Source organism: Adiantum capillus-veneris, chromosome 14, assembly GCF_014529385.1.
Source record: "Adiantum capillus-veneris isolate H3 chromosome 14, ASM1452938v2, whole genome shotgun sequence".
Lineage (NCBI taxonomy): Eukaryota > Viridiplantae > Streptophyta > Polypodiopsida > Polypodiales > Pteridaceae > Adiantum > Adiantum capillus-veneris.
The window spans coordinates 150,073,156-150,145,244 of NC_140944.1; the positions used below are offsets into that span (position 1 = coordinate 150,073,156).

General features: G+C 41.9%; 4 protein-coding genes across 5 annotated transcripts; all 4 read right to left on the minus strand.

The window, feature by feature from the left end:
* Positions 1 to 20,531: 20,531 nt before the first annotated feature.
* LOC147443350 (uncharacterized) lies at positions 20,532 to 26,546 on the minus strand. Of its 2 annotated transcripts, none has more exons than XM_086529232.1 (7): positions 25,452 to 26,546; positions 24,732 to 25,305; positions 23,947 to 24,034; positions 22,820 to 23,818; positions 21,669 to 22,212; positions 21,180 to 21,261; positions 20,532 to 21,005 (listed from the first exon to the last, which is right to left on the minus strand). In XM_086529232.1, exons 2-7 carry the CDS (start codon positions 25,062 to 25,064, stop codon positions 20,787 to 20,789), a joined length of 2,265 nt encoding a protein of 754 aa, XP_086385358.1. In that variant the 5' UTR covers positions 25,065 to 25,305; positions 25,452 to 26,546; the 3' UTR covers positions 20,532 to 20,786. The 2 variants fall into 2 exon arrangements, with proteins under 2 accessions (XP_086385358.1, XP_086385357.1); XM_086529231.1 differs by having other exon boundaries at positions 25,447 to 26,546.
* A 1,859-nt stretch (positions 26,547 to 28,405) lies between these two features.
* Positions 28,406 to 28,938, minus strand: LOC147443351 (uncharacterized). Its single transcript, XM_086529848.1, has one exon. It carries the CDS (start codon positions 28,936 to 28,938, stop codon positions 28,573 to 28,575), a length of 366 nt encoding a protein of 121 aa, XP_086385974.1. The 3' UTR covers positions 28,406 to 28,572.
* Positions 28,939 to 29,019: 81 nt separating this feature from the next.
* LOC147443352 (uncharacterized) lies at positions 29,020 to 29,855 on the minus strand. The gene is made up of 2 exons (XM_086529847.1): positions 29,206 to 29,855; positions 29,020 to 29,134 (listed from the first exon to the last, which is right to left on the minus strand). The coding sequence occupies exons 1-2, from the start codon at positions 29,844 to 29,846 to the stop codon at positions 29,020 to 29,022; spliced, it is 756 nt and encodes a 251-aa protein (XP_086385973.1). The 5' UTR covers positions 29,847 to 29,855.
* A 418-nt stretch (positions 29,856 to 30,273) lies between these two features.
* Positions 30,274 to 30,538, minus strand: LOC147443353 (uncharacterized). The gene has a single exon (XM_086529849.1). It carries the CDS (start codon positions 30,520 to 30,522, stop codon positions 30,280 to 30,282), a length of 243 nt encoding a protein of 80 aa, XP_086385975.1. The 5' UTR covers positions 30,523 to 30,538; the 3' UTR covers positions 30,274 to 30,279.
* Positions 30,539 to 72,089: the final 41,551 nt, after the last annotated feature.

Consider the following 72,089-nt stretch of genomic DNA (forward strand, 5'->3'; position numbering starts at 1 on the left):
AAGGGGGTCCCTCCAAAAACATGTTGATCATTCCCTCCCTCTCTCTCTACTGTACCATCTCTCACTTCCCTTCACTTCACCTTGCAAGTTGCTTCTCTTTTCTTCCTTATAGTTTTCCCTCCCAAAAGCTCTGCAGTAGAAGTTTGAGCCTCCTTTCCCTCCTCAAGCTTATTGCATTCTTGAGGGTTGCATTCGCCTCAAGCTGAAGTTCTCCATTTCTCCATGGGCCTCACTAAACACCTCTAGCTAAAGTTGAAGATCTGCATCATATCCTTCTGCTAGATAATCCTCTTTCTTTCCTCAACAATTTTCCTACTCCTTCTCCATTAAGCTCTCTAGAGAGGATCTACTACCCTCTCAAGCTTTGCAACATTATCTTCCCCATTAAGCCAACAAGCAGGTGGAGCAGTATAGCAGTAAGTGGCATCCTTCACCTTTGTGTACCATCAAGAATCTTGCTCTTTATACAGCTGATAACATGGAGGTGCAATGTCTAATCATAATTATTTGTTTGCAGGTTGTGCCAAAATTCCCCATGGCATCATCAGGTACTCGACGACCTAGGAGTGTCATTGACTCCATTTCATGCAGCAATGTACAAGACGACAATGGATATTGGGTGACGATGGAGTTCAAACAAATGATGTGGGTGACAATGCGGCCTAGCTCAAGAGGTTCACATAAGGTTTCAAGGAGACACATGGCTTCTCGAGAACACCATTGGAAGGGAAGAACATGGAGTTCAAGCAAACACAAGATGGCAAGAGGCTTGCGAAGGTGCATCATGTGTATGTTCTTCACAACTAAAGCTAGAGACAACAGTGGCTCCATCAAGGTATCCTGCAAATTGTAATTTTACTCCTCTTTCAAATTTTTCGATCGTCTATTTAATATTTTTGCCTTGTGTGTTAGCTTTTGATGACTGTAAGATTTCCACTGCTTATTCATGTTTGCAAATGTTTTTCCATCCAATTTTGTAGAGTGGGAGCCTATAGAGTCCTTCATAGTAGCTTTTGAGGCCATCCACACTAAGCTTGGCAAGTTGCTCTATGTTGGATGTCCCTCCTCCAAGTTTCTCTCACGTGATTTTTTTTTTAATAATCATACTTCTGTCACACCTAGGCAAAATGGGTATGGTAATCTTTCTCCGGTTCACTTGCCAACCTTGGAGAGTTTGGAATGGCCTAAGCCAAACAGTGCCTTGATCATCACAGCAACCAAAAGGAGAATCGAGGTGGATGTGCAAGCAGCAATGAAGTGCACCATGGTTCCCGCAAAGCCATGGTAACTTGGTTTATGTCTCTTCATGTGTTTGTGTTCATATTTCGACTTCATTGTGTTCACAAGACACCAACTATGTGGACTTGAAAAGGGGGAAGTGCGATCAATGGATTCCTTGCAGCTGGATTGGAAACTAAGGTGGTCAACCAACAAGGAGATAGAATCAAGTGCTTTGTAGTTGCTGACAATGTGGTGTTCAGATACCATATTATTGTGAAGAAAATCTTGTCGATGGTCTTTCCCTATAGAAGATGGAAGTTGATGATGGGAGAATGGGAGGCACTAGACTCTCATGTTGCTGCTAGAGAATCAATTGACATGTAAATGCGCCTCCATGATGATGCAATGCACCACATTACAATGAATAATGACTGGCACCTTAGTCACCTTCGTGAGTATCTTAATCTCAAATATACCTTGCCCAAGCAATATCTCTTTGTAATCAATGAAAAGGTTGTTCGCTCCAGAAAAGAGAAGAGCTTTCAGTGTGAGAATATTCTGTTTTTGTGATGTATTTATGTAAAAGCTTGTAGCTGACAGGGGATTTTCTTCCATTAATACATACGGTGTTTTGAATCTTGTTTCTGTGCATACTTGTTTATTCTCAACTTGTTCAAGTTTTCAATTGAAACGTGTGATTTCTTTGATGTGGAGCACAAATGTTTTCAATGTTGGTGTCTTTCAATGCTTTGTCGCGTGATTTTGTTTAGAATTATAGTTTTAAGTTATTTTGAAGTTAATTTTAAGTGCTTTTTAAAAAGCAACTTTGGGTATATAAGTGACTTTCTAGGTTTTAAACTTCATTCCTCACATTCACAAAACTCTAGCTCTAAGCTCTCTTTGCATCTTCTTCGTGGAACGAACCCATGGCAACATCTACTAATGCACTTCTCACACAATTAGAAAAGGTAGGACTTGCAGATCGAGCACATGAACTACTCAGTGTGTTCGAGGGACAATTGACATGCAATCCACTGCCAACCGTCATGCAGAGGCATTTGAAAGCTTTCTTAACTACATGGTGCAGCACATGGAAGAATATGCCATAATATTTGAGGGATCCGACACAGCATGGTTGCCAGTGGATTTCCTCATGCATCTCTATGTGACCAACAAAAATTTTCACTTTTGCTTGTTGAGGTTTATTAAAGTCCACATGGAATGGGACTACAGGATAGAGGATGAAGATGATCTTATAGATTTGGGCATGGGGTGCATAGGCACCCAATTCATTTCTTGGGACATGGTTGTGGTCTTACTTGTGCTTGAGGGCATGGATAACGGAAAATCAAAGGAAAAGGTCAACCAAAGACCACTTGTGACCATTGTGGAGGAATCAAATGAAGTTATCAAAGAGATTGATGAGCAAACTGAAGCATCTATGGCACTCGTCCTCTTGCAAGATCCCAACTCCACTGAGGAGCAAGATTGGATGATAGAGGGAGATGAGGTGCTAGAGGAGGTCCAGACCTCCAAATTCTCACTTTGCATGCAGTGGTGGTCGATGATCTTCACTTTTTGTTCCTTGACGACATTGCCAAAACATTAGGACTCAGAGAAGATGAGTCGCTCGTAGTGCTTGCTATCTATGCAGGTATGAAGATCCCAGTGGAAAGGAAGAGAAAGTCAATTTTTCAAATTGACTTTGAAGATCAAGGTCTCCTAGCAAGCCTCTCTTTCCTCCCCAATGAAAACGAACAGAGGTTGGCGCAAATAGTACCAAGTACACTTGTGGAAATCAAATCATGTGTCTCTTTCTATGAAAGCGTACCGGACAACGCTTTTCATCCACACAAACCACTGATCGCGATTGGTAGAGATGATTGTTCTAGCATTGATCTTACAAACAAAAATCTTGAGGAGAAGGATGAGGAAACTGAGGTAAACAAATCTTAACCTGGTAGATTGTTTATTGTTCCTTACTACAAGTGTTAAAGTCAATTAAAATTCTTTGCATACGGCATACCATGTTGATAAGTTCGCAATGCGTATTGGAGGTTCATGCAACGTGCCCATGGGTAGGGATAGCTCGCTTTGGCACTACCTGAGACACTTGGGGCCATCGATTCTTAGAGTTTCTCACACAAAGTTCTCCACCAAGACTGGTTCTGTGGAGCTACTAAACTGCAAAGCATCAAGTGCCATACTCGCTGAAGATTCCCTCACCCTAAATGCTCACAAATGTATATTGGTGGACCAAGAGGAAGCATCGTACGCCTTTACAGGCAAGCACCCAGGCTCGGTCCTCTCCCGCTGCGCCTTCGGCCTAGGTCAAGGGTTGACAAACCCATAAGAAATTGTAAAATCCCTTCGCATCAAGTCAGCCATTCGCCCCATACCCACATATGTAATTCGTAGTAAAACTAATTGACCATGATGTAATATCCAAATCAATAAAGAATAATTGTTTTTGTCAACGATTTCTATCAACATTTGGTACTTTTTTTTTAATTCATATGTCTGATAAATTTCATTTCTGCAACACATGCACAGAACCTTGAACATGCAGCCACCCGTCGGTTAGAGGACATATCTCGGTGATTGTTTTATGAAACGAGGCGACAGGGGAAGGGGGGGGGGGGGGGGGCATACGGGGTCCACAGGACCACATATGACCACCGGGGTACCCGGCGGGGTCGAACGGTGCAAAAAAAGCCCCTGTGCGCCACAGCACGTAGGGAGCAGATCTGTCATTTTTGGATTTTCTCCTTGCATGCCGTGGCGCATAGGAACTTTTTTTGCCCCGTCCGACCCCGCCGAGCGCCACCGTGCTCATATGTGGTCTGGTTGACCCCATATGCACACCCCGTCACCTCATTTTACAAAAGAATCACCAAGATCTGTACCCCCGCCGACAGTTGGCTGCATGTTCGAGGTTCTGTGCATGTCGACACCACTGGACGAGCCGTGTTCCGTGGTGGTCACTTTAAATTTAACATACCCAACAATTCAAATACTTATAAAAAACAATGTACAAAATCAAGTTAAACAATTGCACGAAATTGTAGAAATTTGTCATGTAATATTATATAAAAAGATTACAAATCTCATCAAGAGAGAGTACATGGGATAAACTAGTGCTGATGAAGGCATCCTTCATTTTGTAAATTGATTGCTAAAGCTAAATCCGTATTTTTCAATGTTACACGCTTAGCATGCACCATAAAGGAAATGCCATTCTGAACAACTATACCAAAATGTCTTCGAAGGCATCTTGTAGGGCTAGTAAAGCTGTGAGTTGTATACCTGTAACAGAGTCGCTATATTTGTTCATTATCTCTCTCACCACCCAAGAGAAGGCCGCTTTGGGTATGATTGGCTTAGTGCTCTTTTTATATTTTCTAATCTCTCGCAAACCAATTATGTTTGGCTTCCATCTTCACTTTTTCTATGCTGTTGGTGGTGGTGGAGGAGCCGCCTGCCTGGCCCATTGAGGAGGATCATCTTTATACTTTTTCCTCTTCTTCTCTTGGGCCTGTTGTTCTTCAAGCGTCACCTTGTTCTTTTTTCTCTTTGCCAATTGCTTGGCTCTTTGAGGTATTTTTGAAGGCCTTGAGCTCCCAGCCTTTGCTTGTTATATTTGACGGAGATTGACAAACTTTGGCGATCATCGATCCTAAGGCCCTATTTGACAGAGGTGAATTAGACGGCTTGCCTATATACATATATGTAGATACCCAATAGAGGTATATCCAGCTTCAACCCACATACCATCAACACCTAGTTTCCAAATGCTTAGAGATTGAGCACACTTGACATTATCAGATCACCTTCTTGATGGTTATGGTTCATCATATAAACACATGACCGAGGATAGTCCAGAGAGTATCATGCTAGCCCTTCTTGAGGATCGGACAGACACTTGTGAGCTGCCACAGAATATATCTCTACACATGTTTGACACTAGACCTTTGTATGTTAATGACGATCGGAGGATGTACATGAGAGAGATCGTTGGACTAGAGAGTACCCTCCCTACGAACAACTAAATCTATTCCAACAGGTTCCTTAGAAGGTACCTATAGAAGTTTATGACGAGGCTACATGGACGTTGTTTTGTGGACTACACTATTTTTCTTCTAGGAGTAGTGATGTTGAGCTTATAATAGACTCGATGACCGTACCTCTTACACAACCAACATCACTTAGATCACCTCAAGGATTCACATCATCTAAGCCGTCTAGGAGATAGATATTTGCTAACATCATAGAAGAGGTGAGGGTAGATATGGAGTCCAAAAGCTAGAGCCTGACCATTGTAATGTCAGAGTTACCATGCATAGAGACAACCACATCACATGCGTTGACTGCTACTACGACTAGTATACATGCTAGAGATGTTGCAGAGACGACACCACAGACTAGGAGTACACTAGACACAGAGCGTGCTAGATCACATACATCAAATAAGATGACAAGTCAGAGATCACCGCCCAAAGACACGACGCAGGTACAACATGAGGATAGAGTTGCCACGACGAGCAGAGGCCAGCATATTGAGTTTGTGCTACATTTCTTAGTCTATAGAGGATTCATGTCTTTGTATATTAACCTTGATGGACATTCTTGCACTAGAGGCACCTTCTCAGACAACATTGACATCACATAGAGACAACCACATCACATGCGTTGACTGCTACTACGACTAGTATACATGCTAGAGATGTTGCAGAGACGACACCACAGACTAGGAGCACACTAGACACAGAGCGTGCTAGATCACATACATCAAATAAGATGACAAGTCAGAGATCACCGCCCAAAGACACGACGCAGGTACAACATGAGGATAGAGTTGCCACGATGAGCAGAGGCCAGCATATTGAGTTTGTGCTACATTTCTTAGTCTATAGAGGATTCATGTCTTTGTATATTAACCTTGATGGACATTCTTGCACTAGAGGCACCTTCTCAGACAACATTGACCCTTTGATACGGCAAGTAGTCAAAGTTCACAAGCGTCACATTGGTTCGACTGAGTTCTATACTGATGAGCTCAAGGGCACATACATGTCCCTATCAATTAGCCGAAACAATGTTGTAGATAGAGCACATCCCCATGATTGTATGGACACCCATGTACATACTAGGATAGTGCAGTTATGTAGAGTGGAGCACACTTTGACTTATGTTAATGACTGTGGACGTAAATACTGACAAGAGCAAACCACAACACGTTTTGAGCCAGCTATGAGCCTTATAGTATATTTTGTTAGAGATCCTCATGATAGGATTCATAGGGACACATGGTACTAGATATTATCTGACGATTGGATTGATCTATTTTGCACGCATGGCTTGGATCTTGTAGTGATGACCACACAGAGCCCATAGAAAAATGCTAAGAACCCTTCCCCTACTAAGTCACCTCCTAAATCTCCATTACATAGACAAATTTTTCTTCAAAGCATATTTGATCAATTGAGATCTAGAGTGATTGAGATGCATGCCCAGATTAATCTACTGGCTCAGTCCTCTCTGGTGTATACTGAGAGCACTACCATAGAGCCACCTAGAGTGAATATTCTAGAGGATGTACAACCTAGTGATATTGCTCCTACACTAGAGAGGATTGAGCCAGTAGATTTAGATAGTATACCAGATTCTATACTTATTGACAATGTTTGTGCACCTATCATAGAGGTAGATGTCCCACTATAGCCTACACTTGAGGGGATTGTTGATGCACATGACCATGAGAGTGATAACCTAACGACTGAGCCATGATCGAGATACTTGCAAATACAATAGAGACATATGTTACCACCGAGAAAAATGCTCATGGACACTCACGACCAGATAATTCAAAAACTAGTTTGCCTAGAGTGATTTCTACCACGGAAATTGAGACACCATGAGTTTAGGTAGAGCCTACCTTTGAGGATGTTCACAATAGTAGTACTACATATGAGCAACCTAGAACATATCATGCATATAGCTCATCATAGGGCCACTAGACATGTTTACGTACCCCACATGATGAGATAGATTAGACCATTAGCTAGTGATGATATGCTAGTTTGGATTGAGAGCCACAATATATATGATGGTTTATCCCATATCTAAACAGTCACTAGAGACAAAAGGATTTTATAGAGTACATAGAAAGATTTGATAGATACCGCGGACATTGAGGATTCGACTTCCCAAGAGCTAATCACCTATCACACCCCGGGTTACACGAGCCATAGTCCACCTGATATTTTTAGTGACCATGCTATTGACTTAGAGCTAGAAAGAAGTCAGCAATTGAGGGATTCTGAGCCACATATTATATTGACCACAGAGTATTAGGTTGATTTCATCCCTAGATCCATTACTTGCACTACAGATTCTAGCATTGATATGGAGCTAGGTGCTAGCCAGCTGTGCAGACAGAGAGCTCGAGGTTGAAGATTGTTTGGAGAGGGTTCTCTTATCCCTCCTAGTTGCACTCACCTTTGACTTGTGCATATTGACAATGGTGTACTAGACACATGTGCATATACTAAAGGCACTTTTTCCCTTCAGGTTTTTCCCTTTTGACATCCACATTTGAAACCTTAGTATAAGATTTCTTTTTATTTGTATTTAGATGATAAAACTTTCACTTTTATGTTGACACACCTATCCAAGTGGTAATGTTTTGCCTTATGATTTTGCAACTAGATGGACTTGAAGATATCGAGATTCATCATTGCATGTTTATTTTCATAGTTATCGAGGAGATGCATTAGATATCTCCAGGTGTACTACTTTTTATGTTTTTTTTTGTGGACATTTGTATTTACTTATTGTGATTTTCCTTGGTTAGATTGAGTGCATTTTATTATGTTGTTTTATTTTCCATTAAAGATGTATAAACGTGTTCTTGATTTAATTAATTGACCTAGAGTTTGAGCCTTGAGGTTCGTAGACCGTGACTTTAAGTTAACACATTTACTTGACTACTACTCCTAATTGGTAAAATTATTTGAATGTTTGAAACCTTAGGAGTGATTTAGGAATAGAAAGGCTTGCTCTCTCAAACAACAAAGAACACTAGTAACAATACGAGGGAAATGTAAGCAAGAACAAAAGTGTCACAAGTGTAAATCTTAAGCTAGAAGAAAAATCCCAACTTGGATTTGGTACTTTACTCACATGTATTGCATTTGGTACTAGAGCTCTAGTGGTTCCATGTGTGGGTGTGTTTCTTTGAGAAGCAAAAAGCTTCGGCCATACAAAATAAGCACACACGTCAAATGCTTTTAAATTAATGTGGAAAAAGAAAAAGGAAAAAAGAAAAGCAAGAAAAATGAATGCAAAAGACTTCCATTGAACTTCAAGTGAAAAATTCAAACTCTATTTTGGAGTTGTGGGAGTTAGTTATCTAATCCATGCTGATAAACACAATTAAGAAATTTTGCATTTAAATAATCTTCCTAACTTAGCTAGTACTAGAGTAACTATTTTAACCCTTAGTCATAGCTCAATAATCTTAGTCATGATGATAAACACAATAAATAAATTTTACATTGAAATAATCTTCCTAATTTAGCTAGTACTAGAGTAATTATTTTAACCCTTAGTCATAGCTAACTAATTGATAAACTCATCATAAGCCCAAAACTCTTGATTAATTAATTATAGCAAGTATAATTTATTTGTCCTTATTTGGCACTATAACATTTCATAATTCTTTTCATTTACTCATTACAAAAATGTGATTTGCCTTCCCCTTATTCTTTATTGCCATATGATTGAGCTTACTACCTCATCGACCTCTTTCCTTTTTGCAAGAACATTCTTCCTCAAGCATCTATGATGGCATGCCTTTGTCAGGGATGACAAATCTTAGGAAGGGGGAATGTTGGAAGCATCTTACACCAACAACCATTTTCAACCACTACCCCTTCTGATCCAAGTGTGTTACACCCAACTTTTGTCCCAATTGTTTTTTAATTTAATGTATCTTTGTATAAATCTATGAATCACTCCATTAGGTATCTTGCTCAAATGTCTTCATTTTTTTTTGAAGGAGTTTCATGTTGCCATGAACTCGTAATGTTTTTTCACAGGCCACAATTGTGATCATTTAGAAAAAAACACTACTTTAGCCACACAAGCTACTCTAATAAAACCAACTAGAGTAGTTGAGAAAAAAACTGGGCTTTATTAAAGTTGTTCCTAGATAACCGGAGCAAAGAGACACCCCATACAATTCCTAAAACACCAATGCAGCTCCATAGTGTTTATGCCAAAGGATTCAATGCTTCAACCATAGATATCAAACTATGCTATTACAACTTTTAAGTGCTCTTGGGACAAGGTTTTAACTGTAACAAAAAAAACGCAAACAAGAGACGGAGCCTTATTTTGCTCAATAAATCTCACAAAATATATTTAGACTCAGTAAGTTAGTGAGAGTAGTCAAGTGCTTGAGGTGCGATCCCCATTTCTTTGAAAAAACTTTAGAGCTGACCAACCTTCAATGTCAAAAGAGATTAAAAAAAAGTCAAGACAACAGGCGAACATCGTGACATTTGTGCTTTCTTCAATCAAGGAAAAAACATTTTAGAGCATGTGTAGCACACATATTGAGCAAGCCAACATAAGTAACAAATTTTGGCAGTGTAGTAAGTGAGATGAGTGTGTGTGTGTGTGTGTGTGTGTGTTTGCTTTTCTTTAAAAAAACCAATACAAAGTCTATGATGAACACGACAAATCACATCAAGCACAAGTTGTGAAAAAATTACCCAGCTAGGTGCAATAACAAATATAATGGAATGGGCGTAATAATTTGACAGTAGAGAAAATTAATGAGAGTACTTTTAAGAAATTACTTTGTGAGCATAGCGGGTGAACATAATTGAAGATAACAACATAGATATAGCAATTAGTTAACTTGGCATGAACAATACTTTTGCAAGAGAGAGACTTTAGAGAACACGACAACAGTTGAGGACTGGATTTATATGGAGCCGGTCCCCCTCCAATAGGTATTTGTATTATGATTTCTCCCATTAAGAGAGACTTGTTACAATACAAGTCTCTCTTAAGAAATTACTTTGTGAGCATAGCGGGTGAACATAATTGAAGATAAAAACATAGATATAGCAATTAGTTAACTTGGCATGAACAATACTTTTGCAAGAGAGAGACTTTAGATAACATGACAACAGCTGAGGACCGGATTTCTGTGGAGCCGGTCCCCCTCCAATAGGTATTTGTATTATGATTTCTCCCATTAAGAGAGACTTGTTACAATACAATCTTTGTGTTCCTTGTGACCTAGGTGATGCAACGAAGATGGAAAGATTCATGCATCACAAGCATAACATAAACTTTGAGAAATATTTAACTATCCCAAGCCTCAGTCCCAAGACCTCAAACACCTTCGAAGGTGCAGAGAGCTAGCAGGGAATGAGGGTAGGGAAGAGGAAGAAGAAACATTTCATAGGAGAAAGAATTAGTTCCTCACTTATCATAACTCTTCTTGCTAGCGTACATAATAGCATAGTAATGAAGATGGAGAAGATGGCAAGCTTAAGCATTGAAGCATGGCTCTTGGTTGGATTTGCACTCCATAGCCAAGAGTGTTGGTGTAGGCTCTCAACTTCTCAAGGAGCTTGGAGAAGGAGATGCAGCTCTTGCACTTTGCATAGCACACAATGAGAGTGTGTGTGAGTGTGTGTGGGTGAGTATACCCTGCAAGCAAGGCCTCTTCTTGCTTTGGTCGATCCCCTCTTCTAGCTCATGCTTGAAGCTCATTGGCTCATGCCAAGCCTAGCCAATCACAAGCTTGGGCCATTTCTAGCAATAGGGGTAGTCTTGGAACAAGTGTCCCCCTTTCCCCTTTGAGAGAGAGGACTTGATAAATGCAAAAACAATTAGTTAATTCAAGTAATATATCATTGGACCCCTTTTAAGCCTGGCCAATAGGATTCAAGCACCTCATGAAGGTAGCATGGGTAGGATCTTGACATGTGTCCTTGCTGCCTCTTAAGGCTTGGGGTTACCTTGAGAGTGTGTGTGTGTGTGTGTGTGTGTGTGTGTGTGTGTGTGTGTATTCTCTCACTAGTCCCTACAATATGGGCTCACCCCCTCTTATGTAGGGATGACTTTGAATTTTGGTGCTCAAGCACCTTACTCATCAAGCATGACAAAGCACTTCTAGCCTGGGGGTGTTCCCACAAGCATCTCAAGCAAGCACAACAAAGCACCTCAAGCACCTTAGTCATCCAACAGGACAAGCACCTCAAGCACCTTAATCAAGCACGACAAGTATCTCAAGTATGAGAAGCACCTCAAGCAGGACTAGCACCTCGAGCTTGGGTCGGGTTCCCACCTCAAGCTCAGCCCTAACTTAGGTCAAAGGACTTTAAACACTAACCTTTGGAGGTCTTTAACGAAGCTAAACCTAAGGTCTTCTAAGCTCCATTGGTAGCCTTTCTCTTTGATAGACCATCTCTGATTTGAACCCCTTTACTATTGGCCCTGTATTGAGATAGATCTATAAGCACATGTTTATATCTTAACCCTTGTTCCCATTTATTCTCCCACATTAAGTGATTAGTTTAATATGAGAAAATCATTCCGTGTCAGATAGCAAGAAAAGAAACACCAAAAGGTCAAGACAGTATGCGCCATCTGTGTGTCGGTAAGGCATCGTTTAAATAACTAGTAAGGGCCAGCACCGATAGTATGCCAGCAGTAAAAAAACTTTAAAGCATATGCAAAGTGCAGTAGTATGCTAACAAAACCCCAAGTAAAAATTGCAAAGCAAAAAAAGATAAGCACCGACTTGAGATGGTTGCTCCATTAATTCCATATCTGCTTAGAAAATTGAAATGCGCTCTCTCCTCTCTTTCACATACACACATTCACGCAAACACGGCTAAGTGAGGGGCCAAAGCAACCATCACCTCTTTTTATAGCTGAACCACACAGCTGTGGCCTCTTGAATTTCACAGGGTGGTGAATCCCCCCCAAGATCTGTTCATTCAGTAGGTGCAAGCTTCCAGGGAGGAGCAAACCCAATGCAGCCACCACTAATTACACAGTAGAAGCTATAGAATGAGAGAGAGAAGGATAGGGTAGGAGTTTTCACAGATGAGTAGGGTTGCCTGCATGTGATGGATTGAAGTTATGTGGCAGGGGAAGAAAGAGAGGGGAGGCTACAAGGGTGTGAATGGCCCTCGTAAGAATAAGTTGGATTCATAAAGCATTGAAGTGCCATGTAAAACATGCTTGAATCACCACGCTCCCAATAAGGGTACCCTCGCACGAGGGCCATAGGACATAAGCAGTATATGAGAAGCAACCAGACATGGAGTTCCCTGCTAGAGAGAAACAAACTAGTCACCCGGGGGGGGGGGGGGGGGGGAGGCTACAAGGGTGTGAATGGCCCTCGTAAGAATAAGTTGGATTCATAAAGCATTGAAGTGCCATGTAAAACATGCTTGAATCACCACGCTCCCAATAAGGGTACCCTCCCACGAGGGCCATAGGACATAAGCAGTATATGAGAAGCAACCAGACATGGAGTTCCCTGCTAGAGAGAAACAAACTAGTCACTCGGGGGGGGGGGTTTAACCCCCCCTTTTTTTAAATGGTCAAGAGGGTTTAGAATATAGGGTTCAATTAGAACTTTAAGAAATATTCTCAAGGTTCAAGGTACCCATTGTTATAGTCATAGATGTGTATAGAAGCATGATTCAAATCAAAGTTATTGTGAGTAAGAGCGTGATTATATTAGTAACTATAACATGAAATCGGTAGAGGGAAACCCTAAGCTACCAGAGATAGTGTTTTTGAGGGAGAGAGTGTGAGGGCATGGGTTTAATCAATTAAAGGCAATAGCAATACATGTGTGTGTGTGTGTGTGTGTGTGTGTGTATGTAGGAGGGCCTTTTTATTTGGAAGTTTAAGGGAATGATTAAAGCTTAAGCCAAGTTTGACCAAGCCTAAAAGAGAGGGCAACAAGGCCTATGTTGAAATTTACAAAAAAGTCATTTTCATATTTTGTGTTTGAAAATAGTCTATTTAGTAACCCAAAAGAGAGGTGGATAAATGAATTTTAAAATGTTCTTTTCCCACCCCTCTTCTCTTTATAGCATATAAAACACACTCTCTCACTTAAAACTCATTAAAAGGGATACTTTTCAGTCCCCTGCCAGAAAAGCAGATTTTTCACATTCTCTCACTGCATTCTCTCTCTGAAACGTGAGCCAACACTCTCTCTTTCTTTTCCCCCCTTTTCTCTCTTGTCACTTCCCCTCCCAATCATTAAGGAACATTCTTTGTTGCCTCATTCCGATAGAGTGCAGATCCTCCAAGGTTGCAGATTTGCCCTCTCTCCCACTCTCTCTCTTCCTTTATCGTCTTTCTATTGTTGAGATGCGAGGTTTTGTTGCATCTCTTATGTGAACAGTCTCTTCTACCTAGAAAAGCCTTATGTATCAAGACATGAAAAAAGCCTCTTGCAACCTTTGTAAAGAGAAAGCCACTTGTGTTTGTGCATAGGCAGCCACATGTTGTGCTCATGTGTAAAAAGACTATCTATTTGTATAAGCCTATATAGGGGCACATTCTGCTGAATAGTTGTAAGCTTTATCATTTGCAATTATACCCTTTATTGTATCATGCAATAGTTTCTCTATCAAGCTCTGATACCAGTTGTAGGGTTAAGGGGGATGTGTTAATGTGCCATTTATGGCATAAGCATGCCAAAATCTGCATCTGGTACTGCTTTGAGAAGCACCGCAATTTGGTATTTATTATCTACAAGGAATTTTATATATGTCAATTGTGTGAAAATACTTTTTATCCTATTGACTAGAGATGACACATCTTCTTCAGGCTCCATAAGCAATCCATAAAGTTGCATTTTTTAATGCAATTTTGGAATGCTTAGCAATAGCACCAAAATGCTGCTCTAAAGTTATCCATGCATCATGTGAAGTGGTGCAATCATTTAAATAATGCACAAAGTTGTCGTCAAGTGAAGTGAGTAATATGCCGAGAGCTTGCTCATCTTTAGCTGCCATCTCCTCCATAGCCACCCCTGCTTGTAGTAGTCACCATTACTCATTCTCTCTCATTTGTTTGCTTAACTAACACAAATTTCATTCAATCCCCTACCACTACAAGACATTACTAACAAGTCAAAACGATATCGATTAAACGCTAATTTAGAGCAGGACTATGCTACTGTACAACTTGGCACATCTAATCCTAACGCTGGAGATCATCTATAGAACCTTGGGTGCAAGGAAATCAACTTATGGATTGATGGCCATATTTACCCTGGCGATCCAATGACCAATGCATCACCACTCTTTCATAATGTCACTGAGCTACTGCGTTTTACTGGAGATGGGAGAGACGGATTGTTTGGCTACTGCTGAAGATTATATTCATCTTTTGTCAACAAAAGGGAAGCAAGAAAACATCTTTGTGATGCCTATTCATCATTACAAGAGAAGTACGTGAAAGACATTTAGCAAGTCAGAGAGGAAGCCAACAAGAAGATGAAGCAGCTAAACGACAAGATGTTAAAGCTTATTAAAAAAGCAAAGCATCAAAAAATGGAGCAAGAGCACTGTCTAGAAAATTATGTTCAACTACAACACATTGCATGCAATATGCACCGGCAAATCAATAATATCACACACATTCGCAAGCGCAAGAGACATGCGATGTCTATGCTATCTTCAAGTGGTGGAGCTCAAAAGAAACGTATTCGTCAAACTCGGTAGGAATACAAAATGCAAGCTTCTAATTTCTTACAATTTTTTGCAGGTTGCTATAATATTATTTCAATATGCAGGAACTTGTCTCAGATGACGACTCTTCTGCATCATATCATCAAACCAAAGGAGTTGGTGGAGCTATTGGATGATCCATCTAATGTTGGCATTGCTAATGTTTTGCGCCAGAAGTATTTTAGTGAGCTAAAGAGCATTGTGTCGCCTCACGAGATCATGGAGGTGTGTGGCAGCGCAGGAATAAGTTTCAAGGCCTACGAAGCTTTGTATAAACTTGTCACACTAGGTCATAGAGAAAAATGTTTATTTAGGTTGCTGCCAACACCTTATAGTGTCAGCGTTGCAAAAAGGTACACCAATAATGATGTTGCAAGCTTGTTGGGTGGATTTCAATATGTGGAGAAGGCCTTGTCATTAGAAGAGAGAAAATCCTTTCGTTACAAACAATGAGTTCAATTATGTCTATGTTGACTTGTTGAAGCTCCAGGAGTCAATGATAAGATTTTATGGATTGACATACGAAGAGTGTGATGGCAAAGTTATATTTGTGATGAAGCTTGATGAGTGCCAGATCGTCAAAGATCAACGGATCGAAAGGGTAAGCGTTACGCTTATGAACAGAGCCTTGGTGGGCGTCGATGTTGAGCTAAATGCCAACAAAAAGGGAAACACCTGTTAAGATGTTCAGTCCGAGAAGAATATTTGGTGGCTGGCAGCTTTTCATTTACCACACGAGACACATGAGTCCCTCAAATGTATTTTAATCACACCCCAATCGTTGTTGATGTCATTCGGCAACAACAAGAAGGACAACGATTGCAGGTTCAAATCTGGTATGTTCCAAGTGGAGCGGCATTTGGTAGGAGACTTGAAAACTCTCAAGTGTATGTTAGGATGCAAGCAAGGTGCAATGACCATCTTTCCATGTATTTATTGCTACCACAGTAAAGTCTCATTAGAAACTGAGGGCAAGGGTTCAAAGGTCAGCAAGTCAAAGGGCGATAAGGGTAAGGGGGGCAAAGCTGCAGTAAACTCTGTGAAAGGTCTGTCCACTACACAAACAGTGGGTAAAGCACTACAACAATGGTTTCAAGGTATCCTCAATTGTAACCAGAGTGTACCTCCTAATCGAGACATGGACGATCCAAATTGGGATCCAATTCTATCGATTCCTTTGATAAATCTTCTTGTGTGCACTCTTCATGCCCGTCTACGAATTCTTGAAATGTTGCTTATGCTCCATATTAATTATGCTTGGAATATGGAGCCTACATAAAGAAGAGAAAAGTGTATCAGAGAACTCAAATCTATTCTATCAAGTGTTGGCCTACATGGGGTGCAATAGAGTTATCAAAGGACAGGAAGGCATCTGGAAGTACACAAGATCGTCCTAATAAAATATGTATGGGTGGTAGTAAAGCTAGGCATATGCTTTTAGACTATTCTGACTCCCAAAGTCCCAATGAGTTTCAATTATGGAAAAAGGTGTGTGACATTACGACCTACAGAGGTAACGAAGCAGTCCTAGGAATTAAGCGTGCAGTCAAAAAACATTAGTGTTTGAACTAAAGTTTTATTATTTTTTCAGCACATTCTTTTTTCTCATAGCTCATTTTTTCTCGACACATTTGGTTCATTGGGCATCTGGAGTAGCCAAGGAATGGAGCGCTCACACTATCCAACAAAAGTAGTGTATTTTAAAAATACACGGCATGGAGGCGGGAGGAAAAAGAGCAATTCCCTACACGAAATGTTCAATTGGCTCTACAAAGTTTTAGCGGGGAGAGAAAGGAAGAAGACTAGAATGCAAAGAAGTTTAAAATGCAAAATAGAGAAAGTGGTTAGCATGAGGTGATCACAATCATATCATATTTCTAGTGCAAAAGATCGATTCCGACGATGGTTGGAGACAAGGCGACGAAATGGCAGCCGTTGGGTGGAAAATCAATAAATTTTTTGACACTAATAACTACTTCTATTGTAAACATGCATTGTAATGCCACGTGATTTGTTGACGCCCCAATCAATGGTTCCATGGGTCAAATTTTACCAATTTTGGAGTTTTTTTTTAAATTTTATTAGTATTATTGAGTTTTTGAGTTTTTTTAATAAAAATATTACTATATAAGTCAAAACTCACAACTTAAAGTTCATTACTTGTTTGCACATTCTAGAAGATCCTCTCGAGCACAAAGGTGCATGCACTCATATCTTGCACCACATGGACGATTCACACGAGCAGACTGGCACTACGCACATCAATACCACCACAGCTACTCACACCACGAAAAATCTGCAGCAAGAACCCTATGGCTTCAAATCCACATCCCCAACCACAAGTGGATAACCCAGCATCCCAACCCGCTCCAGATACCCAAGAGCCTCCTTAACCATCAAATCCAGATGATTTAACCACCATGCGACATATTTTTAGAGATCTTGGAGAATTAAACCATGCCAACCGCACACCTCTGCCAGATACCTCACCAATTTCATCTCTACATCTAGAGCCATGCAAGAAATAAGAGCAACAGAAGAAGAATACCGAGATCCGCTACAAAATCCAGAGCCCTCGCCTGCTGTCACAACAACTGATGCTCAGGCCACCACAGAAACCATGCCGCAAAAGTTTCCACCGTGAGTCAAACAAAGAGTAATCAAGGTAATACTAGGCGACCCGATTTCTAAAGTACGAGATGCCAAGAGGAGGAAAAGAATGAGGGAGATTTAAAAGAAAGAGGCATCTGAGAAGGAAGCACAAAGAGTGCAAGAAGAGCAAAGAAGATAGAGAGAGCAAGAGGAATGGCAGAGAACCGAGGCCGAGAGAGCGCATTTGGAAAACTTACAAGTATAAGCAAAGACAGAGAGAAAGGCGGCATAGGATAGAGTTCAAAAGAGGTCTATATGCAAGTGCACTAGCTAGGGTGGGTGATTTGGCAATCGAAGGCTATCCAGGTAACCTGGAGTCACTACATGTGAACAAGCTCTAAAATAATCTCTAGATCCAAGTCGCAATCAAATATTAGTCAAAGTGTCAAATCTAGCTCTGATCGTGCACAATTGTGTGATCAACAACTAAAATCAAGCCAAGAAGTCTTATGTTTGAATGTGCTTCAAAGCTTGTCAACATACAAAATGTATGACGCAATCAAAATCCATTTAAGAGCAGGGTCTATGCATAAAGTCTGGCTCAAATCATCAGGCATATTTTGGCAAAACCGAACTCTCAAGCGTATCTAATCTAACTATGCCTAATCGTGTGTGTGTGTGTGTGTGTGTGTGTGTGTGTGTGTGTGTGTGTGTGTGTGTGTGTGTGTGTGTGTGTATATATATATATATATCTATATATATATATAGATAAGAAATGAATAAACAAAAATGTAAAAATATTGAAGAGAAATATAAAAAAAGAAGATGTATTCTTTTGTTTTTACAAGGTTTTTTAAATTAATATTTGATTTTTTATAAATTTTCTAGTGTTTTCAATATTCTTTGAGTTTAAATTAAGTTTTCAATTTTTATAAAAAATTTATATGATTTTTTCAAAAGTTTTTCTAATCGATTTTTGATTTTTTAGGAATTCTTTTTTTTAAAATTTGTTTTTGTGAATTTTCTATTGTTTTTTGTGAACTTTCTATTTTATTGATTTTTTGATAAATTTACTATTTTTTTAGTTTTTTGGTTAATTCCCTACTTTTTTGGGATTTCTATTTGAGTTTTCTATTTTATGTTTTTATTTGGTATTTTAAAAATTTTAATGTGATTTTTTCTCTTTTTTAAAGTTGTTATTTTTGGTTTTTAACATTTTTGGGGGACTTCTTTTAAAACATAATTAAATGCAAAATAAAGACAAAGTAAAATTCTAAACAAACTAAAATGAGATGATGAAAACTAAATGAAATGAAACAACCAATGAAATAAAATAAAATAAAATAAAAAAATCAACAAAGAAAATGTAAGGTGGCAGGCGTGGAAAGAGGCGAGAATGAACTACGTTCAAAGCTCTAGAGCTTTCAAGGTTGTTTATGGTGGAGAATGTGTATAAACTATATGGCCTTTCTACAAATATTTTTAGCAATTGCAATAGGAAGTTTGATGGCCATTTCTAGAGAGCGGTATTCCGAAAGCTGAACACTACTCTTAATTTGATCATCCTTAGACTAATGGTCAGATTGAAAGTAAATTTACTTGAAGATATGCTACACTCATATGTAAGTATTTAGTAAACTGATTGAAAGGAGTATTTTGCCAATCTTGGAGTTTTCTTACAATAGTTCTAAACATGTATCTACAGGCTTCCATCTCTTTATACTCATGTATGGGTATCAACCTACATCACCAGCTATGATGGGGTTGGCCAGAAAATGAATATGTTTGGCAAAAGATTTTTAAGGAGAATTTTGACATGTTACGCACTGCTAAGAGTAATGTTAGACAAGCTCAAGACCACTACACGAAGTTTGCATATGAAAAACACCATGAGATATCCTTTATGGATGGGAAAATAGTATTTTTGAAGGTTCCAAAACATTCACACATTCTCAAGACTAGATTGTAGTCCGTTCAAGATTCTTATAAAGATTGGCAAGTGTGCCTACAAGTTAGATTTATCAATTCTTTCTCGTGTTCATCCTGCTTTTCATACTAGCCATTTGCGAAAGCGATTAGAGACAATGTGGTTGATACACATGTTTAAATTAACCCCATGAACCAGAACAACTTTTGGATTATCGCGATTCACAAACAAGGAATCATCATTAAGTGGAGAGTCTAATAGACCCGATGGAAGGGTTCCACTTGGGAAAACGTTAATGCTCTGAGAAAATATTTTCACTTTTGTTTTCAAGGAAGGAAAGTCACCTTCAATGAAGGCTCATAAGTATTGCTATGAGTAGGGACTATGAGCCAAGAGGGCACAAAGATATAGGAGCACGTATAGAAGTCCTATATTTAGAGGCAAGGCCAGCTATATAGGGTGGATGGGTAGTGTTTCCAGCTCTTGTTTGTGGCTAGGCTATCATACGAGCATACTTAAGGTGAACATCAAGAAAAATGAGGATGGTTAGGCAAAATGAACTTCTCTTAATGATGGGCGTAGTGATACCTGGGTAAATGGACTTCTACATTGCTAATGCTAAAGATGATGAGAGTTGCCCAAGATGCATTCTCTGTTAATCCATGATGCACACAGACATGAGATCTTCTGAAATTGTGGAGACCTAATGCCAGGCCAAAGTAAAATATTGTGCATGGATGTGAAGTACTTCTAAAAAACCTTCAGTATTCCTTGATGTTTGCCTGTTGTCTTCAACATTTGAATTGGTGTATGCCATAGCGAGGTTTCATCTTGCTTTTGGCTTTGAAACACTTAAGAAGTTAGTCAGTTGAATGTTGAGCATTGCAGAAGCTATGAGATCAAGCTTTTCTTTTCCGTTCCTTGATACATCAGACGAATTTGCAGGACTTACTCTTTCTTTGTATCTTCGTGCTATACCGAGCGAAGTGGATCAACATCATGCCTACAGTGTGAAAAGACTTTACCACATTTTCATCCAAAGGTAATTTCCATGCTACACCTAGCCTTTGAGTCCTACACACAGCCGAGCCCATTATGTGTAGAAATGTTTAAGCTTACAAAGGGTCCTAAAACTTGCTAAAGAGAGACTAACCTAACCTATGCACTCACAATACAAGAATGTTTGGGCTGATGGTAGCCATTAGCTCAGCTGTGTTACATATATTACAAGAATGAGCCAACATGAGTAAGAACTGTCTCTAGCCAAAGGATTGAGAGAAGCATGCACAGAGGGAATATCTGGCCTGGAAAAGGCTGGCTTCCTCGAGCATCTCGTCGGCGCGATGGCATGTCTTTTCCATGGCCTCTTGTCTGTAGGCCTTCGCAGCAACTCGTCGTTCCTTGGCTTTTCGATGGGCTGCATCCAACCTGTTTGCTATCTTTGTTCTCATTTGTATTCGTTTTCTTTCCAATTTCATCTGTTGAGCCAAAACAAAGACTGATTATGACACTAGAATGTCCTAAGCAGTACAATACAAAACCCAAAAGCCGAGGGATGGGTCCATTTGTAATTCATTTTCATATCATCTAGTGGTATATGACAGGAGTAGAGTGGGCAAAGAATTCCATGAGGTCAATATATATATCACCACCTCTAGCTTCTTCAAGTCAGCCTGAGCTTTTGCAGCCTGTAAATCCTCCCAAGCTTGGATCTGTGTCTCCTCCCTTTCATACCTATTTGTACATTGAAAGCTGTCAAGTCTGTCTATCAAAAGAGGCATAAATGTCTGTATGCATATGCAATAAGCAGATATATAGGCAAGCCCACTTCGGTGCATGTGTGCATGAAGGCTCATGTGCGCGCACACACACACACACATGTATAGAAATACAGAAAGATTTACATGTGTGGATGTAATATATGTATGTTCAGTATGTACAGTTCAACACAGAGAAAGAAAGATCTCATTACTTCTATTAGAGGCCGAAGTCCGCCTATGAGACAAATCAAATATAAATGTGTGTCCAAAATCTATCAGGAAAGGACAAAAGTACAAAGTAACAAAATGAGAGAGAGAGAGAGAGAGAGAGAGAGAGAGAGAGAGAGAGAGAGAGAGAGAGAGAGAGAGAGAGAGAGAGACCTGGCAAGCAGCTTCAATCTGGTGGCTTCTTTCCAAGCAGTTGCCCTAGCATCTAGGACATCTCTTTTGAGATCCTCCAAATCAAGGTGTCTGAGGCCCTTGCCTATGTCCTCTTCCTCCTCTTGTCTGGAACTCCAATTAGAATCAAAGCTTGTGCCAAGAGAATGCTGTACTTGAGCTTGGGCAGAGACGCCTTGCAGTTCGAGCTTAGCCCGGTGGCATCGTTCCACTTCTACAGGGCTTATTCTTCTCATGTCGATGATGCCTGTAGCAACGGGTGCCGGGTGGTTTCGCATGGGAATGTTCTGCCTTGTGGGAGACATGGCCCTGCCTTTTTGAGGACTACGATGTGGGCTCTGGTGTCTTGAGCTCCCCAGGGGAGTCACTTGTGTTCCCATGTCACGATGTGATGCTGTTGGTGTTATTTCTGTGGCTGCATCCTTCATGTAGCTTGTCATCGTCAATGCTTGTCCTCCACGCATTTCATGCTTCTGAATGTGTAAGTGCTCTCCTGAGTTTCGTAAGTCCCCTTTGCATTCAGCATCTGCAACCAGTGACAACACAGATACATGCTGTTTAAAGAGTCCAAACTTCATGTAATGCAGGTGTGGGATGCGAAGTAATGGACAAAAGTTCAGGCTTTTTAAGGCATTGGCAGAAATACCGTTTCTCCTTTTGATAACACACCCAGGTAGTTTTAGTTACATCAGAGGAACATCAACATGCAAACAGGCGCAGCCGAATTGCTACATGCATGGGTGGTGGACTGGGCAAACAAGTCGATGACGGCATTGACTAACCATAGCACGAGGATGGAGACAGATAAAACCATTTACATAGGAAAGGGGCATGCTGTATCTACATGATGATCATCAAATGAAGGCTACATGTGACTCTAAGGGGAGACCGGCATGCCTCTAACCTCCCAACCATGCACCTTTGTAGAGTGTCCCCCCTAGCATGCATGCCATCCAATTGGCAGGGCCTTGCCCTAAGGTCTCTACCCACACGGTCATACTTATGGCCTGGCGTTGTCTCATGACCCTTGTCCCCAGACTACGAATGGACAAAAACATGTTACACAGCTCTATATGCACAAAGAGATAAAATATGAGTTGTATTCACAAAAGATGAGGACTACAGAGACAAACCTTTCATGGACGGTTTTATGATTCCAACCTGTGTAGCAAGTGGCCTCAACCCCTCCTTCGGTGCTTGGATTCCAGGTGAACGAGTATTGATACTTGAAGAGAGCTGTTTATCAGCATTGACTGGGCTACCCCAAAAGAGCTCCATACCACCTGAACCTGTAGCTGGTGCATGTGAGCTTCTAAGTGCACCTCTTGTTATTAATGGTTCCACTTGGGAATTGGGCTTCAGAGTGCCTTGTGTCACCATCGGATATGTCCGATTTTGAAACACACCCTGTGCCAAAAATGGGTTTATTGCAGTATTAGTCGCAGCTCTTGGTGGAGGAATGGGCTGTATCTGATCCAAGCATGCTTGTGCACAACTGACTGCATTGCTGAGCTTCTCAACTTCATTCCTCAGGATGTCCTTCTCCCTCATGTTTGTATTCGTTTGGACATGGCACGGTTGAATTTCCTGCACCTTATTGCAAGAAGGCTGTATGGAAAAGCTTTCTTTCTCTATGCTAACCGGGAAACTATGCTCATTATGGCTCAATTTAAACAGAGGAACTTTATGAGTTGAATTGTTCAGAATTTGAGCTGAGGTAGAACTGAGCTTGGCACGCATCCATTTTTCGTCTTCATCCCACTTACAAGCGACAAATTTGGGCTTTACCAAGTCGCCGTTGAAGCCACTGTTGCAAACGTTGGCCAATACCTGATTCAGGCAAGGATGCCTGAAAGGCTTACCATCTTCAGTCACTAAGGACGGCTGATATTGCTTCATTAATGTGTTTATCAGATTATCGATAGGAGCTACTTTCTTTAAGCTATTCACATCCTCAATTTTTGAGGTTAATGAGAGGCTCTTTGGCACACAAGCTTCGTGAGGTTTATTTGATTTGCAGGCCTCTGTCGCACTACTGACAAGCAGATGTGGTTGGTGCAAGGATGACTGAACAGCTAGCTTGCTTGGTGGATCAAATTCAAATTTCATATAATGTGTACTAAGGTAGGATCCTGCAAAAGCATAACTCTGCTTTCAATCGTTTTGAGAACTGATACTACTGTAAAAGTCATTGAAAAGATTGAAAGAAGAAGCAGTAAGTCTCAAAAGTGCATGCAGAGATAAGTGCTATCGCAATTACCTTCCATCACTTGAGTATTAGTGTGATCATTTGATGCTCCATCCAATTGCTCTGTCTGTGAATTGCTCTCAACAAGGACTGAATATTCCTACATATATCAAATACAGCCATGGTCAATGTTTAGCAAGCGTCAAAAAGCCCGACTATACGATATCTAAGATGTAGAGTTCCATAGGTGTCGAGTATAGCTCGTCTCACAATTTCACAAAGTCAGTATGGGTACATCAACTTACATACATAGACTTTGAAAGTTGTTCTTACACACAATTTCAATGAGATTAGTGCCGATTGAATCAGAAAGGATGAAAATCTAACTATACAAAGTGTAAGTCAGCATGGATTTCTCTCAGGATTTCGATGCTGAATTTTACTGAGGTTTAGCTTATGTCATTCTGACAGCCATGGCTGTGCTTACTTGAAAGCCTCTCTTATTAGCTTCTGTTCTGCCACAAAACTTTCAATCGAAAATTCTGTGCGACGTGATTAAGGTGGGATTTATTTGAAACCTAATTAAGACTAATCACAAACTAGAACTGTCTCAGTTTAAACCTGCTTAAAACCTTCTTACAACAAATTGATCGCATAAATAGCATCCTCAAAAGTAATTCCTTGTGTCATACAGAAAAGTCATTCAAATGTTGCCATGTTGAGTACGCATGCACGAAAAATAACTTCTAACAGTCTCATTCAAGAGGCTCTCCTCTCCAGTTTAGGCTCAGTAAAGGCATTGTAAGCATTCAGAAAGTCCTTTAAATATTGAATGAGATAGAGCTTGTCCAAGTTACCTCATGCCGCGGTGCTTTCTGTTTGGGCTTGTCGCGGCAGTCGTTATGTTGCTCGACAAGGTGTAGGGGTTGAGCACTCTCTTGCGGCGAATTCACGAAGGTGGCACGTTCAGCACTGCTTGAAGAAGAGCACGAATAACGACAGGTAGAATTAGCACATAGTGCATGGGTTCTTATCACCGACTTGGGGCTGTCTCGTCCTCCCCCTGGTACTGATTCATCAAGAAGCTGCTGCTTTCCTGCTGGTAATGGGCGTATGATGTCCTTGTCTGCCCCCCCTGGTGGGCACTTTCTGGCTGTCTGCACCCCATAATTCTTCACCAATGTTGACATTCCCAAAATGCAGGATGCCAGACCAGCAAATTAAATGTCAAGAGTCAAGAACGAGTCTTCTGCAAATGGTGTTGCTGAGATTTCCTTGCAGTTCATGTGGTAATCTCAAAACATCTGATTAGGTACATCCATTCTGTGGCGGCGATTGAATGATCGAATTTCTGACGACTTTCTGGACAAATTCACAGGTGATTTAGCTCATTGCTGCGCCAAATGGGTAATTCCAATGGCGAGAGGCAAACTGCACAAATGTATTGCATATGAGTGGAGAAATCACCAGCTGTTTTATCAAAAGCCTCTAAATGTTTGCTTAATTTGGGCACTCCACAGTAGCAGGAGAGTCCTGTGGTTATGTGATAAATACATGGGAGACCACACTCACCTCACCTGGCCGGTGCGACATGTAGCAGATAGAGGACAATAGGCACGAGAGGAAAACAACGTTCTAACATTGACGGGGAGAATGAGAATGAGAGAGAGAGAGAGAGAGAGAGAGAAGAGAGAAGGTGGATTACTGTCTTTAGACTTGAATCAGTGTTTGGTGGCTTGTCGAGAGGGAGGAGCTGGCCGCATGACAAAGAGCGCGGCTTAATTGTATGGGCCTTTTGTTGTTTCATGCCAATAAAGAGCAAGGAGCAAGAGCAAAGAAAAAGCACACTGGCAAACGCCCACTGGCTACAAATATTCAACCTGAAACGTACAAAACATCACCCACAATGCATTATGCCACATCTGGATTCTGGAACCCAAGTTCCAACTCCCACCTAGCAAAGAAGGCGTGGAGAAAAAAGCATAAAAAAGCAATTCAGAAAATGGAGCAGACCCACCAAATCAGAAAAAGATCAGAATGAGCAGGAACCATGCAACGACATTGGAACTTTCACAAACGTCATAAAAAACGGAGGAAAAAGCAACGCCCATATAAGAAATTAGTAACACCCAATTCAGAAAATGGTGAAAAAGCAGCACCCAATTCAGAAATTGGATTAAAAAAGCAAGACCCAATTCTAAGAAATGTGGAAATATGAAAGGAAAGCAAATTCCGATGCAGAAAATGGAGGAAAAAGCAAGGCCCACATTCGAAAATTCACTCTCCTTCCTTTCTTTCGTTTTCCTGTGACTTTTCTCAAGTCTCGACTCTCAATGCTTATCTTTCATGAGAGGCCAATGCGCATTGCGGCCTTGCCCTACAGGAGCGGAGGAAAAAAGCAGAAAAAAGCAAGAAAGGGCCCGTCCTGCCCGCAGCCCCACAATGGGCCAAAGAGCGATCATGATGCTGAATCCTGATGACGATAAAGAGCAGACTCAATTCTGAAAGAGAAGAAGCTGACAAGCAAACAAATGAATGTTGTTGCAGCCTGCCTAGCCTAGCTGGGGAATCGGGATAGAGAAGAAGTTGAAACCCCATCGTGCGAATCCGGTCCCTTCTTCCAGTTTCTCAAACGTCCACCTGCCACTGCTCACGTAAAATGGAAGTTTAATTCTACTCGCTCCGCCCTGTGTTTTACCTTCCCAAAGGTTGATTTGGGCAGTCGATTCTCCTCAAGTACAAACATATACTGGCAGGTTGCTAATTTTATTAGCTGGAACCTTCTAAGATTTTTTTATTTTTATTTTTTATTTTTTTGGAGAAGTACCTACAACTTTGAAATTACAACACACACCCAACCCCCGTAGGTGGAGGCAACCCGACTCTTAAGGTGAGTCTTCCCGGGCGGGTAAGGAGGCCATCCCATCATATGGACTAGGGGAACAACCCCTAAAGGTTACATGTCATACTAGCTGTCAAGGGGGTTTGAACCCTAGCCCTTTGACACAAGGGGCTAATGCTCTACCAACTGAGCTAGCACTCGTTGACATTCTAAGATTTTTTTTGGAAGGCTGCACTTTGCATTTTCTTTCCAATATGCCAATATGGGGACCTGCAGCACTTGCAAGTCGAGCTCGCGACCCATTATAGAATTAAAAAAAACTTTGCCGCCTCTTGGTGCATTGGTTCGATTGCGTCAGCAGCCCTGCCTCGCGCTTACACCTTGCCAACGCCCCCTACCCTTGGTTGTGCCTACCTACCTGCATCGCGCCCCTGGTTGCCTGGTTGGTCACCTTGCCCCACGCAGCCTCTCGTCAAGGATCTTGCCAAATTCCGTCTAATCCGCATTTTTGAGAATCGGCTATTCACCCTAGAGTCTAGCTCTCACGCCCATAAGAGTAGAGTAATCAACGACGCTAACCATGTCGCCCCGTTGGGCTTACTATTAGGTCAGACGATCTTCATAATTTTAAATAAAAATAGTTCTACCTCCACCCCACCCACCCTCGTTACTATTGGACACCTCCTTTTGGGAGGTGGGATCAATGGCTCACAATCACCAGTTGATTGTGACCGTTGGATTGCCTATGGAATGCAAAAGTTTCCCACTTTTTCGGATCCTTGAACCCACTAACCTCTCCCCCATGGACTTGACTCTAACCACTAGGCTATTGCTCGTTCGTTGAAAGGTGTGTGTGTGGTAAGTTTATAGATCACGACGTCGCGGACAAGTTTACACCTAGTTTACACGTAGTTCACACCGAGTTCTCATTGAGTTCAAACCAAATTTGGTGTGGTGTGCAGACCCTCCCCAGCTCACACCAAGATCACACTTTGTTCATGTTGAGTTCACACCGAGTTCATACCAAATTCGGTGTGGTGCACATACCTCCCGAGTTCACTCTTAGTTCACACCTAGTTCACACGGCGATTGGACGGCACGGATTTCACCCGCCTCACGACGCCTACTGTGGGCCATTGATCCCACAGTTAGGTGGGTGGGGCCTCGTCAATTAGTGACGAAACCCCACCCACCTAACTGTGCGTGCCACTTCGACGTCACGCGTCAAGGGTGCCCCCCCACACATCGGCGAATGCTACCTTCCTTTTCAAAGTAAAACATACTACCTTTTGTTTTCCTTCAAAGTTCAAGGGGCACCTTTTTAGATTCCATCAAAAGAAATCATTCCAAATCGTAACAACAATTATTAGATCGTAAAGATCTAATAATTGGGAGGACCCTCTGGGTCTATTCTTGTTGATTACATTAATTAACGTTCAAGATTCTCTTTCGCCAAGATTGCAAAGGGAAAAGAAACAGTCTTGTTGCCTGTTCGTATGGACAATGTCTGATGCTCAAGAGTCAAGTGTTCACATGGTTACGGCCAATGATACACGAAAAAAACCTATGGATTTGTGGATATCGCTTCACTATCGAAAATAGAATCAACAAACAAAAATAAAACTGTGCATTTTGTTTCAACTATGAGAATAGAATCAGCACACGAAAACAAAATTATGCATTGTCGTATTGATTGTTTAATCATCCGGTACATGACTTCGTTAGCTGACCCGGGAACAAATATTACAGAACCGAACCAGTCGTTATCGTGGGTATGCTGAACAATGTAGATATTACATAACCAAGCAAGTTATCGTCTTGCTTGTTGCGATACAAAAATGATGTTGAAATAGGTATCATATTGTAGCCCTCGTTAAGAGGTTCGAGAGCCTGCAAATTATTGCATTGAGCTTGTTCAACTGGCTTTTCAGCTGTGTCACTACGCCTCGCAAGGTAAAGATTTGCTCCTCCAATTTGACGACCTGTACATCAGCAAGATTTGTTGCATAATTGTCGATGGCGTCTTTCAAGCTATGCACAGCAGCGATTAGGTCTGAGCGTAGAGAATGGCGGTTGTTCGTCTCATCTCCAACAACCTCTGTCAAAACAGCGATCAAAATGTCATGCATTCTATCAATGCGTTGATCTTCGATAGCACCAAAAGAGTCCTCTGTTTGTGTCTCCTGAAATTCAGCCAGCTGGTTCTCATCATGCTCATCCATGCTTGCCCTGTATAGAGAAAGTTCGACACTCAGCAAAACAATTTGTGAGTAGCATGAAAAGAACAAGAATCAACTCAACTGTCAAGCAACTGTAGTGACATTAGTGCGATGAACTAGAGGGACAAAGTCGTTGCCTATTTGTGCATCGCTTAGCTCAGTGTCGACATTGTGATTCTCAACACTTGCTGGTGATGGGCTGCAAAACAGATTTACTGGCATAAAAAAAAGAAAAATTGGAAAGCATTGTGTGAATCACAAGTTGCATACCTATGTCTTTCTTTCCATCTGGAGAAAAACCAGTTTTCTCGTGGATCATTAGCAACGAAAATGCTAACAATATCTTCGTATGTTGTGCACGATGGGTAGATCATACAGTTCCAAAGAGATTTTATCTTTGCCATTTCCATTCCACGTCCTTGATGTGGAGTTATCCACGAGGACGACGGGTAATATTTTCCTGTCTTGATCATCCTATGCACCGTCGACAAGAAGTCGTTTCCAATCGGGTGCCGTAGTTTGAACTTCCAAAACATCAATGCTCTATCGAATATATTTACTGGTGTCAAGCATACTCTATTTTTTAGCTCATCAGCTTCGTACAAAGTATAGAGCTCTACGCCTTTGTTGACATCAGCAGAACTAATGTTATGCATAACTTTCCTAAAGTGTGGCTCATCTTGTTCCTTCAGGCAATACCCGAGCATCCCTCGAATGTATGCATTTTGTGCTGTTTTAGCCCTCGACACAACACCATCCCGCCTGCAGGAGCCACCCGGTCCCAACCCAAGTATGCCTTGATATTCTTGTTGATAGCTATTAATGACGTTGCCCACAACCGTGCAACCATTTGGAAATGAAGGTGCAATGCAGTCCCCCCCCTCTCCAATGCACAAATCCCAACTAGACATTCGTTCTCAAAAAATGACTTCATGCATCCCAACAACATCGCATCTATGTCATCACCCCCAACAGAGATGGTTACACTAACTTCCATGACTCTAGTACTCGGGCAAGGGTGATTAGCATTATTACCGCTTGCATTAGTTCGCTCCAAACCCTCTACTGCTCTTGATCTTCTCCTCTTTCGGACAGGAGGGTTATCACAGTCATCCCTAGCTCTAGCTTCTGTCTTCAAACGTGCCATGTTGACTACCTATGACCAATACAACAAGCTGTATCTGAATTCTACACACGCAGCAGTACAAGTGTGCTTGCACAGCATACAACAGATTTCTATAATCGACACAGGGAGTTGCACAAGATGCATTTTGAAGCAAAAGTGCATTGCACATAAGTTTGCAGGAAATCAGAGAGACTCCCGCATACACTCCCCAATCTGTGTCAGACAATCACCAAGTCCTTGGCAGGGTCGACTCCTGGTCCAGCTTTGACAAGCCGCTTTGCCCCTGCGCAGTCAGCGATACTATTTCCGTCCACTTCTGGTCCAGCACGATCTGCGCGCACGTCATCAGCTTTTAGAAGAGATTTTGCCCCTAAAAAACAGACAGGTGAGCTGCCCTTGGGCATCGCCAGAAGCCGCCAGGTGGTCCGGACGTGTCCACACCCGTCTCTAACAACCGCCATCCGATGCCTGCACCTCGACGACTTTCCTTCACGAAGCGCACAGGATCTACCCAGATTATCCAAAATTAACCTTAAACCAAAAATTGGCCGGGCCTACTGGCTTTTATTAGTACTTGGCAATTCCAATGGTATCCAAAAAGATTCCCTTTTTTTCATCATCTAAATTTAGAACTTAGAGGAAAGGGAGCCACAGTTGAAGGGCCCTTAAGACCCACTGTAAATCGTGCGATGGTGGTGTTGCAAAAAAGTGGACCATCTAGTGCCCGTTTAAATTGCATTTTGAGCATGTGGGGGTGGTTGAAGCACCCCCCAACAAACCTTCAGAACCCGTCACCTGGTCATCTTAGGCAAACGATCTCTCCTATTGCGATGCACACACACGCTATGGTGCACTATTACCAAGGTTAATGGGCCCTTCTCCTACGCCTTTAAAGAGCATATGTGGTGGCCCTCTTAGGGGGCTATAGTCTTGTGACATCAAACTAAAGGCCCTTCACATTTCGACCTACAACATCTACAAGAACCCATGCAGAATTGTTGGGGTCTTGATCCCATAGAAGAGTACCTTTGACTGCTTTTTCCAAAACGCCCATGTAAAAAGATATCCTGCAATGATGTTACACTGAGGATGTATTTGTAAACTGTCTATTACCTACCTAAGGGAATCTTACCCACTTAGACTTGGTCCGTTGTTCTCCTTTCATTATATACATCTTTCTTTTGGAAACAACGCTTGATTGAATTGAAAAGTAGAAGAAAGGTATATATGGCAAAGAGAGTGGGAAAGAGGAAGCCCCATGGTCTAAAGGCATACAAAAAAGGGGTAGAAGGAAAAGCAATCAGGCAACTTGGGAGGTAGTGTACAAAATGTATCTCAGATAACAACATCCCATAGGTAACAAGAAAAATATGACCAATAACAAGATGGATCATTTGGCATCCATAATGGAAAGTAATTTACCGGCTTTATGGTATATACAAATTGTAGAAAGATCATTTCGAATAGATCAGAGGGCTCATGAGGGATTATATCAACACAATGCAAGAGCTCCAATAGGAAATACTTCACTTGGGGAAGCAAATTACTTTGGAGCAAATGGCCATTATAATTTGGCTCAATTGCCTCCCCAGTACACCAACGTCTAGTCCTTCTTTACATGCCAAGCAAACATCCACGAGGGATCATATCAACAAAATGCAAGAGCTCCGATAGGGAAGCTCCGATAGGGAAGCTCCATATTTGGGTTTCCACCTTATGTTTGTGCTTGAATTGTGCAAGTTGTGCATGAACATGGTTTTCATTGATTATTTAGTCTCTATTCAGGCCCTTAACAAGGAGGAAAGAGGTGGCATGGTGGACCAAGGTCTCTATGAGCCTTGAGAATTTTCCTCAATTATAGGCACTCCTATAGGTTATTTGTGGAACTATAGGTTTGGCTACTTGACTACCGATACTCTTCATTGTGCATTTCAAGAGCCTATGATTTAGGGCTTTCCCAATGATGGGAGTGAACAAGGCTAGTGTAGTTTTTGCAAGTGTGGGAAGCATTAGAGAAAGAGCTATTCCAAAGCATTCTATGCAATGGGCTTTTGCACTTTTGGTGGTTGTTCGCTCCGACCATTTTGGACCTATGTAGACCATCCCCTAGAGGATCTTTCTACTTTATGTTGTTGGTGGATGTTACCATATATGTGGTAGTAATGTGTGTGAACACACTTTGAACTGTCTTTTCCCTCACTAGGAGGTCTTTTCCCCTGTGCATTAAATATACGCCCATCACTCTAGGGCTGACTTATCTTTCAATTTGCTCACTAAGAAATACACTCTCTATTGTGTGCCTTGATCTTCTTCATCTTTTCTAAATTGTGTGTGCGCCCCCCTTAAAAACCTAATTCCAACTTATCTTTCTATTTGCTCACTAAGCAATACACTCTCTATTGTGTGCCTTGAGCTTCTTCATCTTCTCCAAGCAGTGTGCATGCCCTTACAATCCTAATTCCAACCATTCTTATCATAGCAGGTCATGTTCTTTTGGTACTATCACCAACACCCCTTTGTGCAAGTTCTCAGATTAAATTATTTGTGAAGCACACTATTACTCCTCACACATTCGCTCAGCTAAATCAGCAAAACAGGCTTGAGATACTCCTGGTGGCCTTTATGCAAGTCAGAATGAGGCAAAAATTGCATTGTTGTGTAAAGAGCTAGAGTCAAAGATTATGCAATAGGAAGATGACATGGACACTTTTCTTGCCGGTATCAAGGATATCAATGAGGAACTCATTTCCACGGGTGAACTTATTTTTGACAGTTCAGTTGTACAGATTTTTCTTGATGCATTGCCATAGACATTTTTTTCAATACTTGGAGGCTTATGACATAAGGAAACCCTCAAGCTATCACGTTTGATGCATTGTGCACATAATTTCACATAGGAGTCACTTTCAATAAATAACAGGGCTAAAAAACGTGCAGTTGACCCGGCTTTTGTAGCTTCTCAAAGAGAAAGTGGTAATAGCAATGTAGCCACTACTTGAGCTTCTTCTATGAGAAGTAGGGCACCTATGTCTAGTGCTTCTGTTGGTAGCAACTCGTTTGGGAATTCTGGTGAAAAAGAAAAGAAGAAGATTCATTGCCATTATTGCAAGGCAAATGATCACTTGCTCACTTGATCAAGCACTGTCTCAAGTTGAAGGCCAAAGAAGCCAAGAAGAAAGAGACCGGATTCTTTACTAGTGCAACTATTGCAAAATCTTCTGTAAATGTAGATCGTGATGTTGATGTAGATGCAAAATGGGAATTTAGTGTAGAATGTACTTATGATCCTTCTTTCTATGATGCATGTATGTCAGTTTCTATAGAGTCACATGTTTGGAACTTTGATAGTGATGCTACAAAGCACATTCTTTCTCATCGCAACTCGTTTACCTCTCTCTTGGCTTTCCCTTGCGGGAATATTTTCACTTGTGCCAACAATGCCTCTTATCTAGTCAAGCAAGTTGGAAAAATTGTGCTAACTGTTGCGAATGGTAGTTCTTTCACACTTGTTGATGCACGTTATGTAATAGGGATATAAAATAACCTTTTGTCTCTATTTGCACTTGCAAGACTTGGTCTTGTTGTCAAATTTTGTGGATGATACATGTATAATTCATGATCTCAAATCTAGCAATGAAATTGTTCCATCTGGCATTTTGTGCCTTGGACTGTATATGTGTGCTCCTTGCCGCACTGTCGAAGCAAGGGACTTGCCGATACACCGTGTGCGAGCCACAAATGGCTCCAAGCACACAACAAGACTAATCTAGCAAGCTCAAGAGAGCAAAGGGTGTTTCACTCACCGCTCTACGCTCGCCTTCGTGGTGGATTCCTCGCCGCGATGAAGAAGAAGCTACAGTCGTGCCGCGCTCAACCGCTTCGCCGCCGTCGTGCCTTCGTAATGCTCGATCGCACACACACTCTCCCTCTCTCTCTCTCTCTCTCTCTCTCTCTCACACACACACACACACACACACACACACACACACACACACACACACACACACACATACACACACACACACACACGAGGAGGGGAAGAAGAAGAAGATGGAGATGGAGATGGAGCAAGAGCACTCTTCTATTGCACAAATGAGAGAATGAGTGAATTTTAGGTTTAGTTGGCTTTTATATGAGCTCACCCCATTCACACTTGGGCGCCCATGCTTAGCCAACTAATCCCTTGAATGTCCCAGTTAGAGTGCGCCTCTGATCGGCGATCACTCTTACCCTTTTCCTATTGGTCCAACAAGCCCGGTACCTGACTCTACCAAATACATAATACACGTCCGTCGTAGGTGATGGGGTGTCCGTGAGCCGTGAGGGTTAACATGCCCCCCTTCCTGATGTAGATTCCGTCCTCGGAAGCTATTGAGTTGAAGCTCGTTCGTCGAGGTGGAAGAGCATTTGAGATTAATGTCCTTAGCCTTCTTCATTCACTGCAAAATCAAACAACATTGGCACAGTAATTGCATTCTCATAAGTGATTAAAAAGCATATGCAGTTTTAGGTAGACAAATTGATTGGTAAAATAATTTCAAACAATTTGTCAGCAATGAACATTAAATTGCAATGTAATCAAATGCATAAACAGATGTAAAGGTAAAAAATTAAACAAGTCTGGGGTCGCTAATTTGACGATCGAAAGGCACTAGAGATCGAATATTAATACCATGGGTAAGCTTCTCAATTTTCTCTGGTCAATTAAGTTGTTTAATCGCGAGAGCCAAGTATTCATGTTCGAGGGCTGACTAGAGGCTATATCTAGAAGACCTTGTAGTTAAGCTACCATAAAAGGAATTTCTCATGAAATCATCGCCTGACTGATTACTTTTTCTTTGACCCCCCAAAGTCTTTTCACAGTGATTCAATTTTGATGTGTGTGCTTATTTTGTATGCCTTGGGCTTTTTGCTTTTCAAGTAAAAGTGCCCATACTGGGAACCTCTAGGGCTCTAGTACCATAAGCAATACATGTGAGTGAAGTACCAAATCAAGCTGAGATTTCTCTTCCAGTTTAAGATTTTACAGTGTGGCACTTTGATTTTTTGTTTGTTCTTTTTCAGCATTTTAATTTTGTAACTTTGGGGGGTCATATAACACTGATACATCTCCCCAGGTTCATCACACTAGTAAACTCCCTTTATAATACTTAAGCTAAAGGTCAATAGGGTCAAGCCCACTAGAAAGCCCTAGTACATTTCACACAATGCTGCCTAAATCGGATTAAGAACCTAAGTAACCATTAATTATTAGGAAGGCATTCCCCATGGTATTAAGAGAAGATTTCTAACACCTAACTTGGTCAAACTAGTTTGTCGGACTGCTTGATTTTTAAACCTAGACAAGTGATTATGACAAAAAATTACATTGAATTAAATGTTTGATACTAAGAAAATGCGGTGAATATTAGGCTACCAATCACAATTAAAGCTGACAATCATAGATGCAAAAAAGATAAGGGGCAATGCTAATGGACAAGAAACACCTGTTTGTGTCGATGGTCGCGCTTGATTTGAAGAGTGAGTCGAGATAAAGATTCCATGAAGGTCCAAATCCTACCAATAGCAACACGCTCCTGTACACACTAGGAAACAAAAGGAATACCTCTAGGAGGCACATTAGTGGAAAAAGGTACCAACACTTATTGAACACAACAAAAAACATAAGGAACCCTAACCTAATTATTTGCACTCCCCCTAGAGAGTCAAGGGAATAGGATATTGTAGAGGTTGGGGGGAAACCCTATGGCTAAACCCCTATCTTCGTCGTGGAGATAAACAGAGTCATCATCCATGAGACCATATGTGCCATCCGTGTAGTCGTGTAAATTTTCTTCTTCATCATAGGTGCCCATGTTTACTAAGAAGGTCACTAGACACCTATAGTCATCTTGGTCAAAAGGGTAGGCTTGTGCAATGGGAGAAACACTCTCTACTAAGTATGGATCAGACGTGGTCAAGAGACGTATCAGCCATTCTAACTCCTCAAAATTCCTCTCACATGCTAGCGTACCTATCAAATCCCATTCACATGCAAGCACTGGAAAGACCATGTGAAATATTTGTGAAAATTAACGAGGGTACCTCTCACCCAAGGCAGGAGTGGATGACTCTAGCATACTAGCCATATCTGTACACACAAATAGATGATGGTTAGAGTGCAAATATTACAAGGGTCGTGTTCTTGTGCATAATTTGTCTTTATGATTTGTGTTATGGCTCTTGCTCTTTTACTTTTTAATCTTGTTTTTGTGAGTATAAGGCTTTACATATACATTCCCTAAGATCGGAGATTAAGAGGTCAGGGAGAAAGGTTGAGAGGGAAGAAAGTGAATGATGGATGTCCACAAACACTCCCCTCTTCCTTGGGTAGATCATACCATTTGAAATGATGTCGTCACCCTTTGAAACCAATTTTTCCAGTTGGTAATAGGTGAGGATTTTTGCCAGTAGTTTTCTATTACCCTAGGTGCCTCGTCAAGTTGCAAGGGTGGTAAGGTACTCTCCCAGGATCGAGCTTGAAGTGGTTCATCAGGTGATTCTTGAACATTGGGAGGTGTGGATTCTTTTGTAGCTTCATGGAGGTCCACTACTATAGATGGAGGCTGTGTAGAAGCTTTTACCTCTATGGATGTATTACATGAGGAGCTAGAAGCTTTATGGAACTCCCCCCTTCCTGAGCTAGGTGGAATAAATTGGTTTTGCCTTGGAGCCCAAACTAGCTCTGGACTAGGTGTGTAGCATTCTGTGATCTTTCCCTTCCCACGGTCAGCCATTGGCTCTAGCGTTACAGTGTTTGACTCATATGGGTTTGTTGTCGATAGCGAAGGACACATTTTACGTTTAGGTACCCAAATTTGCTCATTTCCATCATAGTAGCATTGGGCTTCTAATAGTTGTTTTGGAATCCATCGTGATTTGGTCTTGACTCTCCTAGGGCGCGCTCTTGGTTTTCCCGAGAAATTTTTTCTTGGAATGGATGGGAGGGTTGAGGTAGTTGGAAGTAAGGCCTTGGGGACCCATTGATATGTACTCTTAGGTCGTGCAGGTTGAGTACTTGCAATATTACTGCTTGCTGCAACTACAAGTGTTGAAGTGCTAGATTCATGGGTAGCCGGCAAAGACGAGTTAACCACCTTGGCTTGTGAATGTTGGCTATCCTTCAACTTTGCTAGAGTTTGCAACGTAGGTGGCTTTTCTTGAATGATAGGGGTAAGAGTCGGTGGTCGCTTCGTGACACTACCAGTATCCCAATCAATAGTGCATTTGGTTGCCAACATCCACGTGCGTCCCAGGTTTACGTTGCCTTCCATAGCTCCTGCGGGCATGACTAGAAACCTCTGCACTATACTTCCATTGTCCTAGACAACAGGGGTCTGAAGGACTCCAAGAATAGCAGTTTTCTTTTTATTAATGCCCTTGACTTGCATCGTACTCGGGGATAGGTTCGGTTTCCCTAATTGACACCAAACTCCATAGGATAACAAATTGTGTTTAGCTCCCGTATCTAATAAGGCCTTGTATAGTACTTTCCCATAGGGGCTATTTAGCTCAATTGGGTATCGTAGGGGTGGCTCAGATTCTGATGAGTCGTCATCTGTGTCCTCGAAAAATGCTTGCGTGATTCCCAGATTAGCCTCTCGTTGGCGTCTAAGACGTTGTTGTCGTTCTCGAGCCTCAACTCTTGCTTGGATTTTTTTAAGCTCTGCTTGTTCCTTGGCAGCCTTCTTTTGATGGATGGCTTGCAACTCTTCCTGGCTTAGAGGATCATAATATCTTTTGAATTTACTCCCATTAAGGAATCCAATGGTTTCAACTCCATCTAGAGTCTGCACACGATTGGTACCTTGCAGAGAAATTTCACACACTCGATATGGTCCCTTACCAGCGTATTTCAATTTCTTCTTTTCATTACGTACCCCGTACATAAGAACTTTATCACCAACCTTGATGTCTTTATTCTTTAAATGGCTATCAAACCACTTCTTTCTCCTATCCTTCTCCACTAGAGCATTTCGCACAGCTAATTGCCTTTCTTCATCTAGCCTTTCCAGGATATATAATCGCTCCACTAAGGGGTTACCGTCCCAACCTTCTTGAGAAGCTACTCGAAGACTAGGAATGAAAAACTCCCATGGCATAACTGCTTCTTGGCCATACACAATCTTAAACGGTGTGCAATTAATATCAACTTTATACGCAGTACGATAAGCCCATAAATCCGATGTAAGCTTTAGGTCCCAATCAGTGCGATGAGCCTCGACTGTCTTTGTCAAAATGGAGATGAGAGTTTTGTTGGTACTCTCAGCTTGGTCATTTTCTTGGGGATAATAGGGTGTAGACTTGTGGTGAGATATCATGAAGTTTGATGTGAGTTCTTTTATTACTTCATTTATAAAATGAGTTCCATTGTCACTCACAAGTTCAAAGGGGCATCCAAAACATGTGATAATGTTCTCAAAGAGGAACTTAGCTGTTGTTTTTGCATCCGCCTTTCGTGTTGCTTTTGCTTCAGCCCATTTGGTTACATAGTCGGTAACGACAATGATATATCGTGATTGCGTGTTACGTGCAGCCGGACTAATCGGTCCTACAAAGTCTAAGCCCCACTTTTCAAATGGTTGGGTTACCTTGATGGGATGTAGAGGCATCCTATCCCTTCTTTGTGGCTTGTTGAAGCGTTGGCATTCATCACATCCCTTTGCAAAAAGTGATGCATCCTTAAACAGAGTGGGCCTGACTCTAAGATCTTTCGGGCAGTCATCTTTCCTGAAAAGTGACCACCAGCTACGCCCATGTGTGCCTCTTGTAGAATATATAAATAATCATCCTCGCGGGCATAGCGTCTAAGAACATCATCTTTTCCTCTCTTATAGAGAGTTCCAGCCAGTAAGCAATAGGGTTCGCATTCCTTGATTAATTTTCGAGCTATATCTTTTCGCAGTTCTTTGGGTGGAAAACCATTAACTAAGAAGTTAACAATCTTTTCACTCCATTCAGGCATTGTCTCAACAATGAACAAAGGAGTATCAGGAAATTCATCATCAACCCCCGTAGGAGCTTCGCCATTAGGGATACGAGATAAATGATCCGCCATGACATGTTTCCTCCCAGGCCTCACAACAACGGTGAAGTCAAACTCAAGAAGAATTAACAACCATCGTGTAATTCGACCTATGGAACACGGCTTGTTTACCAAATATAGCAATGCTTGATGATCAACATAAAACACAAACTTGGTAGCAAGAAGGTAATAGCGAAATTTCTTTACTGCGTAAATCATAGCTAGACCTTCGCGCTCTGTAGTAGTGTAGTTCATCTCGGCATCATTTAATTGGCGACTTGCAAAGCTAATAGGGTAGTCCAATTTATGTTCTCCTGGTTGAGTTAGAACACACCCAATAGCAAAATTTGATGCATCAATATGCACATGAAAAGGTACATTCCAATCAGGTGTTCGCAGGATTGGAGCACTTGTTAGGGCCTTCTTTAATAACTCATAAGATTGATGACATTCTTCCGTCCAGTGAAACTTGATACGAAGCTTGTACAATGGACGCGCTATCTCGGCAAAGTTTAAAATAAACCTTCGATAATAACCAACATGGCCCATAAATCTTTGAACTCCTTTATAGTTAGTAGGTGGTGGCAAATCGGCAATGGCTTTAATCTTACTCTCATCTGTGGATATCCTGTTCTTGGACACTATATGCCCTAGAATGACTCCATGCTTAACCCAAAATTGGCATTTGAAAGGGTTCAATGAGATGCGATAAAATCTGCACCTTTCAAATATTTTTCGTAGATATAACAAATGCTTCTCCCAAGAAGAATAAACACAAAGGTCGTCTAGGAAAGCTTCACAAAACTCCCTTAGAAATTCTTTAAACGCAGTGTTTATTAATCGTTGGAATGTAGCAGGGGCATTCATTAAGCCAAAAGCCATAACACGAAATGCAAACACTCCAAACTCTGTGATAAAAGCAGTTTTAGATTGGTCCTCTAATGCAGTTGTGATTTGATTGTAACCATAGTACCCATCTAAAAATCTATAAGCTTCCTTGCCCGCAACTCTTTCAAGCACATGTTCTGAATATGGCAAGGGATAATGATCTCTCCTAGTGGCTGCATTAACTTTCTTGAGGTCCACGCACACTCTTAGTTTCCCATTCTTTTTTGGCACAATGACTATTGGAGAAACCCATTCTGAGTGCTCAATAGGGTATATGAATCCACATTGGATAAGTTTTTCAATCTCCTCTTGTACAATTTTGGCGTACTTAGGATTCATTGGATAGGGTCGTTGCTGGACGGGTTTAGCAGTGTTGATCATGGGAATTGTATGTTGCACCACAGAAGGTGGAACGCCCTTCATGTCATGATATGTCCAAGCAAAGATATCCTTGTATTCCTTGAGGATCTCCTTAAGTACAGCCTCTTCAGTTTCGGTAAGGTCTTGAGCAATAAAGACTGGTTTAGACTCCTCGCCTGGTTCTGCTAATTCTATCTCTTTAACTACCGTTGGACCATCATAGACTCCACTGCTTCCATTGGTAGGTATTCGTTGGGCTTTGGCATACACAAACTTTCGCTCCCCCGTGGTATAAGATTTAAAATGTTCAGGAGCCGTATGTAAGTCAGCAGGCTCTTATCCTGACGGAGACCTTTCTTTTAGTTCTGCCTCCTTTTGTTGTTGTGCTAACTCTCGGTTTTGACGTCTTCTTATAGTTCGACTCAATTTCGGCTCTGTAACTTCCAATTGAGCAAGGTCAATGGGTCGCGGGCTGCACCACATGACACTCTGGAGATGTTCACCCCAATTGTCTACTAGCTTTCGATGAGCATCACATGCCCCTAGATAGCTAAGCCATTCTGCAGTAGATCTTTCCTTGTTTATCCTAGCTCTCACATTTGCTCAATATCGTCGTCTCTTATATCACCTTTGTTTCTTGTTAAGGTTTTGATTTTGGTAAATGTTTGAACTCGACTCGCTTGATAGGTCTTCGCTTGTATCTTCTTCACTCTCATATAAATTACCATAGATGGTCGTACTAGACCTTGAGTGTTCAGTTTCTATACTTGGCTCACTGGATGTTTCCTCAGGTTCTGAATCCATTTCTCCCTGAGATTCCGTTTCTGATGTGTATTGGCCTGAAGCCTTTGAGGAATCATCGGTTTCACTCTCAGGTAGGTGTGCCTCTTTCTTATCATCGGATCTTACATGCGCTACACATAACATGTTTACTGGTGCAATGTGTGGTATCTCTTCCCCATCTGGTGTTACCCAGGTTGTTCCTCTAGCTCCCCATGTATCTATAGATGCCGCTAGGTGTACCCAATCGACATTGTCTGACTCAGCCATTCCGGGTAGGATATCCATATAAGGAGAGTTCTCCCCAATATCCGTGTCCTCGTTACACGTGTAACAATACTGTAATGGGGCTGAGTGAATTGTTGTGTCTGATCGATTATCAATGATGAATTTATTTCCTAGAGGATGCGTTCGACCACTTAAAAGATCAACTCGAATGACAGAGTCTTGGAACTGTAAGTAGACGTGGTTTTTGGACCAGTCATGCACCATTTTTGCTTCCCTCATGAATGGACGCCCTAAGATCATCTCAAATGACATAGGATGCTTGGAAAAATCCATAACAATGAAAGTCTGCCTTACCTTGTGTCCCAAGACCTTGATCCTGAGATCCTTAAGCATTCCAATAGGCGTAGCAATAGATCCATTAGCCATTTTTACCACTACGCTTGTGGCTTCAAGGTGAGGTCGCCCCATAGACTCTCAACAACTCTTTGTCACCATGCTGACTCCCGCACCACCGTCAAGGACTCCCTTTACAGTTAAACCTTTAGTAGTGATTGGTAGAGTAGCATTAGATTCATCACCTTCAAAGTATTGCCCCAACTTGTTAACGGGTACTTCAATTACAGATTCATGTCCCGCTAGGTCAGATGGTGGTGCTAAATGTTCCTCATCATTCATTACCGAGTCAAGTTTGTTCATATGTGCAAACTTTTGTTATCCGGCCTGTAATTCTCCATTGAGGAAGGCTCGAAGAGCTGAGACTAGCTCGGGGTCTTTATATAGTTTGGACATGATGGTGGTTCTAACTTCTGAAGACATGAAATCCATCAATTTGGCAACATTTAATGGCATCTTGTGGGACGTAGGACCCTGACAAGAGAATGGTGAAGATGGAATCTCCACTTCCTCAAGGGGGTCGGGCATTCCCTCACCAAACATTCTCTCTAGTAGGAAAGGTGTGTGTCCACTTTCAGATGTCCTACCCTCACTCTCTTCCCGAATGATACTGGGTATAGCTAACGGCGTGTAGTTCTTGTGAGGTTGAACTTGTGTGGGAAACACTGTGTCCGACATCTGGATATGTTTGGGTTCAGGTTCTAATGTTCGTTGAGTTTCTTCCACCAAACCCCTCAGTTGTTGGGCTCGTTCAATTTCCACGGTTGGCTTTGGATAGGTTCCAATCTTTCTCTTGCAATCCTCATTTTTTGTCTCTCGTGGCTTATCTTGGGGGTTCGCAACTGGGTGGTTTAACTTTGAATACTCTTTTGGTGTTCGTCGTAATTCCCTCTCGTGATCCTCCTCACTGGCTTTTTCCTTTGTAGTAATAGTTTTGGTCTCCGTGGTCTCTATCGAATCTGAGTCATCCTCAGGGTCATTCATATACACGGGATCCTCTCCTGTCCCTATGTTAGTCTTTGAACTAGGTTTTGAGCTAGAAGCATTAAGGGATTTCTTTCTACGTGTTTTCTTCTTTCTCGCTCGGCCAATGGATGCAGCATCTCTCTCTTCGAGGATGTAATTTTGCTTTTGGAGCATCGACCGTGTGAGTGCATTCATTGGTGCTATGTTTATAGTTGGTGGTGTCCCATCAACAATCTCTATTAAGTTCAATGGTGTGATTTTCGGTGCGTTTGGATTGTTAGGACTCTGTGCGATCAAATGATCTATGCCACAACGATTATAAATGAGTATTGGCATTGCCAATGCACTCCCTGTTGGGATTAAAGCCCAAGTGGCCTCTTATGCGGATATGGCCGGCCGCCCGCCTAACTCACTTACCTCTAACTCTTTGTATATACTCACATATACTTTGTGAATACTAAGGTATTGGGAGATAACCCTTCTAAGAGTTCTCTGCGTACTGTACTGTGTAAGCTCACTGAGTGTGTGTGTGAGAGAATCGACCCACGCTCCGCTCCGCGACTTCAATTGGTATCAGAGCCTTGGTTCAATGCGGATTTGCGCAATCGCGCGCGCGCACTTGTTCGGCAGATTCTGGATCCAGAGTTCGAAAATTCACACTCGGCTTTCCGGGAGCGTTTCCATCCGGCGACCTGGGGTTTTACCCCCCTTTCGAAGCCGTTTATGCCCTCAGAATTTCGTTCTGAGCACTACAGCAGAAGATAGATTTCAGCCGCCAAGAAATCCGTCTTGTGTAGATTGGCAAGCAGGAGGTGGCCGACATCAATATCGGCATCGACATACATCACTCATTAGTCTTCAGAGCATCATCTATAGACCAGGTACACATATATATCATCAGATATATATATTGCAGTCTGCATTGTTACTTCTTGTGCTTGCCAGGTTCCAGGGGAGGTGTGGCCATACGACGGCTTGACACCACTGGCATGTATTGCAGATTGATGTACTGTGATTGTGGGTCTGCTAGTTGTGAGTCACGCTAGCAGACAGACCGCCGTAGCAGTCATAGGACAATGATTGGTCTATTATAGGATGTATGCTAGTTCTGGGCAGTTTGCTGAGCCATCTGAGAGGGTCGTGTGTGAGGTTTTTTGAAGCCAAGCACTGGGGGCTGGGTTACCCAGTGTGAGGTGGATTAGGTTGCTGGAGTTCCCCTCTACACGCATCCTCTTCGGCGACTTTTATCCCTTAGGATGTATGACTTTGTGTAGACACTGGATTGCATCTTATGCATCAGGCCGTTGAGGCATTGTTCAGGGTTCAGTCTTGAGACAGATACAGGTTCTGTCATCGCCCAGAGAGGAGACAGTGTATGCTTACAGGACAGCATATTACAGAGATTTTTTAGATTTGTCACTGGTCAGCTATTTATGATTGTTTTTTGAGCTATCTTTTGGTTCCCAGAGCTCAATTTACAGGGGAGACTCTGTCAAAAATTTTCAAAATACTGACAGTTCCTGAGGAGAGGTGTTCAGCTTGTTGATTACAGCTTGTTTACTGTGTACAGAGGCCAGTTTACAGGGGAAACTCTGCCGGATTTTTTTCAGGAGTAAACAGTTTGGGAGATATGGCATCTTCTCAAAGTGAGACTCTTTACAACATAAAGAAGCTGGATGGCACAAACTTTCCATTCTGGAAGAAGCAGATTTGGTAGGTTTTGGTGCAGAAAAAACAAGTGAAGCCACTGAAGCTCAAAGGGGAGAGACCAGAAGGTATGGCTGAAGATGAGTGGGAAGAGCTTGACGAGTTAGCTTGTTCCACAATCATGCTGACACTGGCAGAAAATGTTTACTTCAACGTAGCAGAAGAGACTACAGCGTATGGCGTATGGCAAAAGCTATGTGGTATGTACGAGAAACAAAGTGCTGCTTCTCAGATTTACTGGCTCAAGAAATTGGTGGATTTGAAGATGAAGGAAGGGACAGCCATGTCAAATCATCTGAATGAATTTCACACAATTTTCAGCCAATTAATAGCACAGGAGATAGTCTTTCCAGATTCAGTGAAGGCTATGTTTCTCTTAATCACTTTGCCAGACAGTTGGGATACTTTTCATACAGCGTTAAGTAATTCTGTCGCGCCAGAAGGTCTTACAAGTGCCAATGTAGAAGGCAGCTTGCTCACAGAGGAAGTGAACAGGAAGAACATTGACAAAGGCAAAGGCAATAGGGCTTTGGTCGTTCGAGGGAGACAACAGTTTAAAGAGAAGAAGGGTAAGAAGGCACAAAACCGAAGTAAGTCTCGTGATTCGAAGTCAAAGGATGACATAGAATGCTACCATTGTGGCAAGAAGGGTCACATGAAGCGAGACTGTATGAAGTGGAAACAAGAAAAAGGAAAAACAAAGAGTTTTGAGCAAGATGAAAAGAAGAGTTCAGTGAAGATTGAAGAGGTGAATGTCACAGGATCTGGTTCAGACAGTGATTCTGGTATAGCAGCTGGTGACATCTTCCTTACAAGCAATCTTGATTCTGTTTTCTTGACTGCAGAGGATGGACATGCTATGAGTGATTGGATTATCGACTCAGAGGCATCTTTACATGTTTCTCCGCACAAAGAGTGGTTTGCATCATATGTGGCTACTAAAGATTATGTCAGACTTGGCAATGAGCAGGTTTGTGACATACTTGGAGTGGGAGATGTGCAGTTGAAGTTTCAGAATGGCTCTTCTTTATGGCTCAAGAATGTCAGACATGTTCCAGCAATCCGAAAGAGCTTGATTAGTACAGGGAAGCTGGATGATGCGGGTTATGTGACATTTTTTGGGAACAGCGCTTGGAAGATCTCCAAAGGTTCGATGACAATAGCACATGGCAGCAAGTCAGGAACTCTGTACACTTTACATGTTTCAGAGGTTAAAAACCATGTAATTAATGTGATTGAGCAGCCAAGTGTGTCACTGTGGCATCGTAGGTTGGGACATATGTCAAAAAGAGGAATGGAAATACTTTCTCATTATGGTTATTTGCCTGGCTTTTCATTTCAAGATTTTGAGTTTTGTGAGCATTGTGTTTATGGTAAGCAAACACAGGAACCGCACAGATCAAAGAGGAATCGTAGGGACGAACGGTTAGCTCTTGTACACAGTGATCTATGCGCACCAATGCCTAGTTTGTCACTAGGGGGAGCAACGTACTTTTGTACATTCATAGATGACTATTCTCGCAAAGTATGGGTTTACTTTTGAAGCACAAGGATGAGGTGCTCAAGGTCTTTAAGACATTCTTGCAGTTGGTGGAGAATCAGAGTGGTCAGAAGCTGAAGTGCTTGAGAACTGACAATGGTGGAGAGTACGTTTCCAAAGCTTTTCAAGACTTTTGTGAAGCAAAAGGGATTAAGCGGGAACTTACTGCACCATATAATCCTTCACAGAATGGGGTTGCAGAACGTATGAATAGGACCATACAAGAGAAGGTCAGAAGCATGTTGTCAAATGCTGAGTTGCCTGATGGATTTTGGGCGGAAGCAGTGGCTACAGCAGTCCATTTGATCAACAGGTCTCCTAGTAGGGTTCTGGATAAGAGTGCAGTGGCCGAGATGCTATGGACATGCAAGGCACCTTCGTATAAGCATCTCAGAGTCTTTGGTTGTGAAGCTTATAGCCATATTCCTAAGGAGTTCAGAAATAAGTTAGAACCAAAGAGCAAGAAGTGTATATTTCTTGGCTACGGAGAATAGGGCGAGATGGGTTACCGGCTTTGGGATCCTGAGTCCAGAAAGCTTATTCGTAGCAATGATGTGCATTTCAATGAAGCCAAGTTTCATGCTAAGCCAGAGAAGACAGAGGAGATCAAAAGAGTTGTCTTCAGGGAAGATGGACCTAGTGCTAGCACATCAAGACAGCATGGTCAGGCTCAGGAACAGCCTATAGTGGCTAGAGAGGCAGAATCAGTTGTGGTGAGACGTTCTGAGCGTGTCTCCAAACCACCTGATCGTTATGTGCCATCTCTAAATTATGTCATGCTCACAGATTGCGGAGAACCATCTTGTTACAAGGAAGCATTACAAGTGGTTGACTCGAAAAAATGGCAGTTGGCCATGCAGTCAGAGATGACAGCTCTGCATAAAAACCAGACATGGAAGTTGGTTAAATTACCACAGGGCAAAAAGGCTCTACCTTGTAAATGGGTTTACAGGTATAAGATCACCGCTCATGATAGTCAGCCAAAGTACAAAGCAAGGCTTGTTGCCAAGGGCTTTAAGCAAGAACAAGGCATTGACTTTGATGAAGTCTTCTCTCGAGTGGTCAAGATGACTACATTGAGATGCTTTCTTGCATTGGTTGCTATATTGGATTTGGTGTTGCACCAAATGGATGTCAAGACAGCGTTCTTGCATGGTGATTTAGATGTGGAAATTTACATGCAGCAGCTAGAAGGGTTTGTTGAGAAAGGCATGGAACATTTGGTATGCCAGTTGTTAAAGAGTCTTTATGGCTTAAAACAATCACCGAGGGCATGGTACCATAAGTTCCACCAGTTTATGCTTTCTCAAGGCTACAAACGTAGTGAGTTCGATCACTGTCTATATACAAAGAAGGCTAAGGATGGCAGTTGGCTGATCCTTATTCTGTATGTGGATGACATGTTGATTGCTGGCAAACACTTGGAAGAAATTTCAGCTTTGAAGTCAAAGATGGCAAAATCGTTTGACATGAAAGACATGGGTGAGGCAAGTCATATACTTGGTATGCGCATTGAGAGAGACAGATCAAAGAAGTTGATTTGGTTATCTCAAACAGAGTATATTGACAAGGTTTTGCAACGTTTCAATATGGAGAAGGGAAAGGCATTGAGTGTTCCATTGCCACCATATGTGAAACTTAGCAAACAAGATTGTCCTGTGTCTGAGGAAGAAAAGGCTGAAATGGATAAGATTCCATATGCGTCTGCAGTGGGTAGTTTGATGTATGCAATGATTGCTACACGTCCGGATATTGCATTTGCAGTGGGAGTGGTTAGCAGATATATGTCAAATCCTGGCAAGAAACATTGGGAGGCAGTGAAAGGTATCATGAGATACTTAAAACATACAAAGAGTATGCGCATATGCTATATTAGTCAGGATTTGAGTGTCAGAGGATACACTGACTCAGATTATGCAGGAGTCTTGGATAAGAGGAGATCTACATCAGGCTATGTCTTTACATTGGTTGGAGGTGCCATATCATGGCGATCTCGATTACAAGATTGTGTTACGCAGTCTACTACAGAAGCTGAGTATGTTGCAGCAAATGAGGCATGCAAAGAAGCTATTTGGCTTGGTAGATTGGTTGCAGACTTGGGAATCAAAGTAGATATGCCAGAGTTATATTGTGATAGTCAAAGTGCTATACAATTGGCAAAGAATCCAGTGTTCCATTCGAAGACTAAGCATATTGATGTCAAATATCACTTCATTAGGGAAGTACTTGAAGACAAGCAGATACAACTACTGAAGATCCACACCAAGGACAATCCTGCTGATCTACTCACAAAGGGACTTCCAGGAGAGGGCTTTGTGCATTGTCGTGAGTTATTGGGCATTGGATAGATGGCAGCCATGTAAATCTTTGTACATTTATGTTCATAGATTTACAGTTACTTAAAGTGCCACATTGGACTTTAAGTGGGAGGTTGTTGGGATTAAAGCCCAAGTGGCCTCTTATGCGGATATGGCCGGCCGGCCGCCTAACTCACTTACCTCTAACTCTTTGTATATACTCACATATACTTTGTGAATACTAAGGTATTGGGAGATAACCCTTCTAAGAGTTCTCTACGTACTGTACTGTGTAAGCTCACTGTGTGTGTGTGTGAGAGAGTCGACCCACACTCCGCTCCGCGACTTCACTCCCTTGACTTGTTTGCATTAGTGCAGCATTCTTTTGCATTCTAATGGGGCACTCAGCTACTCGGTGTGGTCCACCACATTCGTAGCACTAAAGAGGTGGTCTCCTGGCAAAACTATTAATGTTTTGGCCTTTTGCTGCTAGCGCAGTAGCTTGATATACCGGTTTGATTTGTCCCCAATGGTCTTCCATATAGTACATGGGACACTCCTCAAGCATGTCGACTCCATAGGTGATACTAGGGTCTATGTCCCCTTCGCAATCTACATAAGTACTAGATGACTCGCAACCTATTTGGTTCATAGGTGTAACTCTTGGATGAGGGGGTTGCGGTCCTAGCACTGGAGGTGGCAACGGTGTGGTTTGGACCACATTTTGGGTTCTAGGGACCATGTGCTGTAATGGCAACTGTTGCTCCATGGGTGGGGTAGGCATCAATGCAGGAACTCGAGGTGAGTCTGCCCAAGCTATAGGCGGTCTATTTACAATGATGCGTTTAAGCATTAGGCAATCCTTCGCTTGATGCCCATACCTACCACACACGTTACAAGTCCCGTTAAACTTTACTCTGAAAGTAGGGCATTCACTCGTAGTATGTGGGCCCAAGCAAATTGAGCACCATTGTTGCTCCCTTCTTGGATACATATGAGTGTTTTGTGGAGCACGATTACCCCTAAGGCTTTCTTGGATGGCCTTGGTGAGATCTGCCAAAGTCATCTCAGATATCGTTTGCTCTTTCACGATTGGCTTTATCTTCATTGGCTAATGCCCTGATGCTTGCGAGCTACTTGACTTCGGCTCGGCAGACACTCTTTCTCCTGCAATCATTAAATTATCCTCCAATTGGATTGCATTCATGGTGACTGCTTCCCAAGTAGTGATACCTCTAATGACTAGGCCATTATAGATACTTTCATGTCGTAGTCCCCTAATGAATCTATCGAGCAATTGGTTGTTGTTGAATCACTCGTTTGGATTGCATCGAGAATTCAAATTCTTTAGGCGACTAATGAAGTCTCTCACGGATTCACCTTCTTCTCGTTGGGCTTTCTGGAGCTGAGAGGCTACACCCCAAAGTACTCCCTCTCGTATGTATTCTTTTAAGAACAGTCTCCTAAGAGTAGAGTAGATCGTTTTCTCTTCTACTCTTAAGGTTCTATACCAATCTCCAGCCTTTCCGCTTAGGGTCATTACACTTATGTAGCTCATTGTGCTCTTCCAAGGAATCGCACACATGTTCAAAGACTTCCATATGCTTTCTAGCATGTCCGTCTCCATTTAATTTCTGTGTGAGCTTAGCTACTTGAACTGCCTTGCTCCTAGGCTCTCTATCAGGTGCACTACGCATGTTTTCCGCAATAGAGCGACCAATAGTTTGAGAAAATGCTGCCAAATCTCCTATTTGAGCAGGTATAATGGGTGTATGTGCTCCTGGAACCACATGTGAGATGGGAGTTGGACTTGTACTTGGCATACGCGCGGCTCTTGGGTCCCAAATTTCGTATGGTGGTGTACCAGACGGTGGTCCAAAGTTTACAGGCGTGGCCCTAGGCATAGGGGGTGCTTGATATGGAATGTTATTATTAAATGGCATGGCTCCACTTGTGTAAGAGCTTGGATAATTCCATTGTGGATTGTAAGCTCTTGGAATAATCGGAGGTGTAGGAGCTACATGAGGCTGAGGTACGACAGGTGCACATGATTGATAGATACATGTAGCTATAGTTGGGGGCACTGTGCTATTAGGCATCGGCGCAGTCTTAAAAAATGAACTCCATGGTGTACTTCTTGTCATGCTCACCACTGGGATATGCATGGTAGCCGTAGTGTCATTAAGAGAAAGATGAGCTAGATCTGGGAAGGTAAAGCTGCCACTTGTGGGCTCAGATTGTACTGAGGCTCCTGGCGAAACAACATATGAAGGATCAATGGGGCTCACTGAGGGAGTTTCCATTTGTGACAGGGTTGGTTGGTTGGCCTTTCCCGTATCCAAGAATCTCATTAGGCCTGTTGAAGGCATGTTGATCCCTATGTTCTGTCTTTCTAACTCGACAATCCTATGGAGGACATCACAGACTTTCTGTTGTTGCTCATCTATGCTAGTAGCACCCGATGTGGATTGTAGAACATCTAACCAACCCACATGATAGGTGTGTCCTGTGTACCGATCAGTTAAAGCTTCTGCTTGTAGGTCATACTCCCAATTTTCGTTTAGGAATATCCCATCTAGGCCTGGCGTGCTAGAGGTTTCCCTTGAAGTGCAAGCATTATTGCTCCCCATAGCTTGCCCCTCCATGACTGCTACCTTGGGAGCACTTGGTTGCTCGGCTGGCATGATTGTTGTCATAGGAGCCTTTGCTTTCAGGGCTCGACTTTGTTCTAGCCTTCGTAGGTTCTCAATTTCCCTCTCCCTTGTTGCTTGCATATAGCATTCGATCTCTTGTACTTCGGCAAGACTCCTACCATCGGGTAGTAAAACCTCAGAGGGAGATAGTCCTAAAGGATCAGGAGGTGCAGTGGATGGAACATTCACATGCACACTCTCAAGAAGCATAGGGTCCATTTTAGGAATGAATGACAAATTTACTTCCCCACTCCCTTCATTTATTTCATTAACCGCATGTTCGGAGCGAGTAGCTCTACTAAGGGTCTCTTTTAAGCGGCTAAACATGCTGGACCCGGGCCGTGGGCCCATGGCATGCATGTCTTGACTTGAACTATCAGGGTTTGGTGTAGGATACCCCTCCATGACTTCGTAGTCAGAGGAAGAATCACTAGACGCGATATGAGGATCTTGGGTCGTGCTACCTTGAGTCCCGGCCGAAGGTCCAGAACCTAGGGTGGAGGAATAATGGGTGCCCGCGTAAATGGAGGCACTACCAATATGCTCGTGCTCTAACACTCGTCCAGAGCATAGGTTCATATGACTTGGATCCCCTAGAAGTGTCAGTGAGGGCCCGTGAAGGCTGCTCACCTAGTAATTTTGGGTGTTTTGCAACCCAAGTCTTTTCTTATTTTTTTATTTTTTTATTTTTTGGTCCTTTTTTTCTGATCCAGCTATAGAATAGAACGTATGATAGCTCAAAACGAGCGTCTCAGTCAGAGGGACGTGCCGTGCTTTACAGCCCTCCGTTTGGTCACTTTATGCCCTCGGAATCCCTAAAATCGTCAATTTCTAGTAGGGAACTAGGCCCGAATTAGAAAGTCTAAGGGTGCAAGTGGGAAGAGAAGGGAGGAGAGTGGAGGACTTGCCCCACATGCTCTCATTCCCTCTTGAGGGGGTAGGGTATATATATAAGAGTGAGTCTAGTATATATCATAAGATTGAGGACTGAGGCTTGGACCTGGGCCTGGGCTTGGGCTTGGGCTTGGGCCCGATCCCGATCAAAATTTTAGTGTAGCCTTCCTGCTTATTCATTCACTACAAACAAGCTAACGACTACTAATTGTGCAAAGACTGTGTGCAAACAGAAAACACAACATTATGCAGAAATCACAGAACTTGCATACAACACAGAAATTAACAACTTACAGAAAAACAACTCATTCCTCTTCCTCTTCCTCTTCTTTCCTACTACAAACAACTCATAGGAGAAGCACAAAGTGCCTCTTGGGCTTAGTGCAGGGCGATTCCCTGGCAGCGGCGCCAAAAATGTGCGCTCCTTGCCGCACTGTCAAAGCAAGGGACTTGCCGATACACCGTGTGCGAGCCACAAATGGCTCCAAGCACACAACAAGACTAATCTAGCAAGCTCAAGAGAGCAAAGGGTGTGTCACTCACCGCTCTATGCTCGCCTTCGTGGTGGATTCCTTGCCGCGATGAAGAAGAAGCTGTAGTCGTGCCGCGCTCAACCGCTTCGCCGCCGTCATGCCTTCGTAATGCTCGATCGTACACACACTCTCCCTCTCTCTCTCTCTCTCTCTCTCTCTCACATACACACACACACACGAGGAGGTGAAGAAGAAGAAGATGGAGATGGAGATGGAGCAAGAGCACTCTTCTATTGCACAAATGAGAGAATGAGTGAATTTTAGGTTTAGTTGGCATTTATATGAGCTCACCCCATTCACACTTGGGCGCCCATGCTTAGCCAACTAATCCCTTGAATGTCCCAGCTAGAGTGCGCCTCTCATCGGTGATCACTCTTACCCTTTTTCTATTGGTCCGACAAGCCCGGTACCTGACTCTACCAAATACATAATACACGTCCGTCGTAGGTGATGGGGTGTCCGTGAGCCGTGAGGGTTAACAGTATAAGATTAGGTTGTATGGGTAGAGTTTTGCAAATGTAATTGTGGATTCAAATCTTGGGGGGGTCGCTTCAAAATTATGTGACTATCGGCGTGAGTGCAGCGGAAGGGGTTACTAAATTTTATTTTTTCTCACATTTTTACATACAAAAGGGTACCATGAAACGGAATTGGAAAAAAATTTATAGATTGAATAGAAATAGGGTGTATTTAATTAATAAAAATTTCACAGATGAGGAGTTTTAGAAATAGTCCTTGAACGCACAGGATATACACAATTTATACATAGTGACCTCCCCAAGATTCAAAGGCTATTTCAGATGCAAAAATTTGGCATGCATGTTTTGGGAATTTGAATTTTGCCAATTTGCTGCGTTTGCAAAAAAATTGATGTGGTTGCTTCTTTGCCACCTCTTGAAGAGCCTTCTAAGAATGTTTGTGAAGGCTCTATTTTGGGTACAATACGACATTCAAAGTTTCCAAAGGATGATTCAGTAAGGGCTACATACAGGTTACAACTTATGCATTGTGATGTTTATGGAACTATACAAACTCCATCCTTGCCAGAATTAGTTGTACTTCATGACTTTCGTTGATGATATCTCTAGGCATGCATGGGTGTATCTGCTATAAGCTAAGTCCGAAGTGTTCATGTGCTTCAAGAAATTTTTGGTTATGGCTGAAAATGTCTCAAAATGTAGTATAGACACCCTCTGTTCAGATTGAGGGGGGGAGTATATATCTCATGAGTTTAATGCATTTCTAACAAGTCATGGGATAAAACACTAATGTACAATAGCGTATACACCTCAAAAAAATGGTGTTGCTGAGAGGAAAAACAGGTTGCTTGTGGAGATGGCACAATGTATGATCAAGAGTCACATCTGTTTTGGCTTGAGGCTATCATGTATGCTACCTATTTAATAGGTGTCCTACTAAAGCTTTACTCGTTGAGACACCTTATGAAGCGTGGCATGATCAAGAGTCACATTTGTTTTGGCTTAAGGCTGTCATGTATGGTACCTATTTAATAGGTGTCCTACTAAAGCTTTACTGGTTGAGACACCTTATGAAGCATGGCATGATAAGAAGCCATCTATTGATCACGTGGGTGTTTTTGATTGTTTAGCTTATGCTTTGGTGCCACAAAAGCAACACAAAAGATTGGATGATAAATCTATTAAATGCTTTTTTGTTGGTTATAGCCCTAAATCCAAAGTCTATAGGGTATATCATCCGTAAACATAATGTATCATGATTTCACAAGATGTTGTATTTTTGGAGGACTATGTTCAGCCTTTGTTATCATGTAGAAAATAATGTAAGCTCACAGGACATTTATGACACTTTGTTGCCTCTTTTAAATGGTGGAACATTGAATGTAAGTTCCAATGAGGAAAATGTGCAGCCTATGGACGTTTTGAAAAATGTTACACATCAACTTATTACTAACGCAGATGCACATGATGAATTTGATGTGGAAAAGTCTAAGAATGAAGAGGCTAGGGGTATGCAAAAATGATCGGTGTATACTTAGTGTGATAGTAAATTGGATGCACCTACTCGTACCCGTTCAGGTTCTTGCCATGCATCAAAATGTTACGTTTTAGCTGTTCTAATTTACATGATAAAGAGAAACCTTGAAGCACAAAATTCAAACAATTGGATGGCTGCAATGCAATCAGAATATAATGCACTTATAGAAAATCAGACATAGACTTTGTGTGATATGCCACCTGGCAAAAAGGCCATTGGTACTAAGTGGATTTACAAGTTGAAATGTAAGCCAAATGATGGTGAGATCAATCTCTACAAGACTAGAGTTGTTGCAAAAAGTTATGCACAACAAAAAGGCATTGACTATGAAGAGACTTTTGCTCCTACTTGTCATATGACTATTGTTCATTTTCTATCTGCATTGACAACTCACTTTGGGTAATATTCACATCAACAAGACATTTTTATGTTGTGTTGAATGGTGATATATTTGAGGAAGTATCTGTAATACCGCCTCATAATTTTGTCAAGAAAGGACAAGAAAAGAAAGTGTGCAAATGTAAGAAATATTTATATGGGTTGAAGCAATTTTCTCATGCTTGGATGAGAAAGATAACACTCATTTGGTTGAGCGAGGCTTTTGTAACAATCCAATTGAAAGCGCTTTGTATGTCAAACCATGAGGATGATGTATATCTCATCATCGTTTTGTATGTAGATGATTTGTTGATTACTAGTCCAAATGAGACATATATTACTGAATCCAAGGCTAAATGGAATGCTACTTTCAAAATGAAAGACTAGGGACTTCCGCATCATTACTTGGGCATATAGTTTAAGCAGTGTGATTGAGGTCTTGCTTTGTGTCTAGCAAGATGCATAGAGACAGTATTGTGTAAGTTTGGACGAGGATCGAAAACATATTGATACTCCGATTGAAACAGCTTTGTGTTAGGATTTTAGGTGTCTATGGCAGATGCAATCCATGAGAGGGAGAGCGTTCAACGAGAGAGAGAGAGAGAGAGAGAGAGAGAGAGAGAGAGAGAGAGAGAGAGAGAGAGAGAGAGAGAGAGAGAGAGAGAGAGAGAGAGAGAGAGAGAGAGAGAGAGAGAGAGAGAGAGAGTTTAATCGATTTACAATATACATAACACAAGAGACAAATTTCAAAGACCTATGTCTACAGTTTATTTCGACTGAATATCCAAAAAAAATACATCACAGTATCATGCCATATTAGGGAAAGAAGGTCCTGATTTAGTGTTACAATATCAGTGTACAGCATTACATCCCCTCAAACAGCAGCCAAGGAAAGGACACCCTTACCTGTATCCAAAGTAACAAAGCAACTGTTCGTTAGTTTTCAGACCGCATAACAGGTAACTGAGGTGACCTAGTTGTCATCCATGTCACCCTGGTACTATCTTAAGAAGAAGATCAAGCTGTACAAATTGAAGTGATGTGCAACAGTTTTCTTGATTTAAAGAAACAAATATACTTTAGAGTGTTAGGTCTAAATTTTTAACCATATATTTTAATGCCAAGTTAAAGTTTTTAACTTCAATATAAAATAAGGTTCTAAAAAACCTTTACTCCTTATATTCCTTCCTACATAATGGCTCATAAACTTTTAAAAGTACTTTTTGAAAGTAAGTTTATGCAATTTTTCAAAGTCGAAAATATCCTTAGAGCAACAAGAAAATAATCCTTCCAAATTTAAGCAGATACCCGTCCTGCACAACGATATCCTTTAGTATGAATTCCAAGCCAGGTTTACCCGTGCTACTATATCCCACCAGGAGGAGAATGACTGCACAATAGGCGAGTCAAAACAGCCCAGCAAAAAACTAGGCTTACTCCCCACAAATTCAGGCCGATTATCATATCTATTTACCAGGTGTAGCATTCCCCTCAAGTGAAGCCACAACACATGGTGTTAGTTGCCGATATCTGATCCATAATAAGAATACCTTTGACAACATCTCACAGTTTCTAATAGTACTCCGCCCATTCTCTAGGGCCATCCAAATCCGGTCGGCAAATGGTATCACTAACTGGCACACAATTTCACCAGCCACCATCAAAGAGCTGCCATCATACTTACCTCCAAAAGTCCGAGAAGGCCAGTACCAAAAGAGCCTTGTTGAGAGTTTCAAACAACATTAGTAAGTAAGTCGAACAGTAGATCAAGCCAAAACCTCAAATAGAGAAACAGTATAAGAAACCATTGCCAATAATCACACCCAATTGGTTATTCACAACTCTAGTTGTCTTAGAATCCCCAAAACATTTATTTTCCTACCAACCTGTTTAACCAGCAGAAACCATAGTATGTGAACCAGCCAAAGTTACCTGTACACATCATCAGAGACAATTACCTAATATCTTCAAAAGGCAGCACAACACAACAGCCAGTAGGATAAGCCCATATATAATGGCAATAGATTAGTTGGCAAGATGCCCCAACTCCACCAATCCTTGCGAATCGGTGTTTACAGAAGAGAGCCCAAAGAGCAGTATTATGAGAAAAAATTTATCTCCTAAATCCATATCAATTTTAGTCATCATTCGCCAATAGCATAATCAGCCAGCCAGATCACGAATATAACCTCAAAACCCAAAAGCAATAGGTGAAGCTATTGCCGTATCAAACTACTATTCTATCACCCATATGAATGGCTCCGGCTATACATCCAGAACCACAATACACATAGTACCTTACAAAATTAAAAAAGTATGCAATCTATTGGATATCTCCATTCAATACCCTTCGAAGCCATAATGCATGTATACCAAGTAAGCAAGTTATCGGATATCAACATCCAATACAACCTGCAAAACCCATAAACTAATTGTACACATAGTATGCTAGCTATCGGATACCAACAACCAGTACCACTCGAAGCCAGCAATTTGATCTCTACAATATCAACCCTTATGTCAACAATACCCATGGTCCAGGCTGTTAAAATCAACCCATAACCAACCCCAAAACAATCCATAGTCATCCAAATTATCCATGCTAGCAAATAGTACATCATAATCTGACCCGTGGTCCTAAAAAGGTCCTTTACACCAACCTGTATACAACAATGGCTAATAGTTTGTGCAAACCTTAATCTATGCCTAGCTTAGTAGGTAAATGTCAGGGGGCCATGTCAGTGCTGCCTGACATCCCATATTAGACGGCACCACCAATTTGAGCAGAAAACGTTTTCTTCCATTAGCAAAGCCAAGGCCAGTTAGAGAGTAGCTATTCTCTCTCAACCCATAATCAAGTCCTAGTTCTAGTAGTCAAGCCACTGTTCCCTAGAGTAAAGTGACTCAAGTGATTTCCAAGGTAAGCTCAGAAATGTGTTAACAACAGTAACTGCTGGTAGTCCCTCAAAGATAGAGCACCGGAAGTATCCTGTAAAATACAAAGACAATCATAAAATACAAGCAAAGGGTCAATTTACCAGATCAGAGCCTCACTAAGCATAAAGGTACTGCTCTGAATCAGAGCTTTGAGCAACAACCTGCAAGCTTATAAGCAATCAGACCAAAGTACTCACTTATTTGGTATGTCAACAATAGGTCAATATGCAGGAGCAATTGGCAAATAAAGGAGCCTACGATTTGTTGGTTAATCCATGAGGCAGATTTGCCAAACGTATTGAGCAGTACAAGGTTGTCTAGAGCCAATAAAGGTATAATACCCACAATGGGAGATATATCATAGCCATAGCTAGGAATACCAATCCACACGGATATCCCAAAGTAGTCTTTCAACAGATTTTTCAAATTAACATGGTAGCATTACTCACCCTTCCTGTAGAAAAAATACCATTCTAACCTCCTAAAGCTTAAGTGTTCAATGTATTCCTTATAATTTGCTACAAATGATAAGTGCTCAATAATGCCAATCGTAACCGATGCTACAGTCACCCCAGAACCACCCCATCTGGGAGATCAAACCATTCTCTACCAATCCATAGTCAAGACAAACAGGATCACACCGTTTTGATGAAAAAAATCTCATTCTAACCTCATTAGATTCCACCACCGATTTCTTGCTTGGGGCCATGCTTCGGAGCCCTCAGGTGTAGCTTGAAGAAGGTATTAGTGAAGGTGATACACATAGTGAGAGAACACACACACACTTTTTGCAGAATGAAGAATTAAGTGAGCCAGTGGCTCACCTTTATAAGGCTACACATCTGCTTCGGATCATCTCAATCGCAGTCGACCTATCTTTGGGAGAATATGAAGTGGCGGCAGAGAGGCTTTAACTCGCCGCAAGTGTAGCGCAGCATCCAGGCTATCAACCTCCCCAAATAGCACGCATTAGAAACAGGACAGAGAGACACAGTAAGTTAACCCACGTGCATATCATCAGAGAATGCAAGTATACGTGTCGACCAGTCCCACTCTCACAGGTTAAATCACAAGCCCATAATGTGAAAAATTCAATTACAAGTTCATCTAACTAAGAGATAGTTCATGCAAAGGACCTTTTTAATGGGGTAACCATTAGAGGGTAGTTCCTATCCCCCAGGTAGCATAAGCTACAGATCCCGCCGATTGTCACCGGCAAAACCAGATACAGAGAGAGAACAAAAGGAGGGAGTCTATCAAGGTTAAAAGTAATTTAAAGGAAAAAATGTTAATTCAGGATAGTCAGTCCAACAAAGCTCTAGCAGGATGCAGAGAGAGAGAGAGAGAGAGAGAGAGAGAGAGAGAGAGAGAGAGAGAGAGAGAGAGAGAGAGAGAGAGAGAGAGAGAGAGAGAGAGAGAGAGAGAGAGGTTTTAAGGAGGAAAAACCAAAAACCATGCTATTACACTAAATTGATTTTAGAAGTCTTTACATAGATATAAGCTAAAGTGACTACTAAAGTTTGCGTGCTAAAAAGAGTGGTGTGCATCTGTCTACCACAAGAGTAGTTTCCATAGGTAGACCCAATAATAGGGTCTTGAAAACCAAAAATCCCACCATCAAGTCCAAACCATTGATAGAGGGCTTGTAGAAAACATATGGAAGAGTCTAACAAACCACTTGAAACATGAGTAGAAGCCCCCCCCCCCCCCCCCCCCCCCCCCCCCCCCCCCCCCCCCCCCCCCCCCCCCCCCCCCCCCCCCCCCAGGGATAATAACATCAGGATGTGTGTACGTCTCTTGAAAAATAATCAAAGTAGTGGGACAACAAAACTCAACCAAACCAAAAAATATTAGAGGTCTCACCACTTATTTGTGTGGTATTGTCTATAACCTGTACAAGCTTTATTGACTATGACAACATAAAGAAATTAGAAGACTAAGTAGTGGGACAATAAAACTCAACCAAACTGACAAATATGAGAGGTCTCACCACTTATTTGTGTGGTAGTATCTATAACCCGTACAAGATTTATTGACTATGACAACAAAACTAAACCAAACCGACAAATATGAGAGGTCTCATGACTTATTTGTGTGGTAGTGTCTATAACCCATACACGATTTATTGACTATGACAACATAAAAAAACTAGAAGACCAAAGGACATTACGTTCAATTAGAACCATTTGTGCTTTAGCATCAATATTGAAAAGATTTATATGACTTCACTCTTAGCAAAACACTTGTTGGAAGGATGGTATGTCTTATCACAATGAACACAAGGAGCATAGAACTCTGGACAATAGGGGGACAATGCAGCTCAACACTCTTGTCTATCTCCACTACGTGGGACTTCAAAATCTTGTTGATAAATTTTTTCATGAGCTTCTACTACATCATGGTACTGTCTCTGCAGCACCATTTTAAAACCCTATGTGCATGCTAGCATATTGCGCCCTAGGAGATGACGGATGACAACATTTTAGAATGTAGTGTGCAAAAATCCTTTCCGGACACCAACTCAAGTCGTGTGCAAAGCTCCTATAGTAGCATTTTAAAATGCCTACCCTAGCCAACTTGGCTTTGATACCATTTTTAGGATCGGAGACGGATATGGCAAGTGTGCGCTCCTTGCCGCACTGTCGAAGCAAGGGACTTGCCGTTACTCCGTGTGCGAGCCATAGACGGCTCCAAGCACACAACTAGCTTAATTAGTAAGCTCAAAAGAGGGCAATGGTGTGTCACTCACCGCTTTATGCTCCTGCCGTGGAGGATTCCTCGCCGCGAAGAAGAAGGAGACACCGCTATGTCGCGCTCAACCGCTTCACCGCCGTCGTGCCGCCGCAATGCTCTCTCTCTCTCTCTCTCTCTCTCTCTCTCTCTCTCTCTCTCTCTCTCTCTCTCTCTCTCTCTCTCTCTCTCTCTCTCTCACACACACACACACACACACACACACAAGGAGGTGAAGAACAAGAAGATGGAGATGGAGTTGGAGATGGCGCAAGAGCACTCTTCTATTGCACAAATGAGAGAATAAGTGAATTTTAGGTTTAGTTGGCTTTTATATGAGCTACCCCATTCACACTTGGACGCCCATGCTTAGCCAACTAATCCCCTGAATGTCCCAGTTAGAGTGCGCCTCTCATCGGCGATCACTCTTACCCTTTTCCTATTGGTCCGACAAGCCCGGTACCTGACTCTACCAAATACATAATACACGTCCGTCGTAGGTGATGGGGTGTCCGTGAGCCGTGAGGGTTAACATGCCCCCCTTCTTGATGTAGATTCTGTCCTCGGAAGCTATTGAGTTGAAGCTCGTTCGTTGAGGTGGAAGAGCATTTGAGATGAATGTCCTTAGCCTTCTTCAGTCGCTACAAAATCAAACAACATTGGCACAGTACTTGCATTCTCATAAGTGATTAAAAAGCATATGCAGTTTTAGGTAGACAAGTTGATTGGTAAAAGAATTTCAAACAATTTATCAGCAATGAACATTAAATTGCAATGTAATCAAATGCATAAACAGATGTAAAGGTAAAAAATTAAACAAGTCTGGGGTCGCTAATTTGACGGTCGAAAAGAACTAGAGATCGAATATTAATACCATGGGTAAGCTTCCTAATTTTCTGAGTCAATTAAGTTGTTTAATCGCGAGAGCCAAGTATTCATGTTCGAGGGCTGACTAGAGGCTATATCTAGAAGACCTTGTAGTTAAGCTACCATAAAAGGAATTTCTCATGAAATCATCACCTGACTGATTACTTTTTCTTTGACCCCCCAAAGTCTTTTCACAGTGATTCAATTTTGATGTGTGTGCTTATTTTGTATGCCTTGGGTTTTTTGCTTTTCAAGGAAAAGCGCCCATACTGGGAACCTCTAGGGCTCTAGTACCATAGGCAATACATGTGAGTGAAGTACCAAACCAAGCTGAGATTTCTCTTCCAGCTTAAGATTTTACAGTGTGGCACTTTGATTTTCTTTTTGTTCATTTTCAGCATTTTAATTTTGTAACTTTGGGGGGTCATATAACACTGATACACCTCCCCAGGCTCATCACACTAGTAAACTCCCTTTATAATACTTAAGCTAAAGGTCAATAGGGTCAAGCCCACTAGAAAGCCCTAGTACATTTCACACAATGCTGCCTAAATCGGATTAAGAACCTAAGTAACCATTAATTATTAGGAAGGCATTCCCCATGGTATTAAGAGAAGATTTCTAACACCTAACTTGGTCAAACTAGTTTGTCGGACTGCTTGATTTTTAAACCTAGACAAGTGATTATGACAAAAAATTACATTGAATTAAATGTTTGATACTAAGAAAATGCGGTGAATATTAGGCTACCAATCACAATTAAAGCTGACAATCATAGATGCAAAAAAGATAAGGGGCAATGCTAATGGACAAGAAACACCTGTTTGTGTCGATGGTCACGCTTGATTTGAAGAGTGAGTTGAGATAAAGATTCCCTGAAGGTCCAAATCCTACCAATAGCAACACGCTCCTGTACACACTAGGAAACAAAAGGAATACCTCCAGGAGCCACATTAGTGGAAAAAGGTACCAACACTTATTGAACACAACAAAAAACATAAGGAACCCTAACCTAATTATTTGCACTCCCCCTAGAAAGTCAAGGGAATAGGATATTGTAGAGGTTGGGGGGAAACCCTAAGGCTAAACCCCTATCCTCGTCGTCGAGATAAACAGAGTCATCATCCATGAGACCATATGTGCCATCCGTGTAGTCGTGTAAATTTTCTTCTTCATCATAGGTGCCCATGTTTACTAAGAAGGTCACTAGACGCCTATAGTCATCTTGGTCAAAAGGGTAGGCTTGTGCAATGGGAGAAACGCTCTCTGCTAAGTATGGATCAGACGTGGTCAAGAGACGTATCAGCCATTCTAACTCCTCAAAATTCCTCTCACATGCTAGCGTACCTATCAAATCCCATTCACATTCAAGCACTGGAAAGACCATGTGAAATATTTGTGAAAAGTAACGAGGGTACCTCTCACCCAAGGCAGGAGTGGATGACTCTAGTGTACTAGCCATATCTGTACACGCAAATAGATGATGGTTAGAGTGCAAATATTACAAGTGTCGTGTTCTTGTGCATAATTTGTTTTTATGATTTGTGTTATGGCTCTTGCTCTTTTACTTTTTTATCTTGTTTTTGTGAGTATAAGGCTTTATATATACATTCCCTAAGATCAGAGATTAAGAGGTCAGGGAGAAAGGTTGAGAGGGAAGCAAGTGAATGATGGATGTCCACAAACACTCCCCTCTTCCTTGGGTAGATCATACCGTTTGAAATGATGTCGTCACCCTTTGAAACCAATTGTTCCAGTTGGTAATAGGTGAGGATTTTTGCCAGTAGTTTTCTATTACCCTAGGTGCCTTGTCAAGTTGCAAGGGTGGTAAGGTACTCTCCCAGGATCGAAGTTGAAGTGGTTCATCAGGTGATTCTTGAACACTGGGAGGTGTGGATTCTTTTGTAGGTTCATGGAGGTCCATTACTATAGATGGAGACTGTGTAGAAGCTTTTACCTCTATGGATGTATTACATGAGGAGCTAGAAGCTTCATGGAACTCCCCCCTTCCTGAGCTAGGTGGAATAAATTGGTTTTGCCTTGGAGCCCAAACTAGCTCTGGACTAGGTGTGTAGCATTCTGTGATCTTTCCCTTCCCACGGTCTGCCATTGGCTTTAGCATTACACTGTTTGACTCATATGGGTTTGTTGTCGATAGGGAAGGACACATTTTACGTTTAGGTACCCAAATTTGCTCATTTCCATCATAGTAGCCTTGGGCTTCTAATAGTTGTTTTGGAATCCATCGTCATTTGGTCTTTACTCTCCTAGGGCACGCTCTTGGTTTTCCCGGGAAATTTTTTCTTGGAATGGATGGGAGGGTTGAGGTAGTTGGATGTAAGGCCTTGGGGACCCATTGATATGTACTCTTATGTCGTGCAGGTTGAGTACTTGCAATATTACTGATTGCTGCAACTACAAGTGTTGAAGTGCTAGATTCATGGGTAGCCGGCAAAGACCAGTTAACCACCTTGGCTTGTGAATGTTGGCTATCCTTCAACTTTGCTAGAGTTTGCAACGTAGGTGACTTTGCTTGAATGATAAGGGTAAGAGTCGGTGGTCGCGTCGTGACACTAACAGTATCCCAATCAATAGTGCATTTGGTTGCCAACATCCACGTGCGTCCCAGGTTTACATTGCCTTCCATAGCTCCCGCGGGCATGACTAGAAACCTCTGCACTATGCTTCCATTGTCATAGACAACAGGGGTCTGAAGGACTCCAAGAATAACAGTTTTCTTTTTATTAATGCCCTTGACTTGCATCGTACTCGGGGATAGGGTTGGTTTCCCTAATTGACACCAAACTCCATAGGATAACAAATTGTGTGTAGCTCCCGTATCTAATAAGGCATTGTATAGTACTTTCCCATAGGGGCTATTTAGCTCAATTGGGTATCGTAGGGGTGGCTCAGATTCTAATGAGTCCTCATTTGTGTCCTCGAAAAATGCTTGCGTGATTCCCAGATTAGCCTCTCGTTGGCGTCTAAGACGTTGTTGTCGTTCTCGAGCCTCAACTCTTGCTTGGATTTTTTTAAGCTCTGCTTGTTCCTTGACAGCCTTCTTTTGATGGATGGCTTGCAACTCTTCCTGGCTTAGAGGATCATAATATCTTTTGAATTTACTCCCATTAAGGAATCCAATGGTTTCAACTCCATCTAGAGTCTCCACACGAATGGTACCTTGCGGGGTAATTTCACACACTCGATATGGCCCCTTACCAGCGTATTTCAATTTCTTCTTTTCATTACGTATTCTGTACATAAGAACTTTATCACCAACCTTGATGTCTTTATCCTTTAAATGGCTATCAAACCACTTCTTTCTCCTATTCTTCTCCACTAGAGCATTTCGCACAGCTAATTGCCTTTCTTCATCTAGCCTTTCCAAGATATATAATCGCTCCACTAAGGGGTTACCATCCCAACCTTCTTGAGAAGCTACTCGAAGACTAGGAATGACAAACTCCCATGGCATAACTGCTTCGTGGCCATACACCATCTTAAACGGTGTGCAATTAATAGCAACTTTATACACAGTACGATAAGCCCATAAAGCTGATGTAAGCTTTAGGTCCCAATCAGTGCGATGAGCCTCGACTGTCTTTGTCAAAATGGAGATGAGAGTTTTGTTGGTACTCTCAGCTTGGCCATTTGCTTGGGGATAATAGGGTGTAGACTTGTGGTGAGATATCATGAAGTTTGATGTGAGTTCTTTTATTACTTCATTTTAAAATGAGTTCCATTGTCACTCACAAGTTCAAAGGGGGATCCAAAACGTGTGATAATGTTCTCAAAGAGGAACTTAGCTGTTGTTTTTGTATACGCCTTTCGTGTTGCTTTTGCTTCAGCCCATTTGGTTACATAGTCGGTAGCGACAATGATATATCGTGATTGCGTGTTACGTGCAGCCGGACTAATCGGTCCTACAAAGTCTAAGCCCCACTTTTCAAATGGTTGGGCTACCTTGATGGGATGTAGAGGCATCCTATCCCTTCTTTGTGGCTTGTTGAAGCGTTGGCATTCATCACATCCCTTTGCAAAAAGTGATGCATCCTTAAACAGAGTGGGCCACCAATAGCCTGACTGTAAGATCTTTCGGGCAGTCAACTTTCCTGAAAAGTGACCACCAGCTACGCCCATGTGTGCCTCTTGTAGAATATATAAATACTCATCCTCGTGGGCACAGCATCTAAGAACATCATCTTTTCCTCTCTTATAGAGAGTTCCAGCCAGTAAGCAATAGGGTTCGCATTCCTTGATTAATTTTCGAGCTATATCTTTTCGCAGTTCTTTGGGTGGAAAACCATTAACTAAGAAGTTAACAATCTTTTCACTCCATTCAGGCATTGTCTCAACAATGAACAAAGGAGTATCAGGCAATTCATCATCAACCCCGTAGGAGCTTCGCCATTAGGGATACGAGATAAATGATCCGCCATGACATGTTTCCTCCCAGGCCTCACAACAACGGTGAAGTCAAACTCAAGAAGAATTAACAACCATCGTGTAATTCGACCTGTGGAACACGGCTTGTTTACCAAATATAGCAATGCTTGATGATCAACATAAAACACAAACTTGGTAGCAAGAAGGTAATAGCGAAATTTCTTTACTGCGTAAATCATAGCTAGACCTTTGCGCTCTGTAGTAGTGTAGTTCATCTCGGCATCATTTAATTGGCGACTTGCAAAGCTAATAGGGTAGTCCAATTTATGTTCTCCTGGTTGAGTTAGAACACACCCAATAGCAAAATTTGATGCATCAATATGCACATGAAAAGGTACATTCCAATCAGGTGTTCGCAGGATTGGAGCACTTGTTAGGGCCTTCTTTAATAACTCATAAGATTGATGACATTCTTCCGTCGAGTGAAACTCGATAAGAAGCTTGTACAATGGACGCGCTATCTCGGCAAAGTTTAAAATAAATCTTCGATAATAACCAACATGGCCCATAAATCTTTGAACTCCTTTATAGTTCGTAGGTGGTGGCAAATCGGCAATGGCTTTAATCTTACTCTCATCTGTGGATATCCCGTTCTTGGACACTATATGCCCTAGAATGACTCCATGCTTAACCCAAAATTGACATTTGAAAGGGTTCAATGAGATGCGATAAAATCTGCACCTTTCAAATATTTTTTGTAGATATAACAAATGCTTCTCCCAAGAAGAATAAACATAAAGGTCGTCTAGGAAAGCTTCACAAAACTCCCTTAGAAATTCTTTAAAAGCAGTGTTTATTAATCGTTGGAATGTAGCAGGGGCATTCGTTAAGCCAAAAGCCATAACACGAAATGCAAACACTCCAAACTCTGTGATAAAAGCAGTTTTAGCTTGGTCCTCCAATGAAATTGTGATTTGATTGTAACCAGAGTACCCATCTAAAAAGCTATAAGCTTCCTTGCCTGCAACTCTTTCAAGCACATGTTCTGAATATGGCAAGGGATAATGATCTCTCCTAGTGGCTGCATTAACTTTCTTGAGGTCCACGCACACTCTTAGTTTCCCATTCTTTTTTGGCACAATGACTATTGGGGAAACCCATTCTGAGTGCTCAATAGGGTATATGAATCCACATTGGATAAGTTTTTCAATCTCCTCTTGTACAATTTTGGCGTACTTAGGATTCATTGGATAGGGTCGTTGCTGGACGGGTTTAGCAGTGTTGTGGTAAAGGGGACCTTTACCATAATTAATATGCAGTCAAGGAACTGTCAGGATGACTTCAGATTCCAATTAGGAAGTCATCAGGTCAGAGTCAACTCAGGAGATAATCAGAAACCTATTAGGAAGTAAGTAGGAAAAGACATTATGTGAAAGGATGTAACTTTTCGTAGGGGCTTTTGTATCTTTTGTGATCTTCGATGATGTAAGGAAGTAAGGGGATGACGCTGATGTGTGTGATGATGATGGGAAATGGAAGGCGGCAGTTATATCTATCTGTCTATTGTCTGTTCTGATTCTGATCTATGTCTGATGAATAACTGATGAAATCCTGAGTATAAATATGAGATATATGTATTCCCTTTGATCTTGTCGATGAAGTATCTGAAGGTTTGAAGTGCATACATACTGTGTAGTCCTGTATTGGTGGTTGGTTAAGTGTTAGGCAATTATCAGAGAATATGCAGAATCTGTCTAAGCCTTTCCTGATCAACCCCATTACATGTTGATCATGGGAATTGTATGTTGCACCACAGAAGGTGGAACGCCCTTCATGTCATGATATGTCCAAGCAAAGATATCCTTGTATTCCTTGAGGAGCTCCTTAAGTACAGCCTCTTCAGTTTCGGTAAGGTCTTGAGCAAAAAAGACTGGTTTAGACTCCTCACCTGGTTCTACTAATTCTATCTCTTTAACTACCGTTGGACCATCATAGACTCCGCTGCTTCCATTGGTAGGTATTCGTTGGGCTTTGGCATACACAACCTTTCGCTCCCCCGTGGTATAAGATTTAAAATGTTCAAGAGCCGTATGTAAGTCAGCAGGCTCTTGCCCTGACGGAGACCTTTCTTTTAGTTCTGCCTCCTTTTGTTGTTGTGCTAACTCTCGGTTTTGACGTCTTCTTATAGTTCAACTCAATTTCGACTCTGTAACCTCCAATTGAGCGAGGTCAATGGGTCGCGGGCTGCACCACGTGACACTCTGGAGATGTTCACCCCAATTGTCTACTAGCTTTCGATGAGCATCACATGCCCCTAGATAGCTAAGCCATTCTACAGTAGATCTTTCCTTGTTTATCCTAGCTCTCACATTTGCTCGATATCGTCGTCTCTTATATCACCTTTGTTTCTTGTTAAGGTTTTGATTTTGGTAAATGTTTGAACTCGACTCGCTTGATAGGTCTTCGCTTGTATCTTCTTCACTCTCATATAAATTACCATAGATGGTCGTACTAGACCTTGAGTGTTCAGTTTCTATACTTGGCTCACTCGATGTTTCCTCAAGTTCTGAATCCATTTCTCCCTGAGATTCCGTTTCTGATGTGTATTGGCCTGAAGCCTTTGAGGAATCATCGGTTTCACTCTCAGGTAGGTGTGCCTCTTTCTTATCATCGGATGTTACATGCGCTACACCTAACATATTTACTGGTGCAATGTGTGGTATCTCTTCCCCATCTGGTGTTACCCAGGTTATTCCTCTAGCTCCCCATGTATCTATAGTTGCCGCTAGGTGTACCCAATCGACATTGTCTGACTCAGCCATTCCGGGTAGGATATCCATATAAGGAGAGTTCTCCCCAATATCCGTGTCTTCGTTACCCGTGTAACAATACTGTAATGGAGCTGAGTGTTGTGTCTGATCGATTATAAATGATGAATTTATTTCCTAGAGGATGCGTTCGACCACTTAAAAGATCAACTCGAATGACAGAGTCTTGGAACTGTAAGTAGACGTGGTTTTTGGACCAGTCATGCACCATTTTTGCTTCCCTCATGAATGGACGCCCTAAGATCATCTCAAATGACATAGGATGCTTGGAAAAATCCATAACAATGAAAGTCTGCCTTACCTTGTGTCCCAAGACCTTGATTCTGAGATCCTTTAGCATTCCAATAGGCGTAACAATAGATCCATTAGCCATTTTTACCACTACGCTTGTGGCTTCAAGGTGAGGTCGCCCCATAGACTCCCAACAACTCTTTGTCACCATGCTAACTCCCGCACCACCGTCAAGGACTCCCTTTGTAGTTAATCCTTTAGTAGTGATTGGCAGAGTAGCATTAGATTCATCACCTTCAAAGTATTGCCCCAACTTGTTAACGGGTACTTCAATTACAGATTCATGTCCCGCTAGGTCAAATGGTGGTGCTAAATATTCCTCATCATTCATTACCGAGTAAGGTTTGTTCATATGTGCAAACTGTGGTAATCCGGCGTGTAATTCTCCATTGAGGAAGGCTCGAAGAGCTGAGACTAGCTCGGGGTCTTTATATAGTTTGGACATGATGGTGGTTCTAACTTCTGAAGACATGAAATCCATCAATTTGGCAACATTTAATGGCATCTTGTGGGACGTAGGACCCTGACAAGAGAATGGTGAAGATGGAATCTCCACTTCCTCAAGGGGGTCGGGTATTCCCTCACCAAACATTCTCTCTAGTAGGAAAGGTGTGTGTCCACTTTCAGATGTCCTACCTTCACTCTCTTCCCGAATGATACTGGGTATAGCTAACGGCCTGTAGTTCTTGTGAGGTTGAACTTGTGTGGAGAACACTGTGTCCGACATCTGGATATGTTTGGGTTCAGGTTCTAATGTTCGTTGAGTTTCTTCCACCAAACCCCTCAGTTGTTGGACTCGTTTAATTTCCACTGTTGGGTTTGGATAGGTTCCAATCTTTCTCTTGCAATCCTCATTTTTAGTCTCTCGTGGCTTATCTTGGGGGTTCGCAACTGGGTAGTTTAACTTTGAATACTCTTTTGGTGTTCATCGTAATTCCCTCTCGTGATCCTCCTCACTGGCTTTTTCCTTTGTAGTAATAGTTTTGGTCTCCGTGGTCTGTATCGAATCTGAGTCATCCTCAGGGTCATTCATATACACGGGATCCTCTCCTGTCCCTATGTTAGTCTTTGAACTAGGTTTTGAGCTAGAAGCATTAAGGGATTTCTTTCTTCGTGTTTTCTTCTTTCTCGCTCGGCCAATGGATGCAGCATCTCTCTCTTCGAGGATGTAATTTTGCTTTTGGAGCATCGACCGTGTGAGTGCATTCACTGGTGCTATGTTTATAGTTGGTGGTGCCCATCAACAATCTCTATTATGTTCAATGGTGTGATTTTCGGTGCGTTTGGATTGTTAGGACATTGTGCAATCAAATGATCTATGCCACAACGATTACAAGTGAGTATTGGCATTGCCAATGCACTCCCTTGACTTGTTTGCATTAGTGCAGCATTCTTTTGCATTCTAATGGGGCACTCAGCTACTCGATGTGGTCCACCACATTCGTAGCACTGAAGAGGTGGTGTCCTGGCAAAACTATTAATGTTTTGGCCTCTTGCTGCTAGCGCAGTAGCTTGATATACCGTTTTGATTTTTCCCCAATGATCTTCCATATATTACATTTGACACTCCTCAAGCATGTCGACTCCATAGGTGATACTAGAGTCTATGTCTTCTTCGCAATCTACATAAGTAGTAGATGACTCACAACCTATTTGGTTCATAGGTGTAACTCTTGGATGAGGGGGTTGCGGTCCTAGCACTGGAGGTGGCAACGGTGTGGTTTGGACCACATTTTGGGTTCTAGGGACCATGTGCTATAATGGCAACTGTTGCTCCATGGGTGGGGTAGGCATCAATGCAGGAACTCGAGGTGAGTCTGCCCAAGCTATAGGCGGTCTATTTTCCATGATGCGTTTAAGCATTAGGCAATCCTTCGCTTGATGGCCATACCTACCACACGTGTTACAAGTCCCGTTAAACTTTACTCTGAAAGTAGGGCATTCACTCGTAGTATGTGGGCCCAAGCAAATTGAGCACCATTGTTGCTCCCTTCTTGGATACATATGAGTGTTTTGTGGAGCACGATTACCCCTAAGGCTTTCTTGGATGGCCTTTGTGAGATCTGCCAAAGTCATCTCAGATATCGTTTGCTCTTTCACGATTGGCTTTATCTTCATTGGCTCATGCCGTGATGCTTGCGAGCTACTAGACTTCGGCTCGGCAGACACTCTTTCTCCTGCAATCATTAAATTATCCTCCAATTGGATTGCATTCATGGTGACTGCTTCCCAAGTAGTGATACCTCTAATGACTAGGCCATTATAAATACTTTCATGTCGTAGTCCCCTAATGAATCTATCGAGCAATTGGTTGTTGTTGAATCGCTCATTTGGATTGCATCGAGAATTCAAATTCTTTAGGCGACTAATGAAGTCTCTCACGGATTCACCTTCTTCTCGTTGGGCTTTCTGGAGCTGAGAGGCTACACCCCAAAGTACTCCCTCTCGTATGTATTCTTTTAAGAACAGTCTCCTAAGAGTAGAGTAGATCGTTTTCTCTTCTACTCTTAAGGTTCTATACCAATCTCCAGCCTTTCCGCTTAGGGTCATTACACTTATGTAGCTCATTGTGCTCTTCCAAGGAATCGCACACATGTTCAAAGACTTCCATATGCTTTCTAGCATCTCAGTCTCCATTTAATTTCTGTGTGAGCTTAGCTACTTGAACTGCCTTGCTCCTAGGCTCTCTATCAGGTGCACTACGCATGTTTTCCGCAATAGAGCGACCGATAGTTTGAGAAAATGCTGCCAAATCTCCTATTTGAGCAGGTATAATGGGTGTATGTGCTCCTGGAACCACATGTGAGATGGGAGTTGGCCTTGGCCTTGGCATATGCGCGGCTCTTGGGTCCCAAATTTCGTATGGTGGTGTACCAGACGGTGGTCCAAAGTTTACAGGCGTGGCCCTAGGCATAGGGGGTGCTTGATATGGAATGTTATTATTAAATGGCATGGCTCCACTTGTATAAGAGCTTGGATAATTCCATTGTGGATTGTAAGCTCTTGGAATAATCGGAGGTGTAGGAGCTACATGAGGCTGAGGTACGACAGGTGCACATGATTGATAGATACATGTAGGTATAGTTGGGGGCACTGTGCTACTAGGCATCTGCGCAGTCTTAACAAATGAACTCCATGGTGTACTTCTTGTCATGCTCACCACTGGGATATGCATGGTAGCCGTAGTGTCATTAAGAGAAAGATGAGCTAGATCTGGGAAGGTAAAGCTGCCACTTGTGGGCTCAGATTGTA

What these genes read in the sequence shown, in the direction of transcription:
- LOC147443350 (XM_086529232.1), bottom strand. Translation starts at nt 25,064, where the DNA reads ATGTCAACATTGGTGAAGAATTATGGGGTGCAGACAGCCAGAAAGTGC. An exon ending in CATAAAACCGTCCATGAAAG is followed by an intron (nt 22,213 to 22,819) that starts GTTTGTCTCTGT and finishes CACTGGTTGCAG; the next exon opens with ATGCTGAATGCAAAGGGGAC. An exon ending in AGATTGAAGCTGCTTGCCAG is followed by an intron (nt 21,262 to 21,668) that starts GTCTCTCTCTCT and finishes ATGTACAAATAG; the next exon opens with GTATGAAAGGGAGGAGACAC.
- LOC147443351 (XM_086529848.1), bottom strand. Translation starts at nt 28,938, where the DNA reads ATGGATGAGCATGATGAGAACCAGCTGGCTGAATTTCAGGAGACACAA.
- LOC147443352 (XM_086529847.1), bottom strand. Translation starts at nt 29,846, where the DNA reads ATGTCTAGTTGGGATTTGTGCATTGGAGAGGGGGGGGACTGCATTGCA. An exon ending in AGATGGAAAGAAAGACATAG is followed by an intron (nt 29,135 to 29,205) that starts GTATGCAACTTG and finishes TCTGTTTTGCAG; the next exon opens with CCCATCACCAGCAAGTGTTG.
- LOC147443353 (XM_086529849.1), bottom strand. Translation starts at nt 30,522, where the DNA reads ATGGCGGTTGTTAGAGACGGGTGTGGACACGTCCGGACCACCTGGCGG.